The sequence below is a fragment of the Vulpes lagopus genome, chromosome 6, assembly GCF_018345385.1.
Source record: "Vulpes lagopus strain Blue_001 chromosome 6, ASM1834538v1, whole genome shotgun sequence".
Lineage (NCBI taxonomy): Eukaryota > Metazoa > Chordata > Mammalia > Carnivora > Canidae > Vulpes > Vulpes lagopus.
In genome coordinates this window covers 20,795,612-20,867,700 of record NC_054829.1, presented here as the reverse complement: position 1 = coordinate 20,867,700, position 72,089 = coordinate 20,795,612, and the positions used below count along the sequence as shown (strand labels likewise).

Sequence of the window (72,089 nt, the reverse complement as noted above, 5' to 3'; positions counted from 1 at the left end):
TATCTTTTAATATTAAGTACTGAAGTAATAGTATATGATGTTGAGTTTTCTGGATCATTTCCATCTCCTCTCACTTCAATAACTGTATTTTCCCATTATACCTTTAACCTACAGGATACTGTAAATTTCCAAACTCCTCATCAAACTGTTATTGCCACTTTTGATTTGCATTAATCATTTACTGTTTTATTAATAAATTATTATTTTATTAATAATTCCAATGACTATTGTCTTTGTTGAAGTTATTGTGTTCCTAAGTTTTTTATTTTTTAAGAAGCTCTTTCTTCATTTACCATGTTGAGATTTTAAGGGATTTCACTAGGATTTTTTTCTGATTTTAGAAACAAGTTATCAATAAGTGCATGAATCAGTAGATAGAGGTCAAGACATCCCCTCTGTTACTGATAAAACAATTGGAGAACATAGTTCCAATGTGGATCAATGAGAGGTTTCCTGATGCATCTTCTCAGAATTATCCAAACTTTCTCAATCAAAGCCACTGGCAGCAGTGAGCAGAGATGGGCCTCTCTCATAATAAAAGAGTAAGACAGAACTCAGGCATTCTACAAGTAGACAGACTCCTGGTTGAGACAGTAGGGAGATTAAGGAGCATGGTAATATTTTTATCTCATTCTTCTAAACTGGTCAATCAGGAAAGAGTCTCTTTGTCTATGAGCAGAAATGAAGAAAGGAGGAGAAAGTTAAGAGTTGTATCTATAGAAGATTTTCAGGTTAGAATCTGAAGCAAAACATCAAAGATGGAAAAAAAGAGACATCTTACTTTTTTATTTCCTTAGATAATAAAGAAATATGAACTAAGTAAGGTTCTTATTTAGGAGCTAAGGCACTGGGGCTACCTAGAGTTTCAGAAGGCAAAGCTAGGCATGGTGTGGAGAGGGGCTAGATGGCATCAAGTGCAACATCCCAGCTGAGAGTGGACCCAGGAATCAAAGCAGTTGAAAACCTAATAGGTTAGCAAGAGACTCAGTGCAAAATATAAAGAGAAAATTTTCTAGTAGCCAAAATAAAGAGTTTCTAAAGCATTATTACATAAAGAGAGTGTCTTTTGTGCAACTTCACCTTAAATTGGGAATATTTATGGCACAAAGTCAGTTGGGAAAATATGGGAGATAAACCAGCTAAAGAGTTCAGAGTCTGGGATTCTAATTACAATTAGTTGAGGAGCTTTGGGAAACCATTCCTTCTCAAGATAATTTCTCAAGGAAATTATTTCCCTTTCAGTTTCCTTATTTATTCATTAAAAAATTCATTATAGATTGGCTTCCAGTTATAGAATTTCCATGGACTAATCCATTATGCAAAGACCACAATGAAAACTAAAGACAGAATTTTGAACTTTTACCAGAAAGATTATTGAAATATGTTTGCAGAAAGGATTCTATTTTTAAAATATTATTTCATTTAGTGCTTTCTATAGCTATGTATTCCTCAAGGTCAACAATTTGCCAGAAAACATGAAAGTATTTTTCTTGTGCTCTGGGACAATGTTTTCAGAAAGGTATAAATTTGATCATATAGATTGCTAAATCTTAACCTGGGAGAAGACACTTTCTTGAAGAGAATATCAGCATTCCTAAGGTGCCTTTATAACTTGAAAAATCTTTTAGATACTATAATTTTCATAGTATAATTTGATTTACATTTTGAAAGCAAAAATAAACTCTTTGGTTTTCATAACACAAGATGTTGCCAGTTGAACATCAACAAAATTTTGGTAGGTAAAATAGACTGAATAGACTTTGACTCTTAAATAAGGTATTTATCTCAAGTGAGAGCACAAGACAGATTTTGGGAGGTGCAGGCTGTGGTTTAAAAAAAAAAAGGTAAAAAATATGTGTGCCTCAGTTTGGATTTCCCTGAAAGTAGAACCTGAGATAGTATATGCTTAGTTTAATTAGGAATAATCCTAGGAATTATGAAATTATGACAAATCCTAGGAGTTATGAGAGTGTTTCAGAGAAAGAATGAGAAAAGGAAGAAGGAAAGGCCTATATGGGGACACTTTCTACACCTGGGGACCAATTCTGTTGTACATCCTGATTATCTTATGAAATATCTTCTCAAGTATGGGAGGCTGAAACACTTATCCATGGACTCTTATCCCCATTGGTTGAGGATTGTCCCATCAGCAATAACTCCCCTTACTTCTGGTGTGTGTTCCCATGATGTTGTAAAAGGCCTTCAAAGAGAAACAGAAAGGCACGTGACATACACTTGAGGTAAGCTAAGTAAGCAGGGAACTGCACTACAGCAGCAACACGAGGAGCCCTTACTGCAACTGATACTGGCCAATATTTAGAACTTATCCTTGTTAAATGAAATTATTTATTATAAAGTCTGATTAGTTGGATAGATGCCTTAATTCTCTCCAGGGGCAAACATCCAATATGCTTTCTTTTACTACAACTAAGCTCTCATTCGCTCTCCCAGTTGGTTTCCCAATCCCTTCCCAAGTCTAAATTGTATACTCTCCCAACAATTTAAAATACTCACTTGCATATTTCTGAGATTCTTTTCCATTTCATATCTCTTCACTGAATCAACAAATATTTTTGTACCTCCTATTATATGCCAGGAGGTGTGAGGCTTTATCTGAGGCACAACACTAAGTGCTTCACCTGGATAATCACCTGGAAATCACCTGGATAATCACCTGAAAAATTTAGATATAAAGTTGAAAAGTAACTTGTCCAAGGGCATATGGCTACAAATGCCTAAGCCAACTCTATAACCTAGGCACAGAGCATGTTTTCTATGCTCAGGCTGATTTGAGGGAAACTGGAAGTTTATGCTATTGTTCCTACTACTTTACTACTTCTGTATCTATACCCTCAGTCATGTAACTTTGCTGATCCTCAGACTAGAAGCATGGTATATTCTTCCATCACATGAATGTTGTGTCTGGCCATGTTATTTGCTTTGGCCAGTGAAATAGTTGCAGATATGATATCAGCAAAAGTTTGAAATTGATTGGACAATTGAGCTAATGCTCTTATATTTTTTTCCAACACCATGAGAAGAACATATGCAAGTAGTCCACTGGCCCCAGATCTGAATGTCAAGCCTTGTGAGCCCAGTCTAAATTAACTGAACTCCAGTTAACCATCAGACACTTAGGTGAGAAATAAAGGCTTGATTTTGTATGTATGGTTTTGTTTGTGGTTGTTTGGTATGTAATAGCTCGCCAGCAAATAGCTAGCTGAGACAACTGGAAAGCAAGAAAAAAAAAATACTGATACAATTTGGTTAGTACTCTTGTAAAAGAATATTCTGGACTCTGAGTGATCAGCTCTTCCAATGTGTCTGGAACTGAGGGATTTCCTAAGAAGTAGAAATTTTAGTGTACTTTTATTTCTGTGCAAACCAATAAGATTCGTCACACTAGATTGAAAAAAGTATTTTAATGGACAAGTAGGCAGATGTTTTTTCACCTCTTACTTAATTTCTTTACCATTCTATATATATTTTGAAAAGATAAAGGAGAAATTAGTAGAATCTAGGTGGTAAGGAGGGTATAGAAGAAAGTACATTCATGTGTGTATACTTGTGCTATCCAGATCCATGCAAGGATTTTCCCTCCTAAAAATGTCTCTTCTAAGGCTATAACTCCCCACATATGATTACGTATTTTGCTCACTTGAACCAAATTTTAAGGATAAGGAACATCTCAGTCAGCAAGAATTGCTCATACTAGCAATGGTTCAAAATAGAGAAGAGAGGCATATAAAAATCTAGAGGCTAGACTCTGGTACAGGAGAATAAAATTCTCAGTAAATTTTATTCCAACCAAAAAAAAATTATAAAACTGGAAAAAATTTCAGGGTTATGGAAATTGACCAAAATAATACACCAAACTGAGAAGTGGTTATTCTTTTTAAAAAGAAAAAAGTGAACTTTGTATAATGACAGTGGGGATCTGTGACATTCTCCCTGGGACTACTTCCATCTCTTTTCCCAGCTCAATCTGCAGAGTGAGTCTACCAATGCAAAGCAATATATAATATAAGCAACTTTGTTGCTGGAGAGGAATGCCTTCATTTGGATCAGAATACAGAAAGATCCCAAAGCCAATGGGTTTATAACAGTTGTGAATTGGGAAGCAAATAAATTTCAGTGGCAAACGAATTGGGAAGACTTGAGGCTCAGTTCACCTGAGGCTGCATTCCTCTCTGGGACAAACAGCAAACTAGCCAGAAATTTTACAGGGAGATACTGGAAATAAGGCATCCGTAGTGTCTTGATAACCTCTCCACATATTTGCACAGGAGAGAGTAGAGAGCCTAAGTTACCCACACATCTTTGGGTGATCTTAATAGTACATCAAACTATACAGGATACATTAGAGAGCTCAGGGAAAAGTAAAATATGGGCACATTTTAAAATTGCTTGAACTTTGAATGCACTTACTAACACAAACACATCCACTAACACAAGACAGAAACTGTCTTGAGATGTTTGAGCATGACCTCCTACCAATCACAGGCTGACTACTAAGATATGGAGAAATATAAACATGCCCCCTAATAAGTTAGTATTAAAATTAAAAAAATAAGAATCAAAAAAGAAAACTGAGCAGAGATACCAATAGCCACACAACATGGAAAAACAAATCCACAGTATAGTCCAGGCAAGTTACTAAACAAATAAGCAACAGCAGCAACAACTTTTGGGTGGAATTATAATCCAGAGATTCTACAATATGTTATGTAAAGTATTAGATTTTTAAATGCTCAATTTTCAACAACAACAAAAAAATACAAAACATGGAAAGAACCAAAAAGTAATTCTCATTTTCAGAAAAAAAAAAAAAAAAGAAAAGAAAAGAAACTGTCTGAGGATGCCCACATTTTGGACTCAGATAAAGACTTCCAAGGAGTTGTTTTATATATCTGTGTTCAAAGAACTAATGAAATTCTGTTTAAATAGTTAAAAGAAGGGACCCCAGGTGACTCAGTGAGTTAAGTGTCTGCCTTTGGCTCAGGTCATGATCCCAGGATCCTGAGGTAGAGACCTATGTTGGACTCCCTGCTCAGCAGGGAGTTTGCTTCTCTCCCTCTCTCTCTCCCTCTGCCCCCTCCCTGCTCTCTTTCTCTGTCTCTCTCATTCTCTCTCAAATAAATGAAAAAATCTTTTAAACAAAAGTTTAAGTAATATATAGACAATCTAAAGCAAACAAAGAATGAAGGAAATTTTTGTTAGGAGCTTTGCCTTACAAGAAACACTAAAAAAATTTTTTTTCAGGCTGAATAAAAGGAAATATTTCCATGAGGTATCTACTCCAAGACATACAAAGCAGTGGAAAAGGTAATATATGCATAAATATTAAAGACTATGTAAAGGAATATATATATTAACTGTGTGAAAAACAGTGTTAAAATTTCATAAAACAATAATTTTAACACTATACCTGTACTGTTGTCTTTATAACATTTATGTAACAATAATAGCTGAAAGAAGCAGGGATGAAGTGGGTTGTATCAGACAAAAATATCTGTATTTTACTAGGATTACATTCATATTAATCTGAAGTAGACTTTGATAAATTAACACACACATTGTAATCTCTAAAGATATCATCAAAAAAAGAATTTAAAAATTTAGTGATAAAATCAATGAAATAATTATAATATACATGGGAAAAATGTCTATCTAACAAAAAAGAAAACATAAAGAAGCAGCAAAGAAATAGGAGACAAGGCATAAGGCATATTAAAAGCAAATGGCAAAATGCCAGACATAAATATGATTCTGTCAATAATTACATTAAATGTCAGTAGGTTAAACATACAAACTAAAAGGTAGAAGTCATCAAAACAGATTAACCAAAACAAACAAACAAACAAAACCAAAAAAACAAACTCCACAATTATTTGCTGCCTATAAGAGATACACTTTAGGTTCCAAAATACAAATAGTTTGAAAGTAAAAAGACAAAAAAAAAAAAAAAAGACCATAAAACAGTAATTATAAGAGAGCTGGAGTGGCGATATAACAAAATTTAACTCACTCAAAATGTCCCTACAATGACAGACATGTAATAATGATATAAATGATTTATCATCAGAAAAGTAAACAATTATAAATGTAAATACACCTAAAACACAGCTCTAAAATATATAGATGTACTTAGAGATATTGTGGGTTTGTTTTCAGACCACTGTAATAGAGTATACTGCAACATAGTAAATCAAATGAAGTTTTTGGTTTCCCAGTGCATATAAAAGTTACAATAGCAATATCAAAGAGCACTGTCACTGATCACCATATAAGTATAACAACAACAGTAATAATAAAATTTAATAAAATAATAAAAGTATTGCAAGAATTAACCAAAATGTGAAACAAAACATGCAGTGAGAAAATACTGTTGGAAAAATGGCACAATTGACTTGTTTAATGCAGTGTTGCTACAAATCTTCCATTTATAAAAAATGTAATACCTGCAAAGCACAATAAAGCAAAGTGCAATTAAATGACATATGCCTGTACATGAAATAACAATTGATAGAAATGAAAGAAGAAATAGACTACTCCACAAAAACTTTTAGGGACAAATAGACCATTTTCCATAATTGATAGAATAATAAGCTGGAAAATTAGCAAGGACAGAGAAGACTTGAGCAATACTATCAAATAGATTAACAACTGAGATTTATAAACAATTCCACCAAAGAACAGCAGAATAGATATTTTTTCATGAATACATGGAACATTCCCTGAGATTTCTCATATAAATCATATTGTTGGCAATACAAGTCTCAATAAACTTTAAAGAACTAGAGTCACTGGATAGTGCAGACAGTTAAGTGTCCAACTTTTGGTTTTGGCTCAGGTCATGATCTCATGGGTCAGGAGATTGAGCCCTGCATCAGGCTCTGCACTCTATAAATGAAATAAGTCTTTAAAATTTTAAAAAATTTTTTAAAAAGAATTAAAATTACACAAAGTATTTTATCCAATGACAATAAAAAGTAAATTAGAAATAAATAATCCAAATGCTGGAAATCCCCAAACATATAGAAATTAAGCATAATATTTCTAAATAATAAAAGGATCAAAGAAAAAATTATTAAGGGAAAATAGAATTATTTTGAATAGCTAAAAATGAAAACACAGTATACTAATTTTTTTGGATGAAGCTGAAGCACTGCTTAGAGGCTATTTGTAGTTTTAAACACCTATATTGGAAAGAATACATGTATGAAGCCAATAACTTAAGATTGCATCTTAGAAAATTAGAAAAGGAAGAGTAAACTCTACCCAAAGCAAGAAGAAAGAAGCAAATAAGGGTAAAATCAGAAATCAAGATAGAGAAACAATACAGTTGTGGAGAAAAGAAATGAAACCAAAGATGTTTTTAAAAAAATTAACAAAGTCTACAAACCTTCTTTTGACAAGAAAAAAAAAAAAAGAGAGAGAGACAGACAGACAGACCTTAACAAAATCAAGAAAGCCTCTTTTTTTTTTTTTTTTTTTAGGAAAGCCTTTGGAGGAGGCATCACTACCAATCCTACAGATACTAAGATTAAAAGGAAATACTATGAACAACTTTATAATAACACATTTTCAACTTAGATGAAAAGGAAAAATTTATAAAAAGATACAATAACCACAACTTAATAAGAATTATAAAATAAATGGGCATGTAACAATAACAAAGAAGAAACACAATGAATAATGAAAAATCTCAGAACAGCTGCCCTCTGAAGTATTGCCAATTACTGAGGCAGAGAGAGACAACTATCCATGGGAATGGCAAAGCCACTTAGAAACAACAATGGAGCACAGGGAAGAGAAGAGAGAAGCAACCAAGAAACGGACTCTTAACTATAGAGAACAAATTGATGGTTACTAGAGGTAACCGTAGGTGATGGGGATTAAGAAGTGTTAGGATGATCACGGGGTGTTGTCTATAATCACTATTGAATTGAATCACTAAACTGTATACCTGAAACTAATATTACACTGTATGTTAACTGGAATTTAAATAAAAACTTAAACAAACTTCCCTAAAAGAAAAGCCCAAGCCCAGATGGCTTTCGCTGGTGATTTCCAATGAATATTTTAAGAATAAATAATACTAAAAAAAAAGAAGAAAGAAAATAATAAATAATACCAAACATTTACAAATGCCTTCTGAATGTAGGAGGAAGTTACAATTTCTAACTCATTCTGTGAAGCCAACATCCCTCTTACACAGAGATGCAAAAATTCTTTTAAAAAAATAGTAACATATTGAAAAAGAATTATCCATTAAGACTAAATGGGATTTATGACAGTACTGTAAATTTGATTTAGCTTTCTAAAAACAAGTTGTTGTAGTAAATAATAACTAATAAAATGAAGGAAAAAATGATCATCCCAATAGATATATAAAAATTCATTTCGCAAAATTAAACTGTCATCCATGATAAGACTTACAACAAAGTAGTAACAGAAAGGGAGCCTGATAAAGGGAGTGGCAGCAGCAATTGATTACATTCAGACAAGAGAGAACTTGTTTGGGTGATAGAAATGTTCTAAAACTATATTCTGGTGATGGCTGCATAATTTTATATATTTACAAAAACTCATTGAGTTATACACTTAAAATGTATGCATTTATGTTATGTAAATTTTGCATCAGTAAAGCTATAAAAATTAATAAACAGCAAGAGTAGATGGTAGGGAGATATAGATGAATCAAGTTAACAATATACTGATAACTGATAAAGCTAAATTATAGGTAATGGGAAGTTACTACAGTATTACTTCTGCTTTTGTATATATTTGAAATCTATCACAAAACATTTTTAGGGACCCCTGAGTGGCTCAGCGGTTGAGCATCTGTCTTTGGCTTAGGTCATGAAGTCCTGGGATCGAGTCTTACATCAGGCTCCCCAAAGGGAGCCTGCTTCTCCCTCTGCCTATATCTCTGCCTCTCTCTGTGTGCTCTCATGAATAAATAAAATCTTAAATAAATACATAAATACTTTTAAAAATTAAAAATAGATAAATAAATTTTTAAAAATCAAAGTGTCGGGGAGGGGGGGGGGAAGATTCGGGGCTTGGTCATGTGAAAACACCCTTTGGGCAGTCCTGACATTTTTTCTTCCTCTCCTTTAGGAAGCACCTTCTTAAATTTCTAGATGTTTTACATAGTTTTTTCTTTGCTTAGTGCATTTGATGCTAACATTTGGAGAGGAAGATAGACATTATTATCTCTGTTATGTAGATGAAGAAACCACAATCCAAGGTGACAAAAATAGAAAGGGGTGAAGCTAAGGACAAAGTCTGAGTGCCCAGTGCTCTGTCCATTCCACTATGAAGCTCCTTGCACCCCAGGCCTAAGACAAGGCTGGAACCAAACTAATTTGTGAGTAGGTGAGAATTATCTTCAGTGTCACCACTATTTCCCACCCATTTGAGAACTCTTCTCCTCATTTGGACTCACTGACATCTCTTAGCCTAGTCCTATATTCTCCCACCTCCCTCCCTCCCCCCAACATACACACACACACACACACACACACACACACACACATACACACTTTATTTTGATATTCCTTGAAATGTAGTCATTTTCAGTTAGGACTCCTTACTCTACCTCTCTTCCATCTCATTTTCCTTACTCCATCAGTACCTTCTCTCTCAATTTGTGATTGAAAAGACTTAATAAAATATTCCCTCCAAAAAATTAGTAAATTCATACTACTCTTACCAGAGTATTTACATTTAAACAGAGGCCAAAAAAAATACTTGTTCTACTAATAATACTTTAAGGTTCTATATAATGTAGATAAGGAGAATATTGGAAGATAAGGAAGCAAATTACTGGGTCCTATGTATTACCTTCCAGTCCATACATTAGGCCAGCTCTAACCTAAGTCATAACTAATATACACTGAGGATGATGAACAAATAATCATCAGTACAGTAAGCCAAATTTCTGTTTATTCCCAATGGAAAATAAGCCTCCATTGTTTAGAGAACATGAAAGAACTGTGGAGAGTCAGCTATAAATGGAGTTGGTGTGCACATAGAAGAACAGCAGGTAGTGAACAGTGTTGGAATTTGTCTAGTCTAAGGGGCCTTCTCCTCTCTTCGATGTGGGAATATTCAACAACCTTAAAGATCACTCTTACCTTTGGATGCATCTCAGTGAATCAGAGTATTGGATATTTGGTTTAACATGGGTATTTTTCTCAGAATTCTCTCCACAATTCCTCCCAGTTGAGTCTCTGTTCTTTGATCTATTCTCATGAACACTTTATTCCTTGACGTCACCATGTGGTATTGAAAATGTGCATATTTATTTATTCATCCAATCTGCTAAGTGTCAACACTCTTCTGGATGCTGAAAAATCAGCCGCAAACAAAACAGAGGAAGGCCTTGACCTTGTGGAGGGATGCATAGGTGAGGGAGACAGACTATGTATTATAAAAAGTAAATTATGTAGGATGTTAGGAGTTGGTAGATGTTAGGAAACATTAGTAGTGCAAATGCTCTAAGATGAGAACACGCATGGGATGTTTGAGGGGTAATAAAGAGGTCCCTATGGCTGGAGCAGAGTGAATGGGATGGGTATGCAGGGGCAAAGCAGTAGGCGATAAGGCCCATGATTACATGGCGCCTGGTAGGGCCTCTTTAAGGTCTACTTCTTTGTTTTTGTTTTGTTTGTTTTTGTTTTTGTTTTTGTTTTTTTGCTGACTACTTCTTTGAATGTAATGGGTAGCCAATGCAAGTTTCGAACAGAGTAGTACATGATCTTACATTTTATGAGTCATCTTGGTTGCTATGTTGAGAATAGGGGAGAAATGTAAAAGCAGAAAGATTAATAGTAAAGCTATAGGAGAAACCAAGTGAGAAGAGATGGTCAGAGTGGTAGTAAGTGGAGAGGGGGAGAAGTTTCTTATTGTAGGTACAGTGAATATAGATTCAAGAGAATTTCCTCATCAGTGAATAGGTCTATTTCCCTCTTTACACCATGAGCTTAGCATTCCTGAACACACAGTGTGCTCAATGAATGTGTGATTAATGAATTAAGAAATGAATGAATAAATGTTGAGCAGTTGTAATCAGTCTGTAGCAGGGAATACAAAGCCCTTTCAAGACAGCAAGGATATAGTTAACATAATCTGTGGCCACAAGTTGATAATTGTTATAAAGAATAGCTATAATCATCTTTGGGTACAGAGGCTACTGGTAATTTTCATTTGAAAATATCTGAAATAGATGTTTCCAGAATAGAATTGGAGAGTTTTCTGCCTGAGTGTTGTTCTCAATAAATGCATAAAATGAACCTTCCTTCATCCAGCAGCTGTTATTAGGGAAATGTGTGCAAACAACATACAATTTTGAACTGCTATTAAGTTCCTAAAATATGGTGAGTGGTTGACAGGCCATGGCAATAGCCTTCTAACTCTTCTATCCCCAGTCTCCCTTGCTTTTGTTAACCTGCCCTACTACTCTCAGGGCATTCTTTCTAAGGTCCATTTCTGTTTAAAACTTTCAACAACTATTCATTGTCTTCTGACTTAAGAACAATTTTCTCAAACTTGGTATCCAAGGCACTTCAAAACTTCTGTCTTTACACTATCTAACCATTACCTAAACTTGGGACAAGTATGCTTATTACTTACAGGAATTTAATGTTGTGTTCAGGAGAAAAATTCTGAAGATGAGCTACTTGGGTTCAAATCTCAGGTAAACACTGTAATTAATTTCTCTAGCCCCAGTTTCAGCCTTGGGGAAAATGGAATTTAATAGTTTCTATGTTGTGTCTTTTGAGGACTTATTTAGATAACCAGTGTAAATCTCACTAGAGTATAAGCTCCATGAGGGCAGAAACCAAATTTGTTTTATTCTACACTGAAACTCAAAACTATGTACATGGTAGACATGAAATTTATATCCACTAGATAATTATATTATTTAGTGTCTACTCTATGCCTGGCACTTTTCTAAACTCTGAGGATACTGTGATTGTTCTTCTCATGAGGTTCACATTCTGGTCAAGGAAGGCAGATGATAAACAAAAGTACAAATAAATTAAACATTTGAATTTCATATATTAATAAATGCAATTTTAACAATTAAAATGGGGTAATATACAGAAGCATCTGATTTTGTGGCCATGGAAGAACTTTCTAAAGAAGTCACATATGAACTAAAATCTAAATATTGGAAAAAAATAAAATAAAATAAAATCTAAATATTGGAAAATAAAAATCATATAATACTAGGAATGTGGAAATATTACAGATTGAAGGATCTTATGTGAACAGCCCCTGAGGCAAATGTGTTCTGTGAGCAGAGAAAAGGCCAGTGCAGCTAGGTCACCATGACTGTGATCATGGTGAAGATAATACAGATTGAGTTCAAACAGATAGCCAAGGACCTTTGGCTAAGATAAAAAGATAAAGTTGTATTTTATGTGTAATATGAAGCCCTGGAACTTTTTAAGCAGAGGAATGACCACAGCTTCCCAGGAAGCTGTGTAGAAAGTAGGTTTTATAAGAGAAGAGTAAAAGCAAAGAACTGGTTAGGAGCTCATCCTTACAAGAGGTTTTATACGGGTTTGTCTTTGACTGAAACAATGGAAATGAAGAAAAAGGAAAGATTTGGAAATAGTTTGGAAGTCTAAACAAATGAAAGGCATCAAGGATAGTTCCATTCAATACCACATTATGTCTGTTGTGGGCTCTTCCACCATGAAAATAATATTAAAAAATTGTACTTTATGACTGCATTGGTATAAAGACAAATATAACCCACGATGGATTATATTATTTTTCCTTCTAATTGTGAAAAAGAAATTAAAACATTTTCATGGGCCACTAAAAGTACTGTGGGCCCTACACACTGTAATTATTGGATAAATTGAACCTGGTTCCATTTTTAACATAAAAAATATAAGGTTTAGAAATTATATTTAAAAACTGTAAGATCTTTTTTTTTAAACTGTAAGATCTTAATGCATATTAACTATCACATTATTATTACTATTATTATATTATTATTATTACTATTATTATTTTATTATTACATGCTGGACATGTCCTATGCCTCCTAATCTTTATAGATTTGCTCATCATGCACCTTGAATTTCTCTTTACCTATCAAAAACTCATCCATCCTTCAATGCCCAGATCAAAGGCCAGTTCTTTCTTTGTGTTTCCTAATTCCTCAACTGGTCTTGATCTTTCTCCTTCCTGTCCTCACAAGTCCATACTCATACCTCTAATTACAGTCTGCCTTTGATTCATACTAATTTATGTACTTCTCTCCCTTTCAAGCTTTTGAGTTCCATTTTACGCTTGGCGATATATCTTATACCATGGCTCTCTCTCTTACTGTGCCTAGCCAAGTGCCTTACACAGAGTATAGCCTCAATAAATATTTATTGACTTGAATATCAAGGAACCAGACGGTCAGCCAAATAGTCTCACCAAAGCCTGTTGGGGCAAGGCTGGTCTCCATTATTGCTGCCCAGACCCTGGCACATAATTAATTTGAGACCATCTATTAGGCAACAAAATGCTAAAAAGAGGAATGCCAACTGTGACTCCCCACTTTGCAAAGGATGCTGCCAGGCTACTAAATAACAACTTCATGGAGTATCCATCCAAAACACCATCTGGAGTGCAGACAGAAACTTGTACCTTGTTGACTCCCAGAACCATAAATCTAGAGCCTTGGCTAATCTCCATCATGGTTAATGATGACTGTGATCTATGGCAGCTGAAAGATAAGGATTCTGATTAGACATACAAAGGAAACTAGATCCTGAGTAAATAGAAATATTATTCATTTAAATCACATTTGTTCTACCACTCATTTAAACATTTCATACTCATTCTCCAGTGCTTGGCACCATGGAAGATCCACGTGGATGTGGGATCCAATCCTTGTTCTCAGTAGGACTTTTCTATAGCAGGAAATATAGCTGTGGGGAAAAGATACTGATGAAGCGATAAATGTGAAGATCTCTCTACCTGTGTCCTCACTGAGAAAGTTTTATTTAGTTCCAGCATGGAAATTGTGTGATCATATTCTTGAACTTCAGCTTTTCTTTCTGGAAAAAACCTATTTATTTGTCTACCAGGAATGCTGGATGATTTCACCACTTACTAATTTCTGTGCTTTTCAATAATTTGAGGGTTTTTTTATTGCTCAGTTTTCATCTAAATAGACAAATTGTACTTCAATTTGTAAGCTACTATTTTAGGGAAAAGGAAGGAACTAATATCTCAATGAAATCATAATTGAAGGACTCCTGTGTGGCTCAGTGATTGGGCGTCTGCCTTTGGCTCAGGGTGTGATCCTGGGGTCTGGGATCAGGTCCCGCATTGGGCTCCTTGAGGAAAGCCTGCTTCTCCCTCTGCCTATGTCTCTGCCTCTCTCTCTGTGTCTCTCATGAATAAATAAATACATAATCTTTTTTTAAAATCATAATTGAAATAATTCATACATTTAGCAATATTTATTCAGTAAATGCTAACTAAGATCAAGGCATTTTGATCAATATAAACCAATAGTTCTTAGCTGGTAGCTATTTTATCCTTTAAGCACATTTGACAATGTCTGGAGATATGTTTAGTTGTTTATTATATATCTTATGCTTTCTGACAAACAGGCTTTTTGTTTTGTTTTGTTTTGTTTTTGTTTTTGTTTTTGTTTTTTCATACAGCTCCCTTCTCTTGGAAAATCTTTCTTGGCATTTATTTTCAACCAGGCTTTTCCTGAAGTAATACTGAAATAATCAAGACAATTAATTTTAAACTGGAGGTATGAAGAAAGGAGTCATGACATTTTAGGCCAGATAATTCTTTGTTGTGGAGAGCACAACTGTAGGATATTTAGCCCCAGTAGCACTTTCCTTGTTGTGTAAAACAAAGTGTCTCCAAATTTGTCAAACATCTCCTGTGGGAAGGGGCAGTAATCATATCCACTTGAAAACTATTGGTTTGGGGAAATTAGAAAGAACTAAGAGGTATGGTGAGGTTTTGTAGAAACAGACACTTGTACACACTACTTTGGGGAGTGAAGCCACTTGACAATCTTTATCAAAAGCCTTAACAAATGTTCATAACTTTGAGCTATTAATCACACTTCTCGGGAATCTATCATAAGGAAATAATCGGAAAAAGTTCTATTTTTTATGTACCTAAATGTCTAAATTTCCCTGAAGAAACAGGTAAGTAAATTTGAGCATAGTTACATTATGGAATATTATGCAAACAGTAAAAGATATTGTTAAGAAGAGATTTCTCTGATATTGAGTATAAAAAAAACAAAAAGCTGGTTGCTAAACCCAACAATGTATATTAAAAAAAACCAAAAAGCTGGTTGCTAAACCCAAAAATAAAATACAATAACAAAAAACCTAGGAGGAAATACATTAATAAATTTAATAGTATTATTTTTAGATACAAGTTACTTTACCCTTTTTATTGTATATTTTAATTTTTATAATATGTGAATATTGTGAATTTTTTATCCTTAATTGTGTTTGAATCACTGAGCAATACCAATAGGGGTATCATTGGTAATGTCTTTCTATAAAGGTAGATTAGGCATTACAAGGTTCTCTGCAAGTCTCCCTATAACATTGGTTTGAAAAAAGAGTATTAGTTCTGTTGTTGGCATCCTGTTGATTGGTAGAAAAGAGCAAATGATCAGTAGTTAGTTCTTTTGACCCAAAATTTGGCATCCAAAGCAAACCACTGATGAAATGCATTTGCATTTGAATTATGTCCACTCCAGAGCCAATCCCAGGTCTCTTCCAAAAGCTTTTTATGGTGATGTGAGTTCTTGTTCAGTTTGTTCCAATAGTGGGACTCTCTTCAGAAAAATGACTTCCAGTTCAGCTGAGTGGGGAAAAGGCCTGCCAGAAGAAAGTCATCCCTTTATGAATATGAAATGTTCATAAAAGAGACAGCTTCAGTAAGTCATTCCTCAAAAGAGATGTTGATACTGCGAGGTTCCAGAAACTAGAGTACAAAGCTTTAGCTTCTAATGCCCATTGCAGACACTATTTTATGAAGCATGTAAATGTATGTATTTATTATGATCAGATATCCTGTTTTCTAGATGCTCGTTTATGAACAACTTGGAATCAAGCAATAAGATATCTAAAAACATAGTATTAACATGTGGAACTTGTTTTTGTAAACCATCAAACTACTTCAATATTAAATTGAGTGGTAGGCAAAAGTGCTTGAAAAGGATGCACAGAAACACACACATACATACACCCAGCAGATGTGACCTGCTTCACTTGAAAACATAATTTATTACTTTCTTTGTAGTCATACCTCACTTACTCAATGCAGTAGCACTTTGAAATCTGATCTTTTCCTTAGCTATGCTGAGTTTGCATGTAATGACACATCAAAACATCCATGTTTTTCTTACATGCCACGGGGAAGTGACAACATCCTTTCTTCGTGGTTTTGGTTAACATCTACACATCCTTCCCAAAACACCACCAGGGAATGTTATTTCACTGATGGGAATGAGATGATATGCTTCACATATGACATGGTCTACTAAGGATGCTGCCCAAGAAAATCACAAAGCCCACTGTGAGACCTGAGTAAGTCATTTTCAATATGAAATTTCAGCCACTGTCTGGATTTATCCCCCCTCTGACACAGTGTGCAATGATTCATCTTTTTCCACTTCTAGTGGGGCTCTGTCAGATGTGCAACTGGCTGAGCAGTAAGAAGGAATGATATGAAAATGCATAATTATCCAGTTAGTACATGTCTCAATCCTCCTTGCTTCCAAACATTTCAGATTCATGTAACTATCTCTTCTTTTTCACGTGTGCCTTCTTTTGAGTCCCATCCTTTTTTTTTTTTTTTTTTAAAGATTTATTTATTTATTCATTCAGAGAGAGCGAGAGAGAGGCAGAGACACAAGCAGAGGGAGAAGCAGGCTCCATGCAGGACGCCCGATGTGGGTCTTGATCCTGGGACTCCCGGATCACACCCCGGGCTGCAGGCGGTGCTAAACCGCTGCACCACCAGGGCTACCCTGCACCACCAGGGCTACCCGAGTCCCATCCTTTTATCCAGAGACATTTGGAAGGAAGTGTGTGTCAGAGAACTTGGCACAAGAATGAAGTTCAGAGATTCATTATTTTGGAGTATTCACTATAAGCATTATACACTCACCATTCACAGAGCTCTTGCATATAAAATGTTAAGCACATAGCTAATCTGATGTTATGCTATTGAATCCTTGAAACAACCTTATAAAATTAACTCTATTATCCTCATTTCATATATTTAGAAACTGTGGCACAGAGACACTCAAGTTCTCATAGCTATGATAAATGAGATAAACTGGGATTTTTAAGAAGAGTTTGTTGAGTCTCTAAGGAAACTGAATAATTTTTTTGTGCTTCAGTAACAAAATTCTGGAATAATCTAGAGTTTATAGCTATTTTGTCTCTCCAAAGCTCGACTCCTTTCAGGTCAATTGAGCAAGGTCATTACTGCACTTGATTTCATATTCAAATGCTCTGTAGCTTTCTGTAAGTGACCAACAATGAGCCTCCAAAGATGTGGCTATATATCAAGCCACATTGATGTAGTGTATCACAATGTATACACTGTATACAATGTATACACAATGTATACACAATGTAGTGTAGTGTAGATGTTGTAGTGTATATATAACATACTAAGGATGTGCCTTCAAGGGGTATTTCAGAAAAAAAATGAGCCAGAGATGTAGCTGAGTTTATACTGAAAAAAACCCACATCATAAGATAAAAATACGCAAGTTTGAAATAGTGACTGAAATCCCAGACATTGTAGATTTCCATGAAAGGACCTTTGACTCTGAGGTGTAGTGCCAAGATTTATTCACAGAGCAAACTTTACCAAAATATGAAAAAGAGGTATAATTGTAGCCATCCACTCATGTCTCACTTTCTTTTATAGTATTTTCCTTCTTCCAAACCAATTTTTATTAAGACATGAGGGATTTCAAAGGTGTATCATTTATACAATTATTTGCATTTAAAAAATGGATCATATGAAAGACAATTTTGAAACAAAGGAGTACATTTTTAGCAGTGAGACTTTAGGCATCTGGATTGTAAATTGGTGGCAAGAAATATCAGAGGGCCCTACAAGTTACTACCTCCTCACACAATGCAGGAGAACAGAAATGACTAGAGACTTTCTATGTTCTTTCTTCCAAAACTGTCCTTAAGGAAGTTCTTGGCACATGAAAATTAATCATATCTTCTTCCCTAGCCTTCCAACTACCCTAAGATCCTGACTTACATAATTAACTAATCACTACAAATCTTTACTTCAGGGATCTCTGAGTGGTTTGGCAGTTTAGCGCCTGCCTATGGCCCAGGGCATGATCCTGGAGTCCTGGGATGGAGTCCCACATCGGGCTCCCCACATGGAGTCTGCTTCTCCCGCTGCCTGTGTCTCTGCCCCTCTCTCTCTTTAAAATCTTAAAAAAAAAAACAAATCTTCACTTCAGTATTTATTACAAAGTCACCTCAAATCCATGTACAAACTGAATCCAATGTTTCTGTCGCTACACCTGACCCTTTTCCTGTTTCTCATCTTCTGACCATGCCACACAAGAGTTTAAACTGATAAATAACTTCTACCCTACTGTTCCATCCTCATTGTCAAGGCTCTGACTTAAACCATCATCATCACTTGCTTGGATTTCTATAAAGCTTCTGTATGATGTGCTATAAACGTCATTCTTAAAAAAAAAAAAAAAAAAAAAAAAAAAAGTCATTCTTCTTCAATTCATACCTCATATTCCTACTGGAGAATATTTTTTTTTTACTGTATCATTATTTTTAATGTCCAATGTTTATAATATGAGGGCCGGGCCTTTCTCCTCAATTCAAGTTTATAAATTTTCAATTGGCTTGTGAGGCCAATAGGGATACTTCTTCTTGTCTAATTTGGTTTCTGGGAAGACTTCATTCAGGTCCTCAATGGTCATCTGATCAAATGGAATTATGTTCTTCATCTTCTCCAGCTCTTTTTCATATTCTTCAATCCTGGCCTTTGAGAGGGACAAAAACTCAGCACAGTTTTCACATCTTCTTTTTCCTCAGCATCTGCCTGGACAGTGTATTTATCCTCTGGCACAGGAAACTTCAGGGCATTAAACTTCTTCTCAAAGTCATCTACCAAGCCAGCCTTTGCCACATTGGCCTTGTAGTAAGTCCAGTCGATAGCAGGTGGTTTCTCAGGAAGAGTAGCCAACCTGGCGATAAGCATCTCCTTCCAGGATTTCAGGGAGTTGGCAATGGCCTTCTGGTTTCGGGGTATGATCTCCCCAAAAGCTACCCAGTCAATGGTTTTTAGAGCAAGTTTTCGCCCAGCCATCTTGAGATCCTTCACTGACCCCAGCAGCCCACAGTCCACAGCCTACTGGAGAATATTTATAAAATAGAGCTGACCCTGTTACTCCTCTGCTTGAAAATATTTATTCTATAGATCACATAAAAATCCAAACTCCTTTCTGTGAGGCAAAGCTGTTTATTTTTTTAAGACTTTTTTTATTTATTCATGAGATACACACAGAGAGAGGCAGAGACACAGGCAGAGGGAGAAGCAAGCTCTATGCAGGAAACCTGATGTGGGACTCGATCCTGGAGCCCTGGGATCATGCCCTAAGTCAAAACGCAGATGCTCAACCTCTGAGCAACCTAGGCATCCCAAGGCAAAGCTGTTTAAAAGCTGAGCTTGTTGACTTCTCTACCTCAAATGAGCACACTATTGACTGTCTCTACAGCCCACAAAACACAAGTATAGAAAACTTAAAGTTTTCTTTTTGTCCTGTAATTGAATTGAACTTAGTTCCTGAGTGACCACTTGCATTCTGTTCTAAACCTTGAAGTTTCAAAGTAAATTCAATCACCTCTGTGTTTTTCTCTATTCCAGTCCAGTAATTACTTAGTCATTTTCAGCTGAAACTGAATAGAATTTAGGATTTTCTGCCTCCTCAGTCCCTTCAAAGTATTCTGTTTCCCTCCCCTCTTGGTCTTGGTTCTAAAACTCTGGGTGATTCAACAATTCCCTTTACACTATGGCACAGTAAGCAACATACTTTTTGGCCTCTGTGGTCATGCTGGCATCTGTAGTTAAAGTCCTCATCCTGTTTCCCAGCTTAGGTGATACCCAGTGCTTGTTTGGCAGGTGGCAACTGGTCCATCTGGAACTTCTCCATTGGCTCCTATGCAGCTTTTTGGCATCTAAATTCCAATAAATGTAGGTATATTCTCATCTACTCCATGTAGATGACACAGGCCCTGACTCTGCACTGTGATTTTCTGGTTGACATATTAGTTTTCCCTCTTATCTAATATTTAGGTTTTACTCATAGCTTCAGAAAACATAAAATATTCTCAAAGTCACTTGGGGACTATGGGGAATTGAGAAAGAGATCTACCAGGTAGATACTCATACCACTATGGTTTGGATTCATCAGTGGAGCTGCTGTATTCAAAAACTTCCAGACAACATTGCAAATCTTCCCAAATCTTGGATTTCAATCTTATAGGCAAATTCACTTCCTGGAAGGACATTGAACACAAGGTGGCCCCTCCATGGTTTAATGATCTCTGCAAACTCTCTTCCCTTCAAAATGGAGTCCTTTTATCTACTTGAATAAGAACATGAGAAAGAGAAAAAAACCCACAAAACTATTTTCATCTTCTTACAAATCTATTGGTTGTATGCCACATTGAGGAAATAGAAGTAAGGATTCTAGCATCTTTATTTACGGGATATACATTAAAATTAAAATGAACAAAAAAACTCCTAAAACAAAAATCCTATTAAAAGAAGATTTAAATAAATACTAGGAAATACCATGTTCTTGGTTGGAAAATATCTGGTAGTATAATTCTTTCAACTGTGTTCTACTTCGAGATTGTTTTTCTCTCTTAGCTGACATTCCTACAAACATTATAATTAGTTGATTAATTTATAAAAAAGGAATCCTATTATTTTGATTAGTATTGCATTAATTTTAAGTCAAAGTAGGGAAAATTGACATATTCATAATATTTAATCTTCCCTAATGTTTGGTGAAAAAAGCCAGATCAGAGAACATAATTTATGACTCATTAATATAAAGTAAAACAAGCAAAAAAAGTATTCTTGTTTATTCTTCATTTCCTAACACCATCGAGTGTTTTCATGTTTCTAAGGCTATCTCACTCCTCCACTGCCTGACAGTCTACTTATTGTTCAAGGCTCATTATAAATGTCACTTCCTTTGTGGAGTAAAGAACCAGAAAGCTATAAAAACCTTTGGAATTGATTGGTTGCATCAATGGCCCTAAAACCTCATCCCTTCCTGGGTGCTCATTCTTTGCTATGTAACCTTATAGTGTGTTTCTGTTCTGACTGTAGAGCTTACCATGATATTTGCCTTAGTCAATGAAATGCTAGCATACTGATGTTAAGAGAGACTTGAAAAGCACTTGCTTAATTGGCTTTCTCCCCCCTTTATCCTTACTATTGCTATAAGAAGATGTCTGGTTAATCAGCTGAAAGGTAAAAGACATTTGGATCAGAGCCAAATAGCCTAGTTGTCCCAGACTAAGCCTGCTTAAATTGGCCGTCTGCCAGCAGCCTTCAGACCACATGAGTAAGCCCAACCAAGATCAGCAGAACCACCTAGAAGACCTGCAGCTAACTGCAGATACATGAACCAGTCTAGTTAAGATTATCAGTTTACTAACATCAGCAGAAACCCACAAACTGATGAATTAAATGATTGTTTATTATTGTATATTAATAAACTTCTATGGCATCAGGTCATTGATATAACTTAGAGCTCTTTCTCTTTAGCCAATACTAAAATTCCATAAATAAAGTTTGGTTTCCTGGGACTTCATATATTGCCCCCTTTGAAGTCTACATGACACCATTGATTCTATCACATGGAAAAATGAAAATATAGGAAAGAAAATATGGCACAATAGAATTAGAATAACTTCATTAGACTTTAGTAAAGGCATTAATTTGTAAGGGTGGGCAGAGTACACACACACACACACACACACACACACACACACACACACAAGATAACACAGTATCCCAAGATGATTACTATTCCAAAGCCCAAAGGATTTAGGAGAGAGAGCAGTTATCAGACCCTAGAAGGTAAAAATTGTGGGAAAAGGACCACCCTGAAAGGAGACGTGACTTTCATTGAAAGGAGACAGCAAGCCTGAGGTGCCCTGCAGGGAACTATCATGGGATTAAATAACTCTGCTTCATTCTCTTCCCTTCCTCTAGTCTTTTGCCAGGAGCCTCCATTAGCCAAACCAAACCAAGATTCAGAGGAGTAAAGAGTTCTTTGGTATAATTCACCCATGTGATTGTCTGGGGCAGAGTGAATGGTAAAAAAGGAATAAAGAGAGAATCTGAAGGAGCAAGCAGACTATCTAGCAAAAAATGGCCATGGGTTTATCTGGCTATATGTATGAACCTGTCAAATTCTTTCTTGGGATCATACTTTCACATTGGGGTGGAGGGGATATAGCCAGAATTAGGCACCTTAAAATTGGAAAAGTAGAGAGAGGATGCAGAAGTAGAAGCAAAGGAGAATATATTTAAAAGTTTTTCTCATGTTAAAATTTGCTTAATAAAGGCCCTTCCCAGAATATGCTAACCACTCAGTGAGGATCCAATAAGTAACTGCTAAATTTAGTTTATCTGAACTAACAAGGAAAACATAATATATGAATATACTATTGGTCTCTTGACACTAATGCTATAGATAACCTTCCATGAGTCTACTTAGCTTTGCTAGGGAAAATGATACTAAGGATACAATGAAATATTATCCTGTGTTATATTTTTAGCTTCTTTCTGTAGTGTAATTTTCCTGTCTCCCTACCAACTTTGAGGCAAGGGTTATAAGAAGATTAATATTTCTTTCTTGATGCATAGTTCTGTTTATTAAATAGGGATGTTTGGATGGCAGAGTTGTGTTCTATAGAGTCAATAAGCAAGCAAGGGAAGAGGAAACTTTCATTAGTAGACCTTCTAGAGAGCAATCATTATTATGATTGAGATTGATCTCAACAAAGACTAACTGTTGCATATTGAGTTGCTTCTGGAATATATTTTTATTTTACCCTTAGTCCTCAGCTAAATTGAAAAAGACAATTGAGGCAAGTTAATTTAGCAGGAAAGGGTAGGAATGTATAGAGGTGGGTGATCTTAGAAAAGAAGACCTGGGTTCAAATCCTGCTACTGTAGGCTGGTGGCTGAATGAAGATAAAATTAAGACAGTTCTACCAACATCACAAGGATATTGTCAGCATTAGGTGAGAGTCACAGATGTATCCAAGGAGCTTTCATATCCCTGTGGTCACATATCCAAAACAGACTGCTTGACAGTCTGTCTATTGAAAAGCAAATACAAAAAGAATAGAATCCAGCTACAAACCATCAGGCTGGAGACTTTATGAACAGGTTATCCCTGGCCTGTCTCAGATACTAGCTCAAAACTTTTAATTACCAGTTAGCGTATCATAGTCTGTTTGGGTTGCTACAGTAGCATTCCATAAACTGGGTGGCTTGTAAACAACAAACATTTCTTTCTCACAGTTCTGGAGGCTAAAAAGTCCACAATCTATATGCCAACAGGTTTAGCATCTGGTGAGAATCCACTTTCTGGTTCCAAGTTTATAGATGGCTGTCTTTTCACTACAACCTCACATGGCATAAAGTGGGGAGGGATCTCTCTTGTTTCTCTTTTAGAAGGCTACTGCTCCCATTTATGGGAGGTCCTACCCTTATCACCTAATCACTTTCAAAAGTTTCCACCTCCAAATACCATCACAATGGGATTGATTTCAACACATGAATTTGAGAGGGGACACAAACATTCAGTTTATAAGAGTACCTTTTATTGAGGTCTGGCCAAGAATCAGAAGTATGGCCCAGGCACCTCTGAGAGAATTTTTGCACAAGGTTGCAACAGAACAGCTAAGATTAATTCTCTACCTATGTAATTTAATATCTGAATCTTAGCTAAGCTCTCTTAATTACAAATCTCTCATCCTCATTCTTATTTCTGCATCCTTTACGGTGTTTATAAGCAAATATGTCAGACCCATAATTGTTGAATAATTATCATTTGAATGCCATTGAAAGACATGTTCAATGAGAAATTTAGCTAGTAGTTTGGTTCATTTCTTTCTACAACTTGCTTTGAGTCACCCTTGGTTTACTGTCCCGTTTTTGTTTTGTTTTGTTTTGTTTTTTTGGAGTGATCATTTATTTGATGATGATATGATGGCTAATGAAACAGAGGTGACAATTAAGAAGCTTGTCCATAATTTCTTTTTAATTTGAAGATCTAATTGGCTTTATTCATTAATTCCTGAATCAAGTAGCATCCCAACTAGCAGATAAAAAGGAGCTCCCAAGAAGCTTGTCTACAAATTTTTTATCCTCATTTGAGTTCAGAAACAGTAATAAGTGGCAGCCAGCGTGTTTCCTATCACATGCAAAGGCCTATGACTCATGGCAGTAAACCCCGAGGTGAACTTTTGAGTACACTGAGCCATTTGCGGAAAGAGTCTAGTACAACTAAGAAATTTTTCCTCTGACATGATTCTGCAAAATTAAAAAATTCTTTATAATGGTGTATGTAAGTGTATGTGTGTGTGTGTATGTGTGTGTGTGTATGTACATGTTGTGTCTTGACTCCTTCTAATAGAAAACAGGTCCTCATCACACAGATCCTGGCCTTTCCCACACTCATCTATAGAATTTTTTCTATTAGAAATAATTCCAGAAATTTTCAATAAGAAATAAAGCCAGAAATTAATTTGAACAAATGCTTCACTCAAGAAAAGATGCTATAGTTGGCAAATTGAACTCCAATTAAAAAAATAAAAATAAAGATGCTATACAAATCTGTGGCTCTTCACAGTATCTATTCCACCATAAACAAATAACGTGGAGGGCAGGAGATGACAACCCATTTTGATGCTTCATACTTAATGTCAGATCTTTGTTCCTTGTAACTTGTCATCAGTTGTAAAGCATATGATTGATAAAATTGAAAGTTTGGGGGAGGAAGGGTAGATAATTTTAATTTTTATTAATGAAGATCTTAAAGTTAACCCTGTCTTGGAAACATAGAAATGTGGGGAAATATGGGTTCTAAATTTGTGCTAATGTATTGTCCTTCAGCAGTAGATTGCATTGTCATTGAGAACTAAGTCAATGGGACCTTGGTGTCATATGGCATTTTGTCCCAACACACATCTCAAATGTTCCAAGAGATGAGTCAGTGGTAAGAAATAATGGTATATGTTCATTGTAAAGTGCTAAAACAGACTCAGAATTAAATAATTGCTTTTCATTCCTGAGAATGCCCAAATACTTTAAAGTCATGAGTCAATGCCACCAAATGTCTATTTCTATTAGGTGATGAAGAGGCTCACCAGTGGAGCCTTTTGTGGAAGTATAGCATGGCAGAAATTGAGTAGCCCCAGGAAGGCTTCAAGCAATTGCTTTTTTTATTTGGAATGGGTGCCTCATGGAATGCACATATTTTATCTTGAATGTGATAAATACCAGCAGCACTCAGCAGTAAACTAAGAAAACGACAGAAGCTTCTGAATTCATCTGGTTTTTTTTTCCCCCTTCTTTGCTTCACCTGGATACTTGAAGCATTGAAATGGTATAGGAGTTCTTGAAATTTTTCAACAAGTTTATAATGTTGATCTTAGAACAAAATTGGAATACAGTGTCACACCTGAAACCTAGGAATCAGAATTTTCATTAGTCCTGGAGAACCTCAGTAGCATCAGGGATGCTGAACAGAAACTGCTTAAATCAGTATTCTCTTTAATGGATGATATTTGTTTACTTGTCTATAGCAGGATCCACACTGATGATCAGACATTGGTAGTTTGGGCAAAATAAAATTCTGGTAAGATTTTCTATCCACTAAGGATAGTAAGGAGCTAGAGGAGGTGAGTGTGGAATGCAAGCTTTAGCCACAGTACACGTCTAATTCAGCTCAGACCGCCATAACAAAGTACCATAGACTAGGTGGTTTATACAGCAGACATTTATTTTCTTACAGTTCTGGAGGCAAGAATTCCAAAATCAAGGTACCAGCATGGAAGGGATCTAGTGAGAGTCCTTTTTCTAGCATTCAGGTAGTCATCTTCTAGTATGTCCTTATATGGGAGGAAGAGAGAGAGAGAGAGACAGCAAGAGAGAGAAAGCAATGAGCCCAAACTCTGGTCTCTTCCTCTCCACTAATCCCATCATGGGAGCCCTACTCTCACGACCTCATTTAAACCCCTTACCATCACTTTGGGAGTTTGGGCTTCACACAGGGATGGGGGGATCATATATATTCAGCTCATGACAGCATTGTATCTGAGGTGTCATCTGAATTACAGTTTAAAAGATGAGTAGTAAAAGTACAGGGGATAAGAAGAAAAGAATATTCTAGGCAAAGTGAGTCAACTGAAGAATAGCATGATCTGAGGGTACGTATTGGTGGCCCAGAGAAAGAAGAGGAATCGGAAAGACAACTGTGGTGCTTGTTCAGACATATACATCTCCACCTGCCCCTTGAGTTTTGCCTTTCTCAGTAAAGAGTTTGGGCCAGATATGTGGGTTGGAAACAGCACCTCTAAGAGGGCATTCGCTGGTATTTTTTTTCCTGCCAAGTATCTATTCTCCCTTCTATAAAACAGCACCCTAACTTTCCTTTGAGAAGCCACTATTCCTCCATTCTGGATTTATGTTGTTAGAGCTGCTCTATTTCTATCTTGATGGAAGGCCCATGAACCAGGACTGCCCTAGTAGACATCACATTTCCTGGCACATGACCCAAACCAGACCAATAAAAATCAATCTTAGGATTTTGTCTGTAACCATTGAAAAAAAGAGGACCTGCTTTCATTGATACTGCTTAACTGGAAGATTATACTGCTGAGAGCTGCTACTGTCTATCTTTATATTACAAATGGGGAGCTTGCCTAAGAATTAAACACACATAGGAGAAAAGAATGTCCAGTTCTTTACTCAAATCAGAATATTATGATATGACATAATATATTTCAGACAAGATATCTGAGGATTTGGATACAGCTATGTCAACCAGTCCCCTCAGACTCCTTAGTTATGTGAACAAAGGAATTCCTCCTCTTCCCTTTAAAGGACTTGAGCTGGGTTTTCTATTATATGGAACCTGGAGAAGCCTGTGTAATACAGCTCCCCGAAGGAAGGACTTGGATATTTCCCCAACTTACATACTATTGCCCCTAAGAACTATAGGAAGTCATTGGACTAGGGATCAAGAAACCTGGAGTCTGGGTCTGACTCTGCTATTCCCCATCTGCAATATATTTGGCAAGTCAATTAACTTCAATTAACTTCCAGATATTTCAATCTCCTTCCCCCCCCGAAAAAAAATAATCTAATGAAATATTCAGTGTCTATTTCAAAAGGTTGTTATGAGGCTCAAAATAAGTGGCGAATAAGAAAGCCCTTAACAAATTGAAAACCTGTCCTCATGCAAGTTATTAATTATCATTGCCATTGTAGCAGGCATTGAGGTGCATGAAAATTCTCCAAGTGGTCAAGGGACATTAAGAGTCAGAACGTGACAGTGTGTGTATTTGTGCCTGGGGTGGATTAATGATTCACTTATGAGCACCTTTCTTGGGGTCACAGCCAAAATAAAGTCCACACTTCCCATGAACTGTGGCCAAGTTTTTCTTTTTTTAAAATCCAATTTTTAGGGGCAAAGAGCAGAAGAAAGCGAGGTGGTTGATAGCCTCTGATACACGTGATCCCCTTTGACCATTTTTGTCATCATCTTGTGATTCTGCTCTTGTTCAGGTCACAGATCTAGTTGCTCAAACATCCTAGGATGTTGAGTTCTATCAATTCTGCTTAGCATAAGACTGATCTCATTACCTAGAAGTTATTTGGGAAAGCCACAGATTAAACAAGCTTCTCTGTGTATTTCTCCGGATATTTTTGGACTTCTTATAAAGGTATTCATTTATTTCAATGTTATCTGTCATCTCCAGGACCTAAAATCATAAATCTATGGCCTTGACAGAGATAGCTGAGAGAAAGAGGAGCTCTTTCCATTTTAAAAATCCTTTCCTTTATGAGGAATCCACTTGGACAGGGAAATATAGAAAATATTAAATCAAGAATAGCCAAATTGTCCTACACGAAGTTTTCAGGAAGGCCTTTCCCTAAGACACTATTCTCTTTTATGTACATAATATTGAGTATTGGGAGGCTTAGGTTTCCTTATTAAGTCAGGAGTCTGTCAAATTTAGCTCCCAGGGGACTAGAATAAACTTATTTTCTTTCTTTTCCCTCAACCAAATTCCATAGTTCTTCTCCTCCCATATTTCTCTGTTTGCCTGAGGAAGTGACTTTTCGCCCACAGTCCCCACTTCCCAAAGCAGTGACTTTTTTTTTTTTTAATTAGCTGACACCCACTGCTGTAACAGAGACAGAAAGCAAGAATGCGGAGAGAGCAGCTAGGCACTCTAAAGGCCACAATGAAGACAGTCAAAAATATGACCAGGGCTGGAACTGTGCAAATAGTGGGTCACCACTACTCTCAGGATAGGTAACATTAGAGTCCCAAGGGAGTGTTTGGTGATGCAAAAGCCAATTCTTGAGCTCATGATTCTTGGCCCAATTGCAGCATTCCCCTTCAAAGTCTTCTTATTTTTAGACTGCACCTCATCCAGTGGCCTGGAAAGGTCCACCTTATTCCTTATTCAGAGACAGAGGACTAGATTTTACTATTCTATATGTGCTCTGAGCACAAGAATATGCCCTCTTCTTACTTGGGGTTTGATTTTCCTTCTCCTGTATACACATATCCCAACAGATAATCACTGAGCCAGTCTCCTTGAACACTAACTTTGTGTTTGTGGAAATAAGGGAAATAAGCAATGAATAAGCTTTCTAAACATAGCACAGATACCTTTCCCACTGGTTTGCTAATATATCAAAGACATGTGAACTGTAAGTGAACATCACCAACAGAGACCTGCTCCACCCCCTCCCAGCATGGCAAACTTACTTGATCTCTTTGAATTTCCAGTTTGGAGCTACGTGGGTTCCCCTACCCCCCAACTTTAATTCTCCACTAAGGAAGAGCAAACTTCTTAGGAAATAAGTCACCATGTCATTCACCCTTGATTTCAATGCCCGTTTCCAAATCAGGAACATAAAATGTAAAGTTCAAGGCAAACTAAACCTGAAGGTAAATGTCAAGTTCACTCAGCTACCTATTGGCAAAAGAGTAATTCTCAACCAATTGACCTGCCTTATGGAGCTTGCATCAATGTTAGTCAGGCTAAAAGTTCAGTCCACAGCAGGAGGGAAAAAAACCACATGACTAAGTTACCCACTGAAAAGTGGGATTCAGGGTGTTGAAATTACATGCACAAACTGCCTATGAACAACAGCCAGAAAAAAAAAAACAACAGTAAGTATCTGATGAATATAAGTCCTTTTGCTGTGAACTTAAAACATTATATAGGGATGCCTGGGTGGCTCAGTGGTTGAGCGTCTGCCTTCAGCTCAGGGTGTGATCCTGGGATCCTGGGATCCAGTCCCTCATCAGGCTCCCCATAGGGAGCCTGCTTCTTCCTCTGCCTATGTCTCTGCCTCTCTCATAACTCATAACCCTAAATTATTTTTGTTTTGTTTTGTTTATAAAAGGAGTTTCACAGTTTCCAAAAAGAAAAAAGCCATACCCCAGTACATAAAAAAGCTCTGGAAACATCTGGCTGGTGTGGATGTTCCCTCTACAGGTGGCAATAAGAGTCCTTTTGCCTCCACTTTGCTTCTGCCTGGGAATATACAAGAGTGGAGATGGGTACCGTCCTTTCAGAAGGCCTTAGGAGTTGTACTTTACACAAACAACTAACTACTCAGGGAGCTGATGGGGAGATTTGGTCATACAATGCATATGGCCAGTGATTGGAACAATTGTTTGAAATTTCATTTCCCCCCCTCAGGTTCAAGGATTGAGGCTCAGTGGTGAATCTTGGCTGGGATCACGCAGATCTCATTCTAGTATCTCAGGGGTCACCTGAGAATGTGTACATAGCAAGAATATGGATTCTAGGACACACTCAAAGGAAATTTGTCCTGTTGCTATTTTAACCATGCCACAGCTGCACAGAAGAGAAAAATCTGAGAATATTATTAAGGAAGTTTTGCTAGTAGTTAATTAATCTATTAATGTGTACATTTTCCTCTCTAATTTGAGCAAATTACCAGTATAGGGACACAGAGAATACTATCTGCAGAAGACAGTGGATTTTTTGAATTATGAAGAAATATGTTGGCTAACAATGAGAAATCCATGGGCTAGTGTGAGAGAACAGTTCCCTTGTTGCAGATGAGGCAGGCAGCAGCTGCTTGCACTGGGACTTATGTAAGGCACTGCTCTCAGCCCTGGGGCCCCGGTGCCCAGTTTCCAGCCAGGATCCAAGGGGTCAGCGTGCCAGGTGAATGAAATCCTGCCTTTGTTTGACTGCCCCAGAGTCTCTTGCTCTGGGACGTTCCGTGCAACAGAAACCCAGACACACTTATTATACAGAAACCCAGGAGGGGAAGAGGAAGGAGGCTTGTAGGTGCCAAAGGCAGTGGCAAAAACTGAATAGGCAAGAACTTTCTCTCGGCCAAGTCCGCAGAGTGTCCCAAAGTCTCAGAGATTCCAGTCTATGAGGATGGGAGAGAGTGTTCTATAAAAGCAATCCAACTACTATAACACAGCACACACATCAGAAAATAATGCTGTTTTCAAACAGGAAGTTACATACAGAGGATTTTTTAAGTGTTTTGAAAACATACCTTAATATAGATGTTTAGTTGTATGTGTTAACTGGATTGAAGCTTGTGGGTCTCTACTAAACAGACACAGACCATGTAACGCAATAATGACACTATGGATCCATCTAATGAAGACATAACTAAACTTTCAGGTGATGTCATATAAATGTGGTAATTATTTTTATTTCAAAAGTAGTAAAGAAATAGAAAATAAGGGAAAATATTATTTGCAATATCCCTAATTTGCCCAGTCACCATTATATACAAAATATTTTAAGTTTTGATCATCTCTTTTCAATTAAATCATCTGTTTTCAGTCCTGACTTCAAGAAGGCAATGACAGAGAAGATATTTACAAACACTCACACGAATATAGATATATATGCGAGAAGGCACAGTAAAAATTTAAATCCATAAAAACATTATTTATTGGAACCCTACTGCAATACCTGACACTGTGTTACTATTGCATATCAAATAAACTGTAGCTCCCACCTTCAAATATAAACAACATGATAAGTTCATGTTTCTAAGACCTCCCCATTATAGTTGTTTCTTTGTTATATGGTGGAATGCCTGAAGATGTGCATCCTTGGATCAAGGTTGTAGTTTCACAGGATGTGGGAGAGCCTTAACCTGAGATGTAAAAGAATAATTAGCTTCAAAAGTCAGGCAGGCAGTCAATAATATTTACCCAGTACCTACCCCGTGCACAGCAGGGGCCTGTAAGAAAGCTGGTTAACAAGCAGTTTCTGACCATCCACTCAGTATGCAGTAGATGAAGTGCCATGAGAAATAAAAGAGGACATTGAAAGTCCATGCTCTTGAAGGAGTTTCTTCTAAACACAAAATCCACACGTGGGAATTGACTTGGGGGCACTGACAAAGAAACATGGGAAATTACTATACTTCAGACTGAGTGTAGAAAATACATACAGAATACACAATATAAGAGCCAGGAAAGTTGGGCAGAGTTTGTCCCATGTGTCAGAGAGAAAGGAGAGGTGTAGGGGCTTGCTCATTGCACTTGGGAGTTGCATGCTTTACTCTGCACTTTATTTCTGTATTTCAAAGGCTTTATTTCTCTTTAATTGTGAAATTAAAAATTTAATCTGCGACCACTATTCTCTGACACACTGCTGGAGACCAAGCTATGCATAAACACCTGAAGAGAAATCTTAAATAACTTAGCACTGCCATCAAGGGATAATCACTCCCCCTACAAAGTTCTAGTGACTCTTTAGGAGACTTGGCTAGCCATGATTGGCGGCACAGGAAAGGAATGATGGGGTTTGAAAGTGCTAAAAAGTCTTTTATCTTCTTCGGGAATAGCTACAGTCTTAAAGTAAATTACCAATTTGCCGGTGGTTTTGGATTTAATTTAATTCTGCAAATATATACTGAATTGGAACTGTGGCCCCTGGAGGAGATGGTTAGTGATCCATCTCCAAGAGATTGAAGAAGAATCTTTGGTAAGCAATATTGGTAGTATCACAGAGGTGGGCATTACCTAGGTCTTCCTGGAGCAGAGAAGCTCTACAGAGAAGCTGTCCCTTCCTTTGCAAAACAAGAGAACTAGAACAAAATAAAGCCAGTCCCAGATAGCTGAGAGGAGAGACCAGACAGAGGCAGGAGGGATTGCTGGAAGCCAAGGGTGAAAACAGACTGGCTGGGATGAGAACTGGAAAGCAGTCCTGGAGTTTTGCAACCAAGTATCAAAGTCCTTACACTACAGATCCTCAGCAGGTTTTTCTTTTGTTTGTTTTGTATAAGACACACACTAAAATAATATATTTCTATGAGTATATTCATGGTATGCACATTTCATGTGTAATCTATGTATTTCTCTGTCATTCAAAAGAATATTCTAGAAAATGAGTGAGAATCATTTTTATATGGCTATCTTTGAATCTACTTTGATTTAATATTTTCATTGAAATTAGTCTTCGGAGACATAAATCAAACTACATCATCACACATAAGTTTATTCACAATGATTATGTTCATAGAATGTAAAATATGATGCAGTTTTGAAGTTATTTTACACTTTTTAAGGAGGTAGACAATTATACAGAAAAAATCACCGTTATATAACAAAATTCAGTTATGCAAAAATAAACTTGGAAAAAATTTAAGAATTAATTTATATTTATTAAAATATCAAGACCATTATCTTCATCACTTCTGAAAAGTATAATTTTTTTAAGCAGCAAAGGCTAGTAATTGTTGAAATCAAAAGAGAAAAACACTGAAAGATTATGCGCATTTTCTTCTTCCTAAACCTTTAAAACATCACATGTACATTGTTCCATCTTAACTTGGATAATTTTAAAATTCTGATTTCTCTTTACTGTTGTGAAATAATTCCATTAAGGATTGAACTGGTGAACTATAAATTCTATTTCCTCTTTGATAAGAAATGCAGTTCTCCTCTCTGTACCTAATTCCACATTCCATTTTAGACTTCTCTCATTAGTATTTTTTAAAGCGAATTATTTTCAATTCTTCGTACTTTATCCATTAGCAAGTACAGTTGCTAATAGCTCATAAATAACAGCAGTACACTGAGAACCACTGTTCAGGAGGACTGGGCTCTTCAGTTCTGTCGTGAAGGGCAGAAAGCCAAAGAGAGAGCAGCCTTGAGAAGCAGTGCTAGAGAGTTTAGGCGAGCCTGTCTCAGAAGCTAGGAAAACATAGATCAGCCCAATGCCCTGAAAGGGCAGCAGGAAATACATGAAAATATCATAGGTTTTTACTATTAGAAAATTCATGCAATGCCTGGCATGTGTATGCACAGAGATAGAAACCAATGTAAAGCAACAGAGTAGTGACCATGATTAAGGCAGAAAGTTCTGCATATGAAACTGAACATGAATTAGTGTTACCTAGTGACTTCCAAACCAATACTTAGAGATATGAGCACAACAGAAGACTAAAAGATACAGAGAGTGTCAGCTTGGAACAAAAGTAACCAGATTGATACTGAAAACCTGTTCCTGAGTGAAGAATCTGTGATTAAATTAAATCACACTTCTATTATTCCAATTACAATTAGTTACATAGGAGTTTGCATCAAATGCTGTTTTCAAAAATCCAATATATGACTTTTTAGCTTCCTTAAACCATCTGAATTAAGTAACTGATCTCCAAAGTTTTAATATGTAAGGACTGTAAAAATGGAAATTCTTGAATTTAGGTGAGCCTTAACTAATAAATGAGTCATGATTTTGGCGCTCAAACAAAATCTCCATTGAGTTCTTTATAATGTGTATATATATATTTATTTACTTACTAACTCATTTCACAGCTATTTGGGGGCACTTACAATGTTTTAAGACAGTATTCTAGGCTCTAGGAATATAGCCGTGAACAAGGCAGGCGAGTTGTGCCCTTATCTGAAACTTCAATAGAAACATCCATCCATATGGTGTTGCCAAGAGGGGTTGCACTTGCTGCATCTCACAACCCTCTGCAGTCTCCTCAAGTTGCAACTATCTTAGAAACATATCCCCATATGTTAAACCAGATTCTCAATACAGACTTTGAGCCAGGTGCAGTGATTTTCTTCATCCCATGGTTTGAGAAGAGAGCTATATGGATGTGTGAACAAAGATTCTCTGCACTTCATGAATAGAGAATTACCCAACACCCAAAAAATAATTAGGCTGATTGATTTCTTCTGCTCTGGTTGCATAATTTGTGTGTGTATGTGTGGGGGGGGTGTGGGTGTGTGGGTGTGTGTGTGTGTGAACACAGAGTGAAAACTAGGAAGCCAGAAGAAAAGGAGAAATGCTTATTAGACATTCCCAAGCCAATCTCCCTAATGTCCTTGTTTTGTTTTGTTTTGTTTCTACTGAGTTTTAAACTTAAATCAGCAAAGGCAAACACGCAAGCAAGTAATGTCAAAAAAAGAAAAAAATTGGCTGATAAAAAACACCAGATTTTTATAATAAAATAGTTTTCCAGTTATTAACCCATCCACAGTTTCCTCAAATGAAATATTCCCATCATTGCACGATAGTCCAGATTCTGCTCTAAATTGTGGACAAATGACCTTTTAAGGAATAAATCTTAGTGACGCATAATTTGGGTGGCATTTGCTTCAACACACAATTGGGATGGGAATTGTCTTCATGTGTTTTGCTTCCTCTGGCAACTGGATTTCTTTGTTTTTTATAGGTCTCAAACTTAGGGCCACATAAAAGGTAATTGCATGTTTGCAATTTTTGTTCAAAAAATATGTGTGTTGAGTATGGCTTTGGAATGATATGAGGGTAAATTTCTAGAAAGGAAAGCACTGGGACAAAAATATGTATTTTAGAGTTGTTACTGAATCATAAGAAGTAATTCCTTACAGACATTGTATAAGAAACAGATTTCATGACACACATATAATCTAGAAACAAATAAGCAAATGTAAAGTGAAATGTTTTTTCCTGGTATTGTTTTAATAAATAATTGAACATCAACAACTTCAGTTGCTCTGATCTTTGTACTACTTATCAAATATGTCCACAGTGTATATTAAAGTGTCCTTATGCTGAAATCTAACCCCCTTCCTCTTACAGAGATTATTTTCTCTCCCTATTACCACACTAAGGTCAGCAAATTCAGTACTGGCTTGCCTCTACATTCTCATACCACACCCGGAGAGCAAGAAAGAACTCTGTCATTGATTAGAGATGTGTAAGCCATAACACTTTGAAGACATAGCCCTCTAGGCAGCCACGATAAATCCATTGAAGTGGCCCAGAAATGAAATCCTTTGCCATCAAACAAACAACAAACCAAACTGAGATGAGTTTAATGAATGAGGTTAGCAAATGCCTCTGCCAGGAACATCAGATAATTATAAAGTTCAGTTAGTTATTTGCTGAACATTTAGAATATCCTTACACTTTGTTAGAAAAGGCAAGAAGTTTTAAAAAAAAATTCATGTCATAGTGTAAGTCAAGAGTATTGCAACCTAGGTCAGGAGGCAAGATCAAAATATAAAGATGAAAAATGTGTTATCCATTGCATAGGTCCAGAGAAGGGCTAAAAAATTTAAAACAGACTGAAATTAGCAAGGTCTGGAGTTATGAGTAAAATTTTCATGGATGAAACTTGAAATGGAATTTAAGCTGAATAAGTTTTAACTAGAAAAAGGGAAGTTAGAAGAACATTCCAAGCTAGAGGGGAAAAAAAACAAATAAAAAGCAAGTATGTGGGACTAGGTATGGAATAGTCATCAGAAAACAAAAAGACTAGAATCATCAGGAAGGAAGGAGCATGTCAAGAAACCAAACAGCAAGTGGGCAATAAGATATAGTGGGTCTTAAGATGTAGGACCAGACACCCAGACAGGCATATTTCAAGTTGATACAGGAAGTAAGGAACCCCTGAAAATGTTTTCAAATTCAAATCAATTCAATAAGTTTTTATAGCTAAGCCTTGGTGTATGAATTTGAACCTGTCCTCCCCTACAGCCCACTCAGTAGCTCCAACATTAACCTCTGTGCCTCAACTTCCTTATTTACAAAACAAGGATCAGCAATTCCTTTATTTCTTGAAACAGGGGTCATATTACCACCAGAGAGTTGAGATGAGGAATAAATGATTTAATATTTATAAACTTCTTAAAACAATGCCAGACACATTGTATGCACTCTATGAAGGTGTTAAATTCTAGGTAGAAAGTACAACATAGTTTACAGAAATAAGAATAGATCTGAGATATGTACATGGCAGAACTTACCTATCCATCATTTTTTCCTTGAATTTTTTTTTTCACTCCACTTAAAAGTAGTGTCTAGGAGTGTCCTCTGGTTGTGAGTGACTCCTGGTTTTTGATGGCACCACAAATCAGGCTTTCATAGGCAATTTGTGAGGGCTGAGGAACTGAACATAACCTTACAATATTTTCAAAAGACATTCTATTTCATGTTCCTAGAGATGAAGAGGAGGCTTGAGCAAACAATCAAAATAACCTTGGGTTTCACTGAACATAGAAGTGAATCCTCACATATGTTTTCTCAGTTTCACAATATGAGATATACCACCACACCAACAACAGAGGCTCAAAAGGTCAGAAACTCCCTATTTTAATATAGAATCTTACAGTTTAGATAGCAAGTTTGCATGAATCTATTTTCAGGATAATCCCTGCGTCCCTAGGAGGTGAGTGAGAGGGGTCCTCTTATTCCATTTTACAGATAAAATACTGAAATTCCAGTCATAGGTAAAGGGTCAAATCTGCCATTTCCTACTCCAAAATTCCTTTCTTAAAGATTTTATTTATTAATTTGAGAAAAAGAGAGAGAGAGTGAGCATGAGCAAACTAAAAAGTGAGAGAGCATGAGCAAGGTGGAGGGGTAGAAGCAGAGGGAGAAACAGACTCCCCACTGAGCAGGAGCCTGACATGGGGCTTTATCCCAGGACCCCGGAATCATGACCTGAGCTGAAGGCAGACACTTACTTGACTGAGCCACCCAGGTGCCCCTAAAGTTCTTATTCTTTCCCTTAGACCTTGTCCTTCCCAGTGTCTTAAATGTTTTCTATTCTCTGCCACTTCCAAAGAAATTGTGTTGAGAATATCACTGATGACCTCTAATTTTGTCATCTACCTGAAGGGAGCAGTCTAACCTTGCAATAAGTATTTCCATTTTGGCAACATCCAGTTGGAAACTACTTTAGAACCATTCACCAGACATCTGAATCAAATTGATATACCTAGTCATTAGGGTGGGTGAGCTTTGTGACTAGCTGTCATAAAACTTGTCTGGGCCAGGTATGGGCCTACCTTGGGAAGCTGAAGACAAGGTAATATAGAGGCAAAAGCATGGGCTTTGGCTTCAAATAGATGTGAATTTGAATTCAGTCTGCAACCATATCATTTAGCTCTTTATTAGTTGTGTGACCTTGATGTGTGTGTGTCTATTGTGTAAATATTTATATATATTTACAGATATATGGTATGTGCTCAATACATGGCTATAACTATTTTTATTACTCTAAACCTCATTGTTTAAACAAACAAAATGAAAGTTATTAGCCTTCTGCAGAAGGTCCCTAGAATCTATTCCAACCTCATCTCTATGGCTCAGTCACTGGATCTGGGGCCAGAGTGACTCTGTGGTCAAAATTCAAGTTCCCTCTATTCTCCAGCTCACATTATATATATGTGAACAGAAATCCTGAGCCTGAGGCTCCTCTGACATTTGCTGTGAGATTTTGGGGAAATCCTTAAGTGCCTCTAAAGTTTAAAAGCAAGTTTAAAGTTTAAAAAGCAAGCAAACAAGGCAGTGAGTGGGGAGTGGAGGAGAGGTATTGGAGTGCCGGACAGTGTATCCAGTGCCTTTCCAGTCTACTTCCAAGGTTCTGTGAAAGATGAAATGTGCTAATACACACGAAACTGCCAGACTAATTTCAAGGGGCCATGTGAATGCCTGAGACTATTATAGGGAGTCCTGAATGTCTTCTACTGGCTTCTTGTTGCATGCACTTTTTATAAGGTTGTGTTTCCCTTTAAAATGTGTAGCAAACATTTGATCAAATAAAATTTTACAAACACCTCAGCCAGTGACTTGCCTTCTTGCACATGCTCATTTTCCTCCCCATCAGCACTCACCTGCCATTTGTGGAAGTGGCCAACTGACTTGCTTAAGAAACTGGTTCCTTTGCTCAACTCTCAAACTGACGTAAAGGAAACTCTTCCACTACTTAATATTTTGCTGACCATTAAAGCAATACTTCAAATGACATCAAAGTGATCTCATCTCCATATTCACTTCAAGCTGTTAAAGTCTGGGGCAAAGTACCCAGAAGTGGATGAAGAACTCCATATCCGTCTAGAACTTTGACAACTTGCTTAATCATGAAAGATCTCATGCAGAGAAAATAGACTCATTCTGTCCAGACTTGGTGAGATCAATTAGACTCAGAAAGGCAATTTAAAATTTTACCAGAAACGGCTCTTTCTGGTGGTGAAACCAACTTGAGAATCCCAAACTCAATAGATACTTATTGAGTACCTAATATGTACAAAGAACTATGAATACTACAAAGACTTCATCTCTACTTTTAAGAAAATTGCAACCACATATAGTGCAAAAAAAAAAAAAACACATACATCATAAACTAGGTCTCGCTGAAATGTAGGACTCTTATGGAAAAGTAATGGGGGGGGGGGCACCTGGATGGCTCAGTTGGTTAAGCATCCAATTCCCCAGTTTCAGCTCAGGTCATGATCTTATGCATCTTGGGATCAAGCCCTGAGTCAGGCTCTGTGCTCAGCAGGGAATCTACTTGAAGATACTCTCCCTTTGCCCCTACCCCCCAATCATGTGCTCATTTTCTCTCTCTCAATTAAATAAATAAGTCTTTAAATAAATAAATAAAAATAGAAAAGAAAAGTAATGAAGAATAAGTTCAGAGGCATACTGTATGTAGGAGGCTCAGCATACAGAGAGCTACTATTTTTTGCATACCCATTACTTAGTGTCCAGTACTTCATTCACTCTTCCCAAGAGTCCTAAGAAGTAATTCTTATCACCTCTGTGCCGTAGATGAGCTGGGTTTTAGAAATATGAGATAACTTTCCCAATATCTTTCAACTAGAAATAGGCTGAGCTGGGATTTGAACCCAAGTCCCTTTGATATCAATGCTCATGGAATTTCCATGATGCTTCACTTCCTCCCCAAATGTCTGCATAAGAAATTCTTATAAAAACCTAGGCAATTAGGAGTCATTGAAAATTATTGAGCAGGAGAGTAAAAGAATAGATTTGGGTTTTGAAAAATCAATTTGACATTAATTAGTAAAATGGATTAGAAACAGGGGAGAGATAATAAGGGAGACATTTAAAAAGCTATTTTAATTGTCTGGCTAAAGGAAATGAACATCTGATCCAGATCAGTGGCAACAATATGGGGAAAAAAGGCAGAGACAAGAGACACTGCAAAGTTTAATTTATTAGATATGGTAAACGTCTAGCTGTGAGGAAACTAGCTGTGGAGGAAACTAAACAGAATGAGAGAGATCCACAGCTGGATGAAGTGAATATCTCTGTGATAGATGCCTTTGAAGGGTACACTGACCTTGTGCTTGACCTATCAGGGAGATAAGTTCCTTTCTAACTGCAAAGTTCCATATTTTTAAGGAAGATCTAAATAGGGTCTATTTTCTGAAAAACTGTAGATATGGGCACCAGAGTCATCTCACCCTTGGCCTGAATAATGGTTTAGCTCTTCAAAAAGTTATTCAAAAAATAACACTTAGTCCCAGGGCAGCCCAGGTGGCTTAGCGGTTTAGCGCCCACCTTCAGCCCAGGGCGTGATCCTGGAGACCCGGGATAGAGTCCCACATCTGGCTCCCTGCATGGAGCCTGCTTCTCCTTCTGCCTGTGTCTCTGCCTCTCTCTGTGTGTGTGTGTGTGTGTCTCATGAATAAATAAATTTTTAAAAATCTTTAAAAAAATAACACTTAGTCCCAAATGTCCATTGACCCCTAATTAAGATATGTAGTTAATGGTTGTCTCGTCACAAAAAGGTCTATCTGGTTGGGTGACAGGCGTTCTGGTCTATTATCAATTGAAGTTCAGTCCCTACCTTGTAAGAAGACTTTCAAGCATTTTAAAATACTTAACTTTCATTAAAAACAAAACAAAACAGAAACAGAAAAAGGGAAAGGAGAGGCAAGAAAAGGAGTGGAGTTTCAAAAGATGTTTTTCAAGATGCTGTTCAATTGGAAAGCCTTATATAGACAGTCATTTTAGGTGGTACTTATCTTAAATTAATGGAACTTGCTAGCTCCAAGAATCTCTCTGGTCACCTAGGATTTATTCCACATGTTGTTAGCAAGTGGCAATGCATAAAACACAAGATCTAATATTCAGAATGCTTGTAATAGCAAAGTCCTTCCTGCCAATTTTAATAGCATTAAAATGTCTACACGCATCTAGCAAATCTGCTGGCTTCCAACGGCTGGAATTAGACCAGATTCACCTTCTGTCTGCTACATGAAGCCAGAACTTGAAGACAGGAAAAAAAATTAGTGCTAGTATTAACTCTGAGCTCCTGATCTTCTATTACCCACATTAGACTCAACTCATGAAGTCCACCTTTTCCATCATTCTAAGAAGCGACAGCTGGACCGCAGAACATAAGGATACCTTGGGCCTTGTAAAATCACTGAGATGAAATTGCAGGGAAGCCTAAATGAAAGAGATACTATCTTTTTATATATGTGGAGAAGAGATCAGACTTTATCAAAAGTAATATGTACAAAACTGAGAAGAATGTAGGAAAGGCCTTCTAGAATGCTGGAATGGAAACCAAAATTATCTAGAATGGATCAAAATTGTGGTAAAGATAAAGGATTAGAATGAAAGTGGGTACCAAACAGAGAGAATGGGCAAAAAAGAGAGAACCATTTCTTTCTTCCCCCCCCCCCCCCAAGGAACCATTTCTAGGAAGAGCATGGTCATGTCAGAGTAGGCTATTTAGTTACATATCCGTGTTAAGTATGCATTGGGGAAATCAAGGAAAACAGAGATCTCATTGGAAATACAGGGAACTGTGTGATGAGGCATATGGGTGCTCATCTTGACCAAGCTAGTAATTAATTTAAGCAGGTTATTAAAATTTTCCAGTCCTGGGGCACCTGGGTGGCTCAGTGGTTGTCTGCCTTTGTCTCAGGTTGTGATCCCGGAATCCTGGGATCAAGTTCCACTAAGGCTCTCTGCATGGACCCTGCTTCTCCCTCTGCCTATGTCTCTGCCTCTCTCTGTGTGTCTCTCATGAATAAATAAATAAAATCTTAAAAAAATAAAATAAAATTTTCTAGTCCTTGGTTTTCAGCTATAAAGATAGTCCCTTTCCACTCTAGGGCTCTATATGCTTAAGATTTAACATCTATGATTTTCTAATATAATCTCTAGAAGTTGAAAAATTGGAAGGGTCCTTGAAATTATTGAGTCCAACTCTTATTTCTGGGACCTGAAAAGGACAAAAAGGGGGCACGGAATTTTGAGATTCTGTGGTTCTCATTACTTAATCCTAAACTTAGAACATCTTGAAAATGTAAATTAACAAGAAATTTATCAACTTATATGTAAATTGCCTTTAGAGTTTCTTTGAACACTTCTTAAGACCTGAATAAGAGGTATATATGCAACTAACTTTAGGACAACTTGATGTGGAAAATCCAAACTTATAAAACCAATGAGTTAAAGGGCAATTGCTTTACAGAGCAATTTACCTTAGCAATATTTTGTGTGGAAATTTTCTCTTCCTGGAGGATTTAAAACATTTAAAAACTGAATTTTGTAAAGCAAAAACAAATTCCAATAGGAAATTTTTGTATAAAGCTAATGTCCCAATAAAATATATTCAGAAAACCGTTCTAGAGTTTAAAATGTTTTGTATCAAGGTCGAGTTCTGAAATTACAAAAACATATCTGCATTTTGTTATAAATATTTTACTAAAGATCTAATCTCACTGAGAGTAAAAGTCAAATTCCATAAAAAGGCCTAATGCCCCATGAGACGTCTTCTCCTCTTGCTCTATTAGGTAACATACACTTTCATGTCCTACTGGCTTCTCCCATCCACTGAACTATCCTGTATGTTTCCCTCCAACCATGCTGATCTTTCCACTGTTTTGTAATGTGCTGGCATGTTCCCAGTGCAGAGCTTTTATACTTGCTATTCCCTCTGATTAGAATGTTCTTCCCCCTCGATAGCCAAATGAGTTGTTCTTGCCCTCTTAGTGGAGTTGTCCCTGAAAAACCTATTTAAAATTGCAAAATGCTTTTACAGTTTTATTTTCTTCCCTTACAACATATCACTAACACACTAGAATTTTCCTTATATGTTGTTTGTTGTTAGCTCCAGAAGGTCAGGTGTTTTATCTATGTTGCTCTTTCCTTGGTGCCTTCAGCAGTAGTTGACATAGAGAAAGTAAGTGCCTAATTAATATTTGCTGAGTTGATGAATAGCCAAAAATTATGGCCTATGGATCATGGCTCTTCATTTCTAATTCTTAAAAAAGGATAAAATTTGGGTAAAATGACATTTCCCCATTTATTTTGCAAACTACCAACAATGAGAGATAGGTCAAAGATATCTTTATTTGAGGGGACTGTTGTGAATTACATGCATATTTTTGAAGTCCTCTAATTTTTTTACGAATTATATATCTTTAGTCTTAATTCAAGAGAGTTCAAAACAGATTTTATCAATTTTATCCAGATGAATGATATTTTTATAGCCTAGTTGTAACTATGGATAAACTTTTATTAGTCAGTATGAATATTAGTATTTAATAAGTTGAGCTGTTCTCAAGAATTCTGGGGGTTGTTTCAAGTGGAGAAACATCTCAATTTGAGCCAGAAATTTCAAGAGTTTTGGGCTTTATATTTGGTCCTATAAAATTCCAGGACATTGTGCCTTAGTAAGCCTGGTTTTCTTTCTCTTCAATCATTTCCTCTGTTAAAACTTATCTACATAGAAACTACATCTTTCAATGATCAATGTACATCTAGAAATTTGCTCTTATCAATGGCAGCTGCAAAAACTTAATGTTCAACTCAAGTCCATCAAAGTTTGTGAATCTTCTGAAAGTGTGGCTTCGTTTCCACTACATAGAAGTGATTCTGTTGAACTCATTGCTTTAACAATGGAAAACAAGGGAGTAGGAAAACATCAACCTCCTTGACCTGGTTTGAAAATAGATACACATACTTCCTTGAATAAATCCATAATGCTCTAATCTCACTTTCTTCACTGCTTTAAGTTGTCTTGTGTTCAGTTACCTCAAATGTCAATCACAATGTGTCCACTGGAGAACAACAATTCTAAAGACCTCTTTATTTTAACGTGCATCGTAGATAATAGAAAGAGGTATTTGTCAAGCTTTTCTTCATATAAAGTAAAAGTTTTTATTTCATTTTGGCATCTTCCAACTATTCCACAACTTAGTGATTGTTAAGGATGTGGATATCAAGGAAATTCACCATTTTGATTTCTCCCTTCACCTCATGTTGTAATTAAACTAACTTACAGTATTTGGGACACCCTTCTATAGAGTGATAGAGAATTAGTAAACCAACTTTCTTTTTAACATAAACACAGAACTTTCCTTTTTCATCTTTCATTGGTAAGCAGAATCAATTTTTCCATGCTTAGGTTGAACATCTCAAATTCCTTATTAGCAGAGATTTAGACCACACTGGTTCATGTATACCAGCTAGTCTGATAAAATCTCTTTTGCTGAATTCTCAAGCATGAAGCACCCTGGGGAAAGGTAAGTTGGATTGGACCTGTGGAATGAATTTTGGAATACGCCCTGGACTATGAGTCAGATGACCTGAGTTCCTGTCTCATACTGCCAGTTACTAATTCTGGGAGTATGGGTAAGTCATTTAACCTCCCTGAGCCTCAATTTCTTCTTCTATATAGTAGAGGGGGAAAATATTGTGGCTTTTAATTTTACCATCAGAGGGATATATGGAGATTAAATAAAACAATGTTGTTGTAGTGCTTTATGAGCTGGATGATATTATATAAAAATGTGATAAATTTTTAAAATTGTTCCAACTATTGCCAGCTGATTTGGTTCATGCCTCATTTCTGGCTAGGCTAAGTTCTCTTTTGTATCCTTTGGCTATTACCTTACACAATCCAGAAACTGCACAAATTATTTTGCTGCCCTGGACATTTGTGATGTTTAATATTGTTGAAAATAAATAGCTTTGAGAATATTTTCTACTCTGAGACTTCCTTGTGATTTCTTTTCCAATTAGATCAATCCTGGGCAAAATTATGCAACAGTATTTTCAGCACCCCCTATTATTGCTCTGGCAACACCATCTCAATCTTCTTAATGCTCTTCTTTTCTCCAGGAAGTCTAATGTTTCATCTGGCTCTGATGCCAAAAGAAAACCTTAATCCAGTAACTGTGGTGCTCCATCCTTGATTGTCTGTGTAGGTAGCACCCTCACTGGCCTTCCATGCTCTAATACAGACCTCCAAATGGATCTGGCTAGAGCTCTATTCTTAGTAAATAGAGCCAATCTGATTAACTAATTAGCACTGAATTGATAATGGAAATAATGGCCTAATATGTTTTCTGCATCCAAGTTTAAAATTTACATTTTAATATGTTTTTCAGGCCTTAGCTCAAAGGTCATAGGATGTTTCTAGGATTCTGTTCTCTAAGAGGAATCTTCCTCACCTCTTCTTCTCCTCTATCAACTCATGCTTAGTCTGCCTTCACTAAGGGAGACTATTTCTCTGATCTTCCTTATTAAATTAATTCCTTCTGATGTAATTTCTTATAGTATCAGGTTTTTTTCTTCATATCATTTATGATAGTTGTAGTTTTACATTTATTCACAGATTTTTTAATGACTTTCTCCCCAACTCCATGCTAAGCTCCAAGAGAGTATAATCTTAATTTTACTTTTCATCTTCATGCCCCAGGTCTAGAAAATAGCAGGCACTCAATAAATATTAAATAAATGAACAGGCTTATATATATGAAAAATTCATTTTTTTTTTTATCAGGGAGATTTTACTTTTGAATCATCTCCTGAGGGTGATGAAAGAGGGTCAGTGGGAGTTCTTACCTGTAAGCAAAACTTAACCCTCAGTCTGGGCATTTCGAGTGAGGGTAGATTTATTTGAAGAACTTTGAGGGTAGATGGCAGGAAGCAGTCACCAACAAGTAGCTGTGTGCTAGGAGATCAGGTTTGGAAACAGTAGAAAATAAAAGAAGTCTAAATATCTGAACCCAGAAAAGCAAAACACAGCAATCCCATGAGCATCAAAAGTTGGTCTAAATGTCCTTTCTGTTGCCACCTGCACTATTGTTTTTCCTTCCATTGTAACTACCACCCCCGTCCCTATGTTAAAATGAATCTGGTCTCTAAATACTACCATCTTTGGATAGCCCTGGTGGCGCAGTGGTTTAGCGCTGCCTGCAGCCCGGGGTGTGATCCTGGAGACTGGGGATCGAGTCCCATGTCGGGCTTCTTGCATGGAGCCTGCTTCTCCCTCTGCCTGTGTCTCTACCCCTCTCTCTCTCTCTGAATAAATAAATAATTATTTTTTAAATAAATACTACCATCTTCTTTTATCACCAAGAGTCAATGTGTGCCCAGCCTCTTTAGATTTCATAAAACTTAGAGGGAGCAGAAGGAAATACTTCTGCCATATTCTATTTCACTCAGCTTATATGAGTGCCAAACATGGCTAGAAGTACCTTTAGTGGGAAGAGACCATTTATGGCAGGACCAGGAATTATAATCTAACCCAGATTGTTTCCATTTAAAAGAAAGAATTCCATGGGGAAACCAAGGGGATGGATGATGAACATCAGAAAATCTCATCAACATCAAGTAAGCAGTAATTAGTATAATTCCTGCTCTCTTTATTAAGAAGAAATTTGAAAAATGGCAGAAAAAGTAAAACATTCAGAATCCTTTCCATTGGTCCAAAAAATAAGTATGAAAGACAGAGATGGTAAAGTCCCTACAGATTCAGATATTAAGCTTAATATGGACACTGCCAGTCTTTCCATAACAAAAGATTCACTTAGGAATTAGAAATCCAATGAGGCTTTCCATCTATTCAGTGACTAATCATCTACAACAAGCCAAGATGGAACAATATCTTCCCCAAATAAACCTATGCCAAAAGTCAAAAGCAAAGTTAGAGCAACAAACAAAATCCCTAGCTTTCCTCATTTTATTCCTCTTAATGCATTCAGATTCTAGTAAATTACTAGGACAATAATTGGACGTTATATCTAATGCTCAATACATTGCTCAAGAGAAACATTTCTTTCTGTCAGATGCTGCTCTACAGAAACTTCCATAATTCCTGGATCCTTCCACTTAACTGCTCACCACACCCATATTCTGTGTGCTGATTTTTTTTATAAACATCTCTATTTTCTGTTTTCCTTTTGTTACTCATCTCTTTTAGTCTACAATGTCCTTCCTATTCATTGATGTAGCGACCTGAAAGCTAAAACCTGTCAAAGAGCAAATTCAAATGTTAGAGAACAATCCTTTGTCCTAACTCCTAACTTTTCTGTGGGAGGATTCAACTTACTGTAACACTTGACTCTCTACTGCTTGACTCTCTGGCCCCAGACATGTGGATGTCTCTGAAGAATAAACCCGGCCAGTGTGACCCAGTCTCATACTCATCTTCTTCCGAGTTCTCATGCTACTACTCATCACTCCCCCTCAGTATATGCCTTTTGCTGTTCTTGTGAGACAGGATCTTGCCTATGTTCAGTGTTGTAAGAGACTCAGGCATAAAGTCTGCCATATTCTAGGGATCTGAGCTTTCATACTAGGCTCCACTGTGAACACAGATTGATTTTATAAGGGGATGTGCTGTCCTACGTTTGCCACTTTAATTATTTCTAATTGTTGAAAACCTCAGTGAGAAGATTGATGCTATTAGAGGGACCTTCAGAAACCAAAACACCAAACACTTTTCACCTAATTTTAACCCAACAATATTCTTATCTCCATATTTCCGTCTCTCTGTGAAGTGAGTAAAATCTAGGGGAAACTGAGGAGGGGAAACAAAGTATCCAGGGCTCCTGTCTAAGCTGGCAGATAAGGTACATTCCTCTGGTCTAGAAATTTTTCACATAGGATCAGTCCTGATAAAATCATAAGAGTTTAAAATGAGAACATCTGGCTGGTAAAATCCACAGAGGTTAAAGAACTTGTGCTCATCCCAAATGTGCCATCACCAATGTTATGAGGAATTTTTATTGTCTTGTATTCTCTAGCATGCATTGCAAACAGGCACCAGGTGCTCCAGTTCTCTTCTGTCGCACAATTAGTAGCAAACCATGCATAGAGTACAATTGCTTGGCCCCTTAGTGATTTGGCTCTCCAGACTGAAGAGGCCAAGAGCAAGCTGGCACTTCCCCCACCACTCAACTCACAGCTGGCTACTCTATTCACAGGGCTCCATCCCAGTCTCATCAATGTGTGTCCAGTCTGTCGGGGCTTATAGAAGCTTGGAGGGGACAAAGAGGAACGTTTTAGATTGATTGTTTTCAGGCACAATTCACCACACTGATTGTTTGTGTATAAAGGGAAGTGACAATGGGTCCTAGATTTTATTTGCAGAGGGCTTTTGTACCAATAAAGTCAATTATTCAAGATAGTTCTGCAAAAGATGATTCATTTATTTCAAATTTTTTATGGCAAAAAATAAACAGGAAAAATTGCTTATGTTGAAAACATGAATCAGGTCATTGGGTTCAGAATGGCTTTGGTCATTCATCTGCATGATCTTTCAAAAAATATAAATCAGGTATGTCTTTTACCTACTTAAAATTCCCAGTGGCTTCCCTTGCACCTAGAATAATCCAGAGGCTACCTGCCATGTGCATTTCTGCCTTAAGACCATTGCACAGGGTCTTCCATCTGCTTTAGACACTTGCTTTTCTCTCTCCCAACACCCTGGACCTGATTGGCTCATTCTTATTATTTGGTTCTCAACCCACATAAGACCTCCTCAGAGAGATCTTTTCTAACTATTTTGTTTAAAAAAGGTACACTCCTACAAATTAGAACCACAGTGAGATATCATCTCACACCTGTCAGATGACTAAAATAAAAAATACAAGAAACACCACAAGTGTTGGTGAGGAAGTGGAGAGAATGAAACCCTTGTGCACTATTGGTGGTAATGCAAACTGGGGAAGCCACTGTGGAAAACAGTATGGAGGTTCCTCAAAAATTAAAAAATAGACATATATTATCCAGTGATTCCACTACTGCATATTTACTCAATGAATATAAAAACACTAATTCAAAAAGATAATATGCACCCCTATGGTTTTTTTTAAGATTTTTATGTTTTTATTCATGAGAGACACACAGAGAGAGGTAGACACAGGCTCCTCACAGGAAGCCTGATGTGGGACTCGATCCCAGGACCCTGGGATCATGCCCTAAGCTAAAGGCAGATGCTTGATTTAAGAAACAAAACAAAGAAAAAAAAACAAATAAAAAAACAGGCTCTAACCACAGAGAACAAATCTATGATTACCAGAGGGAAAGTAGGTGGGAATATGGGGGAAATATGTGAAGGAGATTAAGAGTACACTTATGATGAGCACTGAGTAATGTATAGAATTGTTGAATCACTATATTGTGTATCTGAAATTAATATAACACTGTATGTTAACTGTACTGGAATTAAAATTTTTAGAAGTTATAAAAAATAAAAAGGTACACTCAACCCTAGTCATTCTGAAGCTTGTTTTATTTTTGTTTTTGTTTCCTTTTATTGCCTATCTTCCTCACTGGGGTATAAACTGCATGTGGTCAAGTAGCTTGACTGTCATATTCATCACTGTAGCCACACATTCTGGAATAGTGGTGGCTGTAACATAATAGGCACTCAGATTAATTTGTTGAAACATAGTAACTTAAGCACTTTCAATGAAAATTTGAAATATGTATACAATAACTAAAACAATATGTAGTGAGTGAATCTTTCTATATCTGGTAATTGTATCAGTTAACATCATTTTGTTGCGTAGCCTAGTAAGCTCAAGATTAATCACCAGTTGCTTTCCATAAATCTCTACATATTACTACAGATCCAGTATCCCAAAGGAAGGAAATCTGAACAAAAATTATATGTGTCCATTACATAGCCCTTTGAACAAAATATCCCAGTGTGCTTGCTAATATTATTCAATCACTCCCTGTTTTTAGTAACAAGGTGAAAGACAAAGGAGCCTAGATAGAAGAAAAAATGCAGATAAAATTTTTGGTCATATCTAAATTTCCATAAATTATAAGCAGTAGATTTTATCAATGCAGAATGTAAGCTTTGAGGGATATCTGAATCCATACTAATACATAAACTTTACTATTTATTTTGTTATTTCCAACATCCTGTGTTACATCTTAAAATGATAACCATGACAAACATTGATAATGGCTACAAAATAAATAATGTTTTGATTTATTTTTGCAGTGTCATTGAAGTTTTGTGCAATCTACTTTTTAGAAAATATTCAGAAAAATGACTTTCATGATATAGATTTTCAATGTTTAAATTTTCCATTTTTTAATTTAATGTTGGTTTCTTCAGATTCAGTCTTAAGGTGTTCTGCATTAGAATTGATACAGGACACATATTAAACTTCAAGTAATTTTTAGCAACTAGATTACATCTGTGTGTGTATGTGTGTTCATTACATATGGTTATAGACAATTCTCATGGATCCTTGAAAAAGGTTCAGGAAAGTAAGGAAGTATTCTTATATCTGAAGCTCCCAAATAGAATTAAGGCTCTTTTAGTTACAAGTGACAGAAAACCAAGTAAAGCTAGATTAAGTTCATATTTAATGAAATTTGTTGGTGCGTATCACCAGCAAGTAAACCAAAATACTTCAAGGATCAGAGAAAGTGCTCCTGAAACAAGGGCTTTCAGTTCTGGAAGTAGAACCTGGGATCACAATACTGTCAGGTCTTTCTTACATTCTATCCATCTTATCTCTGCCTCACTTTGTTTCTCTCTATATGTTGGTTGAGTGATTTCCTACTACAGAAAAGCTTTCTCCATGTGATATTGAATGTAGCACCTGTCAGCTGAAACTTAGCACAGAAAAAGAAATCTTTTCTTTTTTCCAGTATCCTTGTATCAGTCTGAGGGAAAGATCCCAATTGCTCCTGCTTTAATTAAATGCTGACCGTTGTGACCAAGGTTGGCAGAGTCCATTGGCAAGATCTCATTGGGTAGGAAAAAAGAATGCTATAACAGTACATTTCAAAGGCTAGGAATCAAACTTTATTTCCTGCTATGATTTACTGAGTACCTCTTTTCTATTAGGCATTGGACTATGCACTGTCAACACAGATAAAATGCACAATTCCTAGCACATTAATTTACACACATGCCTAATATTATTTTTGTATTGAGCTAGGAACTCAAGATACAAAGATTAACTGGTTTTTCCCCCTCAGTGGACTCAAAATATAGTTTGGGAACTAGGCCATGGACATTAATAGAGTCATATATGACAACTTATAAATAATGAGATATGATTAATTCCATAGAAGTTTTTAAGGGCGTCAACATTACTGGAGCTAAAATAATCTGGAATATGTTCATGAAAGAAAAAGAGCCTGAGTTACTGGAAGATCTCAAAAAACAGCACCTGAATAAGCAGAGTCACCAACTCTTCTGGAGCTAACATTTCCATGTTGTTTAAATATGCCAGCTATGTCTGAGGTACATGAAGGATCCAGAATTCTATAGCCCTTCTCCAGCATCTCCCTCCAGAAATGTAGAGGGAGCATTGAACCCCCAATCTACTCAAATCTCTGGTTTCAGCATCTTGGGTAGTAGGAGATGTACATAAAGACAAATAGCCAAATAAGGATCTGAGTATCAGCTTCATAATGGATATCAAGTCAGGGCTCTTTCATCACTGCTAAACTGAAAAAGGACAGAGTTTTGTTTTTGTTTTTAATTATTTTCCATGTTTATAGTTTCCTGGATGGCTGTAACAAATTACTATGATACTGGGGACTAAGATCGCTTATAAATATATTCTTTCACAGTCCTGAAAACAAGAGTCCAAAATCAAGTGTTGAGAGGGCCACTCTTCCTTGGAAGTTTCTAGGTGAGAATCTGCCCTTGCCTCTTTCAGCTTTTGGTGACAGCAGGTGTTCCATGGCTTGTGGAAGCATAACTCCAACCTCTGTTTCCATATTTACATGGACTCTGATTAGTGTTTCTGTCTCAAATTTCCCTCTGCTCTGTATAAGGACCCTGTCATTGGATTCAAGACCACCCTAAATCTAGGATGATTCCATCTCAAAATCCTTAACTTAATAACGACTACAAAAAGCCCTTTTCCAAAATAGGGCCACATTTACATGTTGTAGAGGTTGGGACTTGCACATACATTTTTTTGGCCGCTGTTCAATCCACTGCACTCTGTATTGAAGATAGTTGGCCCATTTGACCAGCCCATGACCCAGCCACATGCAAGAAGCTAGAGAATGGCAGGCCCTACTTCCACTTAAGTGAGTTTAATGCCTGGATTTTGGAAGAAAAGGAGAAAACTAGAGGACATGGGTGTTTAGAGGTCTAAGCACCTTTTCTTCCAAGAAATCAAGACAGAAAGACACTTCTTTAAAAAAAAAAAAAGATTTATTTATTTATTTATTCATTCATTCATTCATTCATTCATTTATTCATTCAAGACATAGGGAAAGGCAGAGACATAGGAAGAGGGAGAAGTAGGCTTCTCACAGGGAGCCTGATGTGGGACTCAAGCCCCGGACCCCAGGGTCATGATCTGAGCCGAAGGCAGATGCTCAACCATTGAGCCACCCGGGTGTTCCCAGAAAGACACTTCTATTCATGAGTAGTACCCTCCCTTGTGAAATAAGACCTCCTGGAAGTAGTGTTTTCACCCTTCAGACTCATGAATAAATCATGACTCTTCATCCTTAAGGGATAGTCACAAACATATGGAAGGTGAGCCTGGATGTTCATTCCAAGCCATTTCCCACCTTCTGAGGAGGAAAGAAGCAGTCGTCTCCTCTACAGAAATTTATGAAAGAATATGGGCTTTTGAACATGTCTCCTACTCTGACCTTAAAAAAAAAAAAAAAAGCATTTGCGTGAAGAGCTAATAATACAAGACATCTAGAACATTTGGAAAATTAGCTCCAGGCTGATACATAGATATATTTAGTTATTCATTTAGTCATTTATTCACCAACATGTGCTAGGCACCACCTACATTCTGCAAATACAGTGGTCATGGTCCCTGTCCAAATAGGATGTAAAGTGTAGGTAGTGGAACAACATACTGTGCTATAATGACATCTTTCATTGTCTAAGTGTTGCAGTATGGGAGCATTGACCAGGAGCATAAAACTTAGCTGTGAAGGGGTTAGGAGAAGTGGTGACATTAAGACTTAAAGAGAAAGTGCCTGGTAAGGGAAGCAAGGTGGGGCAGATGGCAGGTGAGAGAGAACCTGCAACTGCAGCAGCTGGTGAGATAAATAGACATTAGAACAAAAGGGCCTTGTAAACACGTTAAGGTGTTTGGACTTGTCCTGAAAGCTTTGAGGAGTCACCTAAGAGCTAGTGACCTAATTAGATTTGCATATTGAAATGCTCACTCTGACTGTAGCATGAAGAATTGATTAGAGGATACCAGAGGTGCAGGGCCAATTAAGAAGCTCTTGTGATACAATGTGGGTGTTTATTGGCATGTTAGATGCCAAAATAAATCAAAATCCTCTGTGACCCTCCCATATATTTACCTGTATCTCAAATTTTTCAGTATGTGGGCCACAGTGGTCAGTTCAGTATATGAAAAAGTTAAGAGAGTGCTACTTGAACTTCACAGAGATGCATCTTGAGGTTTAAAATTGATGGAAAAGGGGTCCTGGGTGGCTCAGCGGTTGAGCGTCTGCCTTTCACTCAAGGTGTGATCCCAGAGTTCGGGATCGAGTTCTGCATCAGACTCCCTGCAAGGAGCCTGCTTCTCCTTCTGCCTGTGTCTAGGTCTCTCTCTCTCTGTGTGTCTCTCGTGAATAAATAAATAAATACTTATTTTTATATTTAAAAGTAAATAAAATAAAATAAAATTGGTGAAAAAAACTCAAAGAAAAAAATTATTGGCCTTTGTAAATAAAAGCTAGCTTCAGACACATTTGAATTTGGGAACTCAAGCAATGTCATCAGGAATAGGTCTTTCACCTTCCATTTCTTAATTCTTTTCTCCCTGATATTAGCATGGCCCTTGGTCAGGTCTTCTCCAAGTGCTATTCCCCTATATTAGCCCAAGGGATGCATATTCCTAGTTCCATAATCAGCAGAAAGAGCACATTTTTTCTTCAAAGAATTGTGACAAAAGTCATTAGTACAAATTAGATAATATGTCCCACTCTGAACTAATTAGTATGTCAAGAAAAAAAATATACTCATAAATTTGGGTCTGGTTAAGGTACTCATTCCTAGAATGGGGCATGGATCCATCTTATATCACACAGTCTGAGTGAGAAACAACTAATTTCCAAAAGTAAATTTTAAGTGTTGTTATCAGAAGTAAAAGACGTGGATTCTGGATAAGCAAAACAAAAGATGTCCACAATACATTCTCATTCTTCCAACCCACCACATATGGATTTACATAACCAATATAGGAAAAGTAATATTCCTGTTAAATAATTTCAGACCATAGATAGGAATCCTGGACCTTGGGAAAAGAAGGTTACAAAGCTTGGGCCCTTTTCTAAGTAAACCCAACCTCTCAGCTCAACCAGGCTATGGCATTATTTGTTGTGTGGCAGCCAAATGGCCTGCATTCTAGGGCAAAGAAGACTGCCAACTGGGTATTCCATGCCCCATCCTAAGTTAGGTCTTAAAGAAAAGAGATAGCATCTTGAGTGAAGCCAGCTTGGAATCGGGAGGTGAGACCAAGAGAATTGGGATAGTACAAACCCCAAGGCTTTGTCTTTGTCACTGGACAACTGTTGCACACCACAAAGAGCAAGATTCCATTTAAATCCCAGCCCCAGAAAGTGCAACTTACTTATTCAAAGCATCTGTGGGGGACACATAAAACAAATGTGGCTAAAACAATGTCTCAGAGACAAGGAGTCTGGACCCTGGCCAAAGAGGGAAGGCAGCCCTTTTGGTTGCAGAAGAAGTCACCTGGGAATCCAAAAGCAGCAGTGAATACAGTAACCTGCTTGATGGTTAACACCCCTGAATAGCATTACATGAGATTTCAATGTATCTTCCCTCTGACTACTCCTTTTCAGTCAAAGAATCATGAAGTTACAGTGCAAAGGATGATTTTCTTTAGGATATCCTTTCAGAGGAATTTTGGACAATGAACCACAACTTGGCATCTTGGGGTTTTTGTGTTGTTGTTTCATTGTCGTTGTCTTCTGCAGCAGACACACATCTTTTCCGCCTGCTTAATGTCCATTTCCTTTTTGTAGTATTACCCCCATCGCAGTGGAAAGTGATGTTCCAGGGGTGAATATGTTACCTAGGCTGGAAAAACACGTTAGCCTCAGTGACTGGTTCACTGAGGAAAATGGGACCTAATTAAAGTCAATGAGAGTCTGACCTAGGAAGACCTGCTTGGGTACCCTTCAGAAAAAAGCAATTTCATCTACTTCTACAAAGGCCTAACATCATTTTAGAACTCTAAGAACAATGGCTTTATTTCAATTATCCACTCTTAACTGACAGACCATCCCCTAAAACTTAGTGGCTTAACAAAGAAATCATTTTATTTGCTCATGATTCTCTGCATCAGGAATTCTGTCAGACACAGTGGAGATGGCTAACCTCTGCTCACTAATGTCTAGAGCTCTCAACTAGAGGGCTCAAATATGAGACATGTTTGAACAGAGGCCATGTGTTGGGAACCTTGGTTCCAGCTATTGCTGAATTTTCTCAGTTCACTTTCAAGTGGCCTGTGTATGTAGCTAACTTGGGCTTCCTCACACTATGGTGTACACTCAAGGTAATACAATTTCTTTCATGGCAACTGGGTTGCCAAAGGGAATAGTCCAATAGAACAAGACATGGAACATTCAACATTGGTACAAATGGCTATTAACTCCCTGAATTATGTTTTCCGATATTCTTCTGACCAAAGCAATACACACAGTCAAGCCCAGAGTCAATATGGAAGGGGACAAAGCAAGAGCTTGAATACTGGGAAATGAGATTCAATTATGAGGAGGGGCACTAATATATCAAATCTACTACAGGCTTAAACATTCAATTTCTCAGAAAGATGATGAGCCTTCTTTAAGCTCCTTCTTAGAGTCTCTAAGTAGGTAGTAGTTACTAGATCAGGAAAGAAAAAGCATAGCAGCCACCAAAACTTTGCTGCAGCTAAAAGATTGCCTTGTAGACTCAAGGAAAGCACTCCCTTGGGAACTCTGAGAAATAACTAGAAGATACCATGAAAGGTATTAATTTCTTACTTGAATCTGGTGTCATTATAATGTGGGTGTAAATAGTAATATGACTTTCTACTCTGGTTAAGTTCTGGCAAGGTCTGGACTTAGGAATTACAGAAAATAATGAAAACAATAAATACGTGGTGTTTTAAAGCCCACACTATTTCCCTAGCTTTCATCCAGTTTCACCATATGACGTTTGAATCATAGTCAACTAGTGGTTCTTATAATATTTTAGAGCAAACTAACCAAAAAGAATATAGATTCCTTCATGAGAGAGCATAAAATTTAACCTGTGACTTAAAAAAAATTCTAATAACAACTTCCACCACAGGGACTCAGTTATGCTAAAGCTTAGCAAAGAAAATATTTTCTCTTTGCCACAAGTCCAATGCTGGTTGTCAAGATTCTCCAGAGAAACAGAACCAATAAGATATATATATAAATACACAAAGAAGTTTATTATAAGGCATTGGCCTACACAGTTATAGAGTCTGAGAAGTTCTACACACTGCCATCTGCTTGGTGGAGGCCCATGAAAGCCGGTGGTATAGTTCCAGTTAAAAGCTGAAGGCCTGAGAACCAGGAGAACCAATGGTGTAAAGTCTCAGTCCAAGTCTAAAAGCCCAGGAAGCAGGAGCAGTTATTGTTATTGTTATTGTTAACTGAGTTAATAACTCAGTTATTGTTAACTGAGGCCGGAGAAGATGAATATCCAGACTCAAGCAGACTGAATACATTCACTTTTCCCTGACTTTTTGTTCTATTTAGACCTTCAGAGGATTAGATAAAACCCATCTGCATTGGTGCAGATGATCTGCTTACTTAGTCTACTGATTCAAACATTCATCTCTTTCAGAAACACACCCAGACATGGACACACTCAGACACATCCAGAAACACTCATAGACACACTCAGAAATAATGTTTTACCAGCTATCTGAGCATCTCCTAGCCCAGTCAAGTTGACAAATAAAATTAACTGTCTCATCAGTCAATGCTTCAAAACCACTTTTCTAAGAAGAATCTGTCCTTTGCCTTTAACTACACTCACCAATAAAACAAAACTCACAATTAATTTCTTCTACTAGTTGCTGATGACAACGGTCAATGTCTTTAAGAAAACAAGACTCATTAGTTAACAGCTCAGATGGGAAGGGAAGCTGAAAGTCATTTGATGTTACCACATGTTTCAAAGACATCCCTCAGAGAAAAGTTGTATGCTTGATACCAAGAATTTCTCATCAGGGGCAAATATCAAGAAATAAGTGTGCCCATCTCCACATAGGAAAAGAGAAGATTGGCATTTTCTGTAGAAGATAGGGTAATTCCTATTCTAGTTTTGCTTTCTTAGTGTTTGCATCTGGAAAATTCTTCTACAACTTAACAGGGCTCACTTTTAACCACTTGATCTGTTTTAACTCAAGTTGGACCACAGTGAAGTACAAGGCCACTCTAATAAAAGTGAATATCAAACTTTCTCCTATTATTATCTATCCTCTTTAGCATTAAAAAAAGGCTTTGATTTTAGTCAACCCACAAATTTTTATTGTACATCTATCCCATACTAGGTGCTAGGATTATAAGTGTAAATAAGACAAAATCCTTGCTTAAGGATTTACATTTATGGATGCAGGAATTGCAAGGAGGAAGTGGGAAAATGGTGAACACACATGCAAATAATCATATTTCATGTACTAATTAGTGCTGTGAAGAAGATAAAGTGATAATATGATGGCAAGCAACTAAGGGAAGAAAGATGAAATGAAATAAGATAATGACCAGTTCTCAGATAAATGAAGGGGAGGCTGCTTCAGCTAAAATGATGGGACTTACCACTCTGAGATCAGAGAGTTGGTAAATAGCTAATCTGAGGTAACAGATGGGCAGGTTGGGACTACCATCTACATCTTTGGCTCTACGAGATTTATAGTGACTGTATAATTTATTGTTGTTATGACTTTGTTGAACTAACATTTGTTAAGTGGAGCACAGTGTGTCAGGTCATGAGTCATGATTCAATGACAGACCCCAAGAGAAACTGAAATAAAGAAGTTTTATCACTCACAGGTCCTGGGGTAAGTACCTAGGTTGCCACAAGGAGCCACATGAGGAGGTAAAGGGAAAGTATAGACAGAGAGACAGGACCTGGAGCTCGTGCCTTTAATAGGATCTGTGGGTGGGGTGCTTTGAGGTTTCCAGACTGGAATCAGACTTGTCAATTCAAGCCAAAAGAGCAGGGTTTTGGGCAGCTCCAAGGTGATCTTATCTAAATGATGAAAAAGCCATAGAAGTGCTCAGAAGCAAGGGAGACTATGGATCATAAGATCTGTCAGGGAAGTCCTATCGGGAACTCGTGTAGGCTTGGGACTCCGCAGCTACTATCAAAGTCGTTCGCTAACATGAGGGAATGGTGTCAATTTAAGTTCCCTGGAGGAAGGATGCCTAGCCAAACAAAATAGATGCCAAGTCAGCAATACCATGGAGTAGCTGAACTAAACTCTCAACAATTGTCCAAACTTGGACACTTCTGAGAGTGCAAGAGCGATCTATTAATAGTTACTTCAGAACAACAGGTATAGGTGGGACCATCTTCGGTGAACCAAGACATGTATTCAAACTAAATTTAGTGGAGCAAAATACTCTGTTATTCTTTATAAAATAATAAAGTGACAATAGCTTAAAGATGGCATTTATCTCTGGAGGTATTCAGATACTTTCACATATATTATTTAATTAGTTTTCTTGAGGAGAAGAGAATTCCTCACAAATAACAGACCTGTTCCAAGTAAAAAGGCAAAATAATTCACAAGGATTTCAAAAAACACTCATATATTTTAGACATCCAGTATGAAAACTTTAGAGGCCCTATTTATCTGAAATACAAAGAATTTAAAAGAAAATAAATATAAACATGAAATTAGCAAATATTTACTGAATACATAATAAACACCAAGTACGGTATTGGGTTCTGGGAGACAAAGATGAATAGAAGCTCATTGCCCTAGAGAAGCCCGATGCAGCCAGCTAAAGAATCCTGCCTAAAACACTAATTCTGAGTCAAAAATAAAGAGCATGGGTTGTTTCTGCTTGTTGCATTCTCTGTTGCATAATCTCAAAGTGGGAAGATTCTGCTGATTGGCCACTTGTGCTACTATTCCCATAATGTCCATGTGTTACTGCAAAAGGAAAATGATTCCTATTACTTCCATTTTCACAGCAATGGTTTGCATGCAGGAGTGAACACTATTTTGAGAAAGCTCTCTGCAGGCAAACCTTGAGGATAAAACTTCTCTGGGTGCCTCCAGCCTCAGGCTTTATCTCTTTCTTCTCTGCTGGAGAGAATAACCAGTACCTACTTCTAGATTCCGTGTCTACTATGAAACCGTATCCTCCGGGACAAAGCTGATATATAACCAATTGAATCAATTGGCTTCCTGTCCCTGAGTATTTTCATTGTGAAACTTAACTGCTAATTTCTAAAGGAAGGCTTTGTCTTGGTTGGAGGATTTTCAGAAATCTTGGAGAGACAATGAATGAGGAGTTCTGAGAGGCAAGGTGCCTAGTCTGATGAAGTGTAAAGCCTAGCAGAAGGGAAGATTCAATTCAAGATATTTCAGGGAAAAGAGCAGTTTAATATCTTAAAAGCCCTCGAGAGACAGCCGAGTCTGTTGGGAGATTGGCATGGAGATGGTGGTGGAGAAAAAGTAAAAGAAAATCAAGGTTGACGTTGTGAATAATTCCACTTTCTCCTGCTTATGACCACTAATGCAGCAGTTGGTTCTAGAAGTTTTATAAGTCACTCAATAAACTGGCTTGGCTAATAAATCAGAAGTTATAAAGAGTTGGTGTTTATTTTCCAAGAAAGCAATGAGAACCCAAACTTTGGAGGCATGTTGCCCCATTCATTCCTTATTGACAGGAGATAATGAACCGAGAACTTTAAGGCAACCAGAGAAACAGGAACCTGCCACAGCCTGTAAACCCAGAGGCTTCTAGTTCAAAAACAATCTGTGTCACCAGCCTGGCCTGACCTCCTGAACATTATATAACTCAATTCCCTCACGTGTAAGTTGGGGAAACAGTAGAAATCCAATCAGAGTGTGGTTGTAAAGATTTTTTTTTTTTTAACCAAGTGCAGCAGTGAACATGCACTGAGAAAAGTCAATATGCATTTGTCAATTGGCTTGAAATGAAAGAGAGTCACAGTGGGAAGACTGTGGTGAGTTGTAACCTGCCCATTCTTCCACTTCTGTGAAGTAACAGCCAGAGCAGTGGGAGAGGATGGTCCAATAAACACCCTGATGATCACATCTCTTCCTTGCAAATCACTCAAATGAAACCTCCCACGTGGATGCAGATGAGAGAAACCTCATTGCCAAAAGATGAAGGCAAATTTGGGGGATGGGAAAAGGAACTGAAAGCACAGCAAAACAATTTCATCCATGACACCCACCTTTTTTCATTCATTTTTCCAGACTTTATTCGTTAAAAACAGCAAATATTTATTGAGTTTCCACTCTGATCAGGCACTGTGTTGGGAATGTGAACTTGGCCTGTCCTCAAGTTTACAATGCATCAGGAGGGGAAGACAAGCAACTCAGCAATATAAGTGTCTTTACAAGAAAGATCATGGGATGTTGTGGGAGTCCAGTAGAGAACACCCAGCCAAAACATTAGGAGGGAGGATCAGGTGAGGTTTCCAGAAGAGGTGATGTCTAACCTAAGACTGAAAGATGAATATGAGTTATTCAACAAAAATTTCAGGAGTAAGCGAGCAGTGGTACTGAAAGGAGTTTTCAGGAAAGGGAACAGTTTGCCCAGAGGCCAGAGACCTTTTTTCCAACATTTGCAGATTGTTCCCCACAAGGTAAGCAATGTACTCGATGTAGTGTTATATGTTAAGATGAACAAGAAACGTTTCCAGGAAACAAAGAACTTAAAACCTAACAGATAAGATGGTTTCAACAATAGTTATAAGATAAAGCATGATTTATAAGCTAAAGACCTCTTAGTTTTGGTCAGTTGATTTGGATTATTCCTCCAGCCCATTTTCTCCAACTCCCATACCCAAGAAACAAGTTAATTCTTAGGATTAGTGCTACCCAAATAATCATTTAATAGGTGGTTTTCTTCTTCCAGTTCTTATGATATCACAAGAAGGGGGAAGAATGTAAGTCATTCTGCATTTGTATACTCATTTGAAAAATGATCAGTTCAATGGTTAAAAGAAAGCCCTACTGCATCTCAAGAAATCAACATTGATTTACTTTAATCAGTCCAGTAAGCTGAGCTCCCATAACTATGACCACCCTATCCTCTTTTTTGGTCCTTATTCTCAACTACTTTATGTTGTAAAGGTTAGGGGCAACACAGTGACTAATACCAACCAGAACACATTGAAAAGATTTTTGTGGAGAGAGCTTCTGCCGCCTAATTTCTTGGTTTCCTGCCCAGTATCTAACACAGTGACATACATTTCAGAAAACATTTGTTCACTCATTATTGGCTTGACCCAGGTCATGAGAGTATCTGAAAGTAAAAAGAGTAAATATTTGAAGGGTACAAATACCTAAAAGGAAGAGCAAGCCATTTGTCATGATTTAAGAACACAGAAGTAAAGAGGTACAACTGACCTTGGAAATTGGCTCCTGAATGTCAAGTAATGCTTTCAGTCTGGTGGGCTAGGACTATCCCCTCCAAGGATTACTGAAACTCCTTTCGGGCCCTCTAGAAGCCATCTGGCCTTGAGTAATGCTGGAAAGGAAATCTCAGGGAATACTGTAGCCTTTCTCTGGCCCCTGATAAATGAGCAGCTGACCTGGTTTTGTCTTTTCCATCTCAGATTTCAGTATGACTCAATTGGCCTGGAGCTCCAGTGAAATGCAGTCCGCCCTGAACTCTGGTGTCCTGCCTCATGGCCTGAGGTCTAGCTGCCAAGTCACCATGGCAGCTCAGATTCCTGGCCTTCCAACTTTTCCTTGTCAGAATCTGGTCATGTAATGAAGTACAGCCTCTGCTCTCCTGGCAGTTTCCAGTGTCTGCTCCATTTCACTTGCATTTACTCCACTGGCTTTTGACAGGTCACTCTCTACGTGAAACCACAGTCAAAACTCAAATCGGTTGAGGTTCCGAAGGGCTCTCTCTGGGAATGAAAGAGAAGCCAAAAACAAACAAATAAACCATTGAAGTAGAGAAGTGAGGGGCATGTTCCTGGTTGGGATGTCCTCTCTATGCCATGACACTTCCCTTGCTCTGCTCATCTGGTCTTCTTCCCAAGAAGATGCTAACCAAGCACTAAAAAGCAACATAAGGAAGGGAGTACTAGAGACCTTGGAGAATTTGCAACCTGACTTATGGGTTTTGAATATATGAGAGGTAGCTTTATAGCTACATGTTGGTATTACCTTGTGGATCCAATATCTCCTTTAAAATGTTGTGGAAAGGCTATGGGCTTTTAGCTTTACTAACTAGTTGTTAGAAAGCCATATTGTGTCTCTACTTACAGTCAGAGTTTATAGTCTTTATTTCAGAACCAGAATGCCAGCACTGCATTTCAGACCACTCTTCAACTGGGGAAAGCCACTCCCTTCTCTATGCTCCAGGGTCCCATCCTTATTTTGGTTCTTAGCATCAATCACCCTCTCTTGTCACCCCAGAAGTTAACAAAACAACTAAATAAAAGCATATCTTAGGAGAACACAGACTATCCTAGGCTAGTCTCAGAGCATACTATTGAGATAAAGGATTCAGGCGTTGCAAGAACAAGTCATAAACAAAAAACAAAAAACTTTCCCTGTGATCATGAATTAGTTTTCCTAAGCCAAAATTATACTTTGAAATACAAATATCCAAAATATAAATGATTCTCTTGAGGCCAGGTTGTGGGGGGAAGGTAGTTAAGTTCAGCATTAGTACTCTCCTTGGGGTTATTGTTTTTTATCACTAGGGATGGCTGAGTTGCTAAGCTCACCCGAGATTAGAAGTGTTTTCAAACTGCCTCAGTGTGCACACAGGTCAGAATTTGTCCCCATGGGACAGCTGGCTCTTAACTGCAATTCTTAATCAGGCTCCTCTGGGGCACTGCCATGTCACAGTTTCATGTACATCATTATCAACCCTGATTTTTGTCCTGTGGCTACAACAACTGACTTTTGACCTACTACATTTTAACTTTCAGAAACAAGTCATGTTTTTTTTTTTTTTTCCCCAGGTAAGATTTTTGGGAATATGGGCACAGAATTTTGGTAAAATATTACCTTGACCTTTATCTTTCCTGAACCCTTAGAAAACATGCCCTTCTTCTCATGAGATGACCACCAGATTCCCTAGCAAAAAGGAACTTTGAGGGTAAACTAGAAGTTTAGGGGTTGGTGCTTACAAATTACAGGGCTATCCAAATTCAAATCTTAGGGAGAAGTGGGCAGAGTAAAGAGGCCTCTCTTCTCTGTCACCTTCTGTCTTAAACAGATTCTCACTTTTCAGCAGCACCACATCTGACTGAAAGTATGAATCCCATTTTTTTCAAGGAGTATAGCCACAATATCCAGGTCTTCTTCAGTGTCTCCTGCTAATAAAGGCTACCTCATATACTTTAGGCACCTTTTTAATTTCACCTTTTCAAAGAAAACAAGGAAGCTGGTCATCAGGGTGTCTGCAAGCAATAAGTGACTGAGCTGACATTCAAAAGCTGACACCTCTATCATAAGGCACTGGAGTGAAGAGGGCTGGGGACTGGAGTTTTCAGTGCTCTGAAGCTTCTGCTCCAGCCAAGCTTATGCTTCTGCCTCTATACTTACCTAGAAAAATAATCCAATTCCAGTTGGAATGAAGCCTGGAGTGTTATATTGTTGGGATTTACCTGTTCGGGAGAGGGAGAGGGTAAGGAGTATGGCATGTGTGTTTTGGACCAGTCCCATTCTGGAAGTATTTAAGAAGACCTGATGATTCGTACTATCCTCTTCATCCCACCTTGGCTAAATAATTGCTGGCAAGACATGGGAATGAAACCAAAACTGATTTTAAGGAAATTTATCTTAATTGATAAAAGGAAGGCTCGACTTTTCAAGTAGAAAGAACAAAGTAATAAGGGAAAGTGGCTCTGCTAAGAAGTCAACAAGTGTGATAGAGTCTCTCAGACAGACATGGACAGTTAGTTGCTTAAAGAGCTCTCTCTCTTTCCCAGGAGAGGATTAGCACAAAGGTGAAATCAGAGAGGAGAAAAGCTGATGGGGATGCTGGAAATTTTCTCAAATACACAGTCACCATGGGACCAATTTAATTTTTTTTTCACTGTATCACTAAATTTCTTCTTCTCTGTTGGATTACCCCTACTCAGAAAATACACAAACATACCCTAATAGGATCTCACTTCACAATCAAAATCTCTGTCTGGTTATATCTCTATTTTCTGCCCCCCCCCCCAACCCATAAGAGAAAACTCCAGAACATTGTGTGTTATCCCTATTTCCTCACTTATAGCCACCCATCAGCTCTCCCCAGTAGCTCATCAGTGCAGCCCAGCTTCAGCCCCATCACTCCGCTGAAACTGCTCTTGTGAAAGTCATCAATGACCTCCACATTTCCAAATACAAAGAGTATATTCCGTCTTCTCTCTTTGAGGAAATTATCTTATTTCTTGACTTCTGTGACATTATCCTTTTCTGGATATTTCTCTCTGTTACTGGTCATTCATTCTAACACTTTTGCTTGCTTTTCTTCCATTATCTAAACTTAAGTACTAACATTCCCTACGGTTTTGCCTTGAACTCTCTTCATCTTTCTTCATAAAGCAGCTTCTGAGTTATTTCATTCATTCTCACTGATTTATTATCTCTATTCTAAACCATTCCCTCTTTTATATTATTGGCCCACATCTCTTCTCTGAGCTCTAGACCTCTTCACCCAACTGCTTACAGCTTTGCAACCTCATGGGTATCTGGGGATTAAGGTTCTCAAAGCACAACTCTTATTTCCTTCTGCATCTCACTTCCCCATGTCAGAAAATAACACCACCCCTATTTATTTTTTTAATGATTTTATTTATTCATGAGAGACACAGAGAGAAAGAGAGGCAGAGACACAGGCAGAGGGAGAAGCAGGCTCTATTCAGGGAGCCCGATGTGGGATTCGTTTCCAGGACCCCAGGATCATGCCCTGGGCTGAAGGCAGGTGCTAAACCACTGAGCCATCCAGGGATTCCCCACCACCCCTATTTAATTGCCAAAGTTAGAAATCTAAGTGCTATCCCTTTTTCCTCTTTGTCCCTCTTACCCTCCACATCTAATCTATCTCAATTCTGATTATTTTATCTCTAACATGAATCTTAGCTCTGTCCACGATGCTCTTTCTCCACTGAACCACCCTGTTCCAACCATCATTCTCTTTTGCCTCTTGGCATGTCACCCTGCTTCCATTGTCATCCATCTTCTACCAATTTTCTTTACAGCAGCCAAAATTATCTTTCTAAACGTGTAAGTCAAATCATATTACCTTTCTAATTTAATTCCTTGGATGAATTCCCAATGCATTTAGAATAAAATCTGGACACCTGCAAGGCCCTAAATGACAAGACCTCAGTTTATCTCTTTGTCATACCTCATTCCAGTTTTCCTCATCCTTACTTTCTAGCCATAATATAAATATTCATCATTATTCTTCATCATAGTCTCCTGTTTATTTCCTTCATAGGGTGTGTGGTAAGCTGAAAAGTAGCTCCCCACCATCCACCAAGATATGCATGCAATGGTTACATTGGAATGTGAATGTTGCCTGTATGTGGCAAAAGGGACTTTGCAAATGAAATTAAATTAAAGATCTTGAGATTATCCTGAGTTCTCTATCCTATATGGCATTACAAGTAACTTTATGAGAGGGAGGCTGAGGAAGATTTTGCAACAGAAAAGGAGGAGACAGTGTGACCATGGAAGCAGAAATCAGAGTGATGTGGCCACAAACCACATCGTGAATGTCTGCAGCCTTAGAAGTTGCAAGAAGCAAACACTACATTCTCTCCTACAGATTTCAAAGGGAGTACAGCCCTGTTGATACCTTGATTTCAGCCCAGGTAAACTAATTGAACTTCAGAAGTGTGTGAGATAAATTATTGTTTTTTTAGGCACCAAGTTTGTGGTGATCTGTTATGGTAGCCACAGGAAAATGATTCAGACATCACAATTTATGATGATCTTATTCATTTATTTGTTTAGTTATGTCCTTCCTCTTTTTGGTCTGCAAGCACTATGAGAAGAGGGATTAAATCTGTCTATACTGTTTGCCATTATATGACCCATATTTGCCATTAGTAGCAGTTCAATAAATATATCTTGAAGGGATGGATTAATTTCTTTCAATAAGGTGTTACACTTTAAAAGATCATCCAAAGGCTTAAAATTCAGTCTTTTATATAAAGACTGAGATCTTTAATATCAGTCAATGAGGCAGGCAAATTTTCTTCCTATCTCATCTCCCCTCAACCCATATGCAATCAATCACCTATTCTTCAATCCTCTCCAATATCACCCCACCTCCACCCTATTCCAAACTAGGAAAATCTCTTCTTGGACTGATGAAAGCCATTCTTAAACTCCCTTCTTTCTCATTTCCAATATGATCACTACACAGCCTTTAGAATGACCTTGTACAACAGATTGGTCACATACATTTCTGCTTAAAATCGTTTAGTGACTTCATTGACCAAAATTCTTAATATGATCTACAAAGTCCTTTATTATCTCTCCACTTGTACATCTTCAACATATCACACAACATCCACTTCCCACTTCCTTACTGTAGCATGGAGGCTTCTCTATGTCCTCATTATTCACCTTACCCTTTCCTATTATATTAGCCTTGGCACATATTTTTTCTCTCTCTCTCCATTCTCTTTCATGCAATGAATGTATCTCCATAAAATTCATACATAAAGGCTTAACCTCCAAGTGTGATGGTATTTGGAGGTAGGGCCTTTGGGAGGTAATTAGATTAAGATTAAGTCATAAGAATGGGGCCCTCATGATAGGATTAGAGCTTTTATATAAAAGAAGAGACCAGATCTCTCTTTCTTTACACCATGTGAAGTGATAGCAAGAAACAATGATTTGCAAGCCAGGAGGAAGACTTTCACCAGGAACTGAACGTGCCAATGATCTTAGACTTCCCAGCCTCCTGAACTATGAAAAATACATGTGTATTGTTTTAGCTACCCAGTCTATGGTATTTTGTTATAGTAGCCGAAGCTGACTATAATACCTGGTTATTATTGGTATCTTTCACTAGACTGTACAAAAGAGCATGAGGCCAGAAAACATATATGTATCATATATGTTTATGATATATATGATATATATGATACATATATTTTATTGGCATATATAAAATATATATATATATTTTCTAAGATTTTATTTATTTATTCATGAGAGACACACACAGAGAGAGGCAGAGACATAGGCAGAGAGAGAAGCAGGCTCCATGCAGGGAGTTCGATGAGGGACTTGATCCTGGGACTCCAGGATCATACCCTGGGCAGAAGGTGGACGCTTAACCACTGAGCCACCAAAACGTCCTGAAAACATATTTTTAAAAATATATTTCTATATTCACAGAATCTAGCAAAGTGTCTAGTATAACAGATTTTTAATATTCTCAATTGTTGAATGAGTGAATGGTGACAAAAAGTGTTTTAATTTTTCTAAAAGGCTGACACATTATTGCATACTCCTAGAGATCCTGTGATAAAGACAAGATAAGTAATCTAATTTTTTGCATTTTAGAAGTTGAGGAGTTAGTCTCTCAGAAGGTTTAAGTGACTTGCCTATGATCATATAGCTAATAAGTTTTAAAAGGCATAATTATACTATACACAAGTACACAAAATGACCTGCGCTTTATGTATAAGCATATAACTACTATGGGTTGAGTGCATCATGTCAGGCAGTGTGCTAAACATTGTAAATGCATTGATTCATTTAATCCAGAAAACAATCTTATAAAATGAATACTATTTTATTCCCATTTCAAAGATGAATAAATTGATCTTTGGTTGAGTAACTTTCTCAAACAAATAAACAAACAAAAACAAACAGCTCTTACGTAGGAGAACCAAGACTTAAAAATAGGTCTGTGTGATTCCAAAGTCCCAAACTCTTAACCACTCACCTGGGAGATTCTTTTGTAATGCTAAGATGTTTCAAATGTACAAAAAAGTATAAAAATAATAGAATCCATTAAGTCATCACTTGCATAGGAAATAAAACATCACAAATAAAAGTGAGGTCTCTTAAGTCTTTTATCATATTCCCTTCTCTCACTAGTACAGCTATTTACCTGAATTTGTTTTATCATTTTCATATGCGTGTTTTTACTTTTACTACATATGTACACATTCCTAAATAATGTATTGCATTGCTAGCATATTACATAAATGTTATTGAGTATCTCCTTCTGCAACACCCTTTAATTGTTCATGACATACATCTTTGTGGATACATGTGGCTCTCCTTCACTTATGTTAAGAGTTAATTTCAGTATAAATTTAGGTTTATAACAAGAAAACCAATTAACTTTTTGAGAGAGGAGGATTTCTCTACAGTTCTAATCTATGCATTGGGGAAGAAATGTGAAGGGAAGAGTAGTTTATGTAGCTCCAATCTCTCAACTTCATCACACCAGTGTAACATATAGATTAAAAAATTGGTAATTGCTCTGTTCATCTTCAAGCCTGACCCATTGCTCTTGGTCAATGAGAAGATGCCTATAAGCAGCCCTTTGGAAAATGCCCTACTTATCTGGATTAGTATTATCACAAGCCTCCTCTGATGTAACACTAGATCACTCCTGGGAATAGGAAAAGTGTTTCTGGCACATCTTAATCCCATAGAGGGTTAACTCAAATTTGGTAATATTTTGGATGCAGTGTTTTTCAGAAACCAAATCTTTGAGGGAGTTTAGGCTTGTCAATTAATTAGTTGTTAGAGAATCAATTAGGTAGAAATATCACAATTTTTTTTTTTTTTTTTTTTTTACCAACTAGTGGGATTTTGATGCAAAGACACGGTTATAGGATCCATGGAACACTCCTTGGGCATTGCCTTATTTAACTTGGAGAGAATCTGCTTGCAGGAAAAAAAAGGTAGAGCAGATGATTGTTTTCCATGACACAAATGTATAAAACATTTGGTCTTAAATTCTCTTTCAACAGCTGGTATTTTGAATTTGAGCTGTGTCATTAATTCAAAAAGCTTGTGATATTGTTCAATGCATGTGTCCATTGGCTATAATATTTACCCTATTTGTGCCTATTGGTTAATGCAACTTCTTCACAAGGCTTTCCATACCGTAAAAAATATATATACTGTCCCTATTAAGTGAAACAAGAGCCTATTTAACTGAATGATTATTACATGTCATCCTGTCAGTTAATTGAAATACGGAGTCACTCTCTAATCAGGATAGGTCTCTATATAGTTGCATATTTGTAAAAACATAAAGAAAATTGGATTGTGAAAGAAATAATTAGCAGTTACTTTTAACTACAGGCTTGAACTTAACCTTGTTTGGTTATTCTTCAAGTAAAATTTTCCTTTCCTTTGCATAACAGCATTAAGTTTAGGTTGAGGACTGGCTCAAAAGAAAAACAAACAAAGAAAAAGAGGGAAATTTCCACTGTCCTCAGTAAATTAATACCAGTAAAAGAAGAGTCCAGTATGGATACTCCTCTAAGGAAAACTGCAAAAATTTCTTTTTAGTCCATGTCTCTGGAAAGGCCTTTTAAGAAGCTCAGAGACAGACTGACCATAGGAATGAACACAAGACAACCCATTCTGTAAAAGTCAGTGAACCTTACTGAATATCTCCAATCAAATGATGAGAGTGCTTTGTTCCAGGCACCTGCGGGTGGAAATCTATCCTGACTTTGGCACTATTGTTTGCTCTGTCTGGGATGTTTCATACTTAATTCCCTACCTTCATCCTCCCTCCCCTCCTTCTATTCCTTGCAGTCAAAAAAAAGATTCATAATGGAATGTTGACTTGGTGATCTCATCTCAAGGCCCTGTCTATTTAGACACAATAATTTGAAGAGGAAATAAAACTGGTCATATTGGGAAAGGAAAACTAATAAAAAGGTTTTAGTCAGTCACTTAAAAGGAATAAACTAAATTCAATCTCTGTTTCATTTCCAAGCTGGTTTGTGCATATAGGCCAAGCCTGGGTAATAACACAAACCCAACAAACTAGGATTCTATTCCTGATTCAACATGTAGATGAAATGCTCTCTTACTGGGGTCCTTTGCTGCTGTCATTTCTGGGGTGGAATGTGGCAGCTGTCTCACAGCTGGCTAACATCATGGATTGGTGGTGACACTAGGAAGTGACAAATAGCCTTTTGAATTTCAACTGTCAGGTTGATGAAGGAAGAAGAATGCAGTCCAAAAGAATTTCAGGTTGGAATCTGACTAAAATTTTGTATTCAACATTCCTAATATTAATCAAAAGGGGTCAAAAACACTAATTAACCTCAGAAATTCAAATTTATATATTTACCCCTTCAGGAAACTGAAACTGCTTCCCCAATACATAATGAGACAATATACCCAAAACTTAGGAATGATAACTTCTGACAAAGAACATATTTTTCAAGGAAAGTTAGTTTTTTACATGTATTTCCTGGTGGTTAATTTAAAAAGAGAGAGAGAAAAGTAACAGTTGCTTAACATCCACCTTGTGTCAAGCATTGTACTGGGAGACTGACATATATAATCCCATTAAATTACCACAACAGTTCCATGAGCTCCTGCAAAGAGAAATAAAAATCCTTAGCAAGGTTTCATTTTAGAGTTCTAAAAGACCTCTGTTACCTTCTAACACCAAATGAGATTAACCTTTCTGATAAAATGTAGTAAAGAACAGGAAATGCTACCATATAGGTACCCTAGACAGGGATGAGCTTTTGAACTGAAACAGGACTTGACAAGTCTCCTAGCTGCCAACTCTTCTAGAGAGGTAGATACCAGGTAGTCTTGGAGGGACAAAAGGATTCTCCATACACAATACTAAGGAAGAGATTGTTTTAGTGGGAAAATAATAAATTAAGCAGTCAACCCCCTTAACAGGATTCAAAAAGATTTGTTTTGAACTAAACTACTAGATCATTCTAAGACTCCCAAAGATAATTTTCCCTTTGATCATCAATCTGGATAAAAGATACCTCCATTCAATTAACACTTATTGAAAAGTCTTCACTATATGGTACAGTGGAACCTATAATAATCACCAAAATGTGGTCTTTTCTTTCAGATAGCTTACTATGTAGCTATTATGTATGGTATGTGTGGCGAGAGGATAACACAGGAGGAACTTGAGGGAAGAACTAGAAGATCTACTTGAGCACCATAGCTAATGTTAAAAACAGTTTAAAAAGCTTCAAATAAGTAACTTTTAGTCATCCCAGTAAGTTTTTCCAATGAAGTTTTCTAATTAAACAAATCATCTAGTCACAATTTCAATAGATAAGAAACCTGAGACTCAGAACAGTGAAGTGACTTGCCCATTCACATGGCTTGTCAGAACCAGGCTCCTCTTTCTTGCATCCAACGTGGTTTCTCCTATGACACTTGGCCTCACTGTGCCAAATTATTTCTCAACCCACTCTGAACCATAATCATTACTTAAAACTATGGTTTATTGTATTTATTTACTTGTGATTTTAATGGGTTGGTTGTTTCAGTGACTGTCCAATTCAGTCCAAATGGTCAATCCTATAGCCTCAGGTAGACTCAGCTTCCAAAACTTATCTCTTCCTGGTATTTGGAATGATGTCAGTGTGCAAAGCTGTTTGTCAAAGGACAACATGAACTCACAATCAACTGTTTGGAAAGATTCTAGTGACTAAATCTGATGATGGTGTCAGTGCTTTGGCAGCATGGTCATGAAAAGTTATCCAACGGCTTAAAACCAGTGCTTATTACTCCATCTGGAGCTCCCGGATGAGAGAGGGCATGTTGTGTTGCCATGCCTATATAAGATTAAGATAATCATTTTAACAGTAAAGACTAAAGACATTGGGAAACATTTGTTAGTAGCTATTAAGCAATCGCTACCTTGGATTGTGCCCTAAGCATTGCATTGTCATTACAGTATACCTAAAATGATATGGCTTGGATATTTTTATATAATCAAGAAAGTAATATGTCCTGCATATTGTGGTGGAATAAC

At 37.2% G+C, this 72,089-nt stretch overlaps 1 long non-coding RNA gene across 1 annotated transcript; it reads right to left on the bottom strand.

Moving 5' to 3' along the window:
* Positions 1-26,098: 26,098 nt before the first annotated feature.
* LOC121492810 lies at positions 26,099-61,639 on the bottom strand. The gene is made up of 3 exons (XR_005988301.1): positions 61,511-61,639; positions 45,495-45,603; positions 26,099-26,228 (listed from the first exon to the last, which is right to left on the bottom strand). It is a non-coding gene; the product is annotated as an uncharacterized LOC121492810 (long non-coding RNA).
* Positions 61,640-72,089: the final 10,450 nt, after the last annotated feature.